At 37.1% G+C, this 72,089-nt stretch overlaps 1 protein-coding gene and 2 long non-coding RNA genes across 6 annotated transcripts in view; 2 read left to right on the forward strand and 1 right to left on the reverse strand.

The window, feature by feature from the left end:
* Positions 1–47,624: 47,624 nt before the first annotated feature.
* On the forward strand, positions 47,625–54,861 carry LOC149835619 (protein ENHANCED DISEASE RESISTANCE 2-like). Of its 3 annotated transcripts, XR_016432338.1 has the most exons (4): positions 47,625–48,782; positions 54,048–54,176; positions 54,437–54,509; positions 54,609–54,861. XR_016432338.1 is itself a non-coding variant. In XM_090008636.1 (1 exon), the coding sequence occupies exon 1, from the start codon at positions 47,639–47,641 to the stop codon at positions 48,623–48,625; it is 987 nt and encodes a 328-aa protein (XP_089864762.1). In that variant the 5' UTR covers positions 47,625–47,638; the 3' UTR covers positions 48,626–48,882. The 3 variants fall into 3 exon arrangements, 1 of the variants encoding a protein (XP_089864762.1); XR_016432339.1 differs by lacking the exons at positions 54,048–54,176; positions 54,437–54,509; positions 54,609–54,861 and adding an exon at positions 50,877–50,987; XM_090008636.1 differs by lacking the exons at positions 54,048–54,176; positions 54,437–54,509; positions 54,609–54,861 and having other exon boundaries at positions 47,625–48,882.
* A 10,034-nt stretch (positions 54,862–64,895) lies between these two features.
* Positions 64,896–68,997, reverse strand: LOC149835620 (uncharacterized). 2 transcript variants are annotated; one of them, XR_016432631.1, is made up of 3 exons: positions 68,879–68,997; positions 68,685–68,756; positions 64,896–65,101 (listed from the first exon to the last, which is right to left on the reverse strand). It is a non-coding gene; the product is annotated as an uncharacterized LOC149835620 (long non-coding RNA). The 2 variants fall into 2 exon arrangements; XR_016432632.1 differs by having other exon boundaries at positions 68,689–68,756; positions 68,879–68,995.
* Positions 68,998–71,426: 2,429 nt separating this feature from the next.
* The window catches only part of LOC149835621 (uncharacterized), a 4,850-nt gene continuing 4,187 nt past the window's right edge, over positions 71,427–72,089 (forward strand). The window contains exons 1-2 of the long non-coding RNA XR_016432633.1: positions 71,427–71,543; positions 71,751–71,826. This is a non-coding gene — a long non-coding RNA (uncharacterized LOC149835621). The remainder of the gene's footprint in view (positions 71,544–71,750; positions 71,827–72,089) is intronic.

A 72,089-nucleotide genomic window follows, 5' to 3' on the forward strand; every position in this document is an offset into this window, starting at 1 on the left:
CTTATTTCAACCCTCCATAACTCCAAAATTCACTATTGAAACTCTATAAGAAATACATGCAAAGCATTCATACACACACTATTATATATATATATATATATATATTCATTCAACTCTCTATAACTCCAACATTCACAATTGAAACCCTTCAATAAACACAACATGTAAAGCATTCATACACACACTAGTATATCTCTTTCTTCATCACCCATCTCTTCATCATCTCAAGAATCTCAAACTTTTCATGTAGTAATAATATATGTATCTTAAATATTGTTAAAAAAATAAATGTTAAAGATCAAATCAATTACAAAATATAACTATAAGGAATATACATACTCAAACAAAAGCTCAAGTGTCCTCTTTGTGAATAAATAGTAATGAACACCAGTTAAAAAAATTCAACGGTGTCTGGTTAGGATCACGTGCGATAGTTCCTATGTAGGTATTAAGGTGTTATGCCTCTCTCCCTTTGGGTTCTACATACTTATTAATGACAACCTTGAGCTTTTGTCTCGAGCAAAGGCTTAAAGTAGCCAATGCATGTACGCCCTTATTGTCTCCTAATTGTTGTATTGAGAAGATAATTGTTAGTTACAATAAATAACATTACATTATCAATAAGACATACCAAATACCTGATGACTCAGCAGGTGTTTCATATTCATGTGTTGATGCTTGTGATGATACTAGTTTATGATTTTACATCTGTTGAAAATAGATAATTAAAATATAAAACTCCTAAAATCTAAATCATATACGAGAAAAAAATATATTTAGCATGCATTCAATAAATAAATCACAAAATAGGCAATTAAAATATGAAATCTCTAAAATCTAAATCATATATAAAAAATATATATTTAGCATGCATTCAATAAATAAATTATAAAATAGGTAATTAAAATATAAAACTCCTAAAATCAAAATCATATATAAGAAAAATAACATATTTAGCATACTTTCAATAAATAAATCACAAAATAGACAATTAAATATAAAACCCCTAAAATCATAATAATATATAAGAAAATTAATTCGTTTAACATGCATTCAATAAATAAATTATAAAATAGATAATTAAAATATAAAACCCCTATAATCAAAATCATATATGAGAAAAAAATAGATTTAGCATGCATTTAATAAATAAATCATAAAATAGGTAATTAAATTATAAAACCAGAAAATCTAAATCATATATAAATAAATATATATATATATTCAGCATGCATTTAATAAATAAATAACAAAATAGAAAATTAAAATGTAAAACCCTTAAAATCTAACTCATATATGAAAAAGAATACATTTAGCATGCATTTAGTAAATCAAACATAAAATAAAAAGTTAAAATATAAAATTCCAAAAATTTAACATGCATTCACTAAATAAATTAAAAAATAAGCAATTAAAATGCATAAATCCTAAAATTAATAAATACAAAATTTTACCTTATCGATGAAAGCAATGTGAGGGAGATAGAGGAGCGATAGAGAGAAGGCGAGGGCGACAGAGAGAAGAGGCGGGGGCACGAGGCGATAGGGTGAGAGAGAGGGTTCAAGAGAGGGTCATTTTTGTTTCTTTTAACTTTGGACTTTACTGGCACGAGTTTTTTTCGTGTCCGGAAAGCATGTTGTATGGATGTGAACTGTGGTAGTGCCAGTATACCGTATATCTTTACTGGTGTTACCATATTTCACGCTAGTAAAAAATTTTATTTTACTGACATGAAATAAAATTGTGCTAGTAAAGATGTTATATTGATGCAATGTATGTTGCGCTTGGATAACACACTTCTTTACTGGCACGAGCATATTTCGCCAGTAAAGATGTTTCATTACTGGCATGCATATGAGATCCGCAAGTAAAAAGGTAATTTCTTGTAGTGGATTCAAGTTTAATCCAAAAATAAATTAAATAAGCAGATCCAAATCTGATTCTTATTCACATTCGAGTTAAGGACCCATGCCTGGATATAACGTGTCAGATTCAGGTCGAGTATCCCCATAAGCCCAAACCTTTTTCACCCCTAAGGGGAACATTGGAGTTCACGGACTTGGATAAGCCTCTCAGGCTACCCAAGTTCTTAACTTAAGGCACCATTTTTAATATCTTATTGTGTGTATGTGTGGGGAGTCTATTTTCCAAAATTGTAGGGTGTTTGTCAATCTATTTTGTTCATTGGTGAATTTCAAAATATGTTTATTTTATATATTTTTTTAGAACTTAATCAAACGGAAGAAAAGTTAAGCATAATTAAGAGACGGATCATCCCAGGGCACTGCATGGCATTGGCGGCAGAATTATAACATGATTAATCACGCATTTAAGCAAATGAAACCAAATTTTCTGGAACCAACCCAACTTTTCGCTGGGAAAAGTTAATATTATGCTTTTTAGATAATATCATGATTTTGAGAAGAATAAATCATTTAATGTGATGCTTGTGCAGGCCAATGGAATCCAAATTTATTGCTGAACGCTCCTTTTTTCAGTAAAAAAGTTAATATTATACCTTTTGAAGATTTATCAATGAACTGTTTTAAGAAGAACAAATTATATAATTTGGCCTTTCTTTTCTAGGGTAATTTACCAATAGCCATCTAACATATCAGCTATTTACAAAAAACCACCCAACATTTGGGTAACACTTTCACTACAAGAAAAATGCTAATTAGCGACGGACATTTGCGACGGATTTTTTCCGTCGCAAATTTGCGACGGATCAGCGAGCAAAAACTATTTCTCGCTAACATTTGAAATTTTTGCAAAATTAGCGACGGAAATATATCCGTCGCTAATTAGCGACAATATTTTTTTGTCGCCAAAACACTACAAAAAAATGGTAATTAGTGACGGAATTAGCAAGGGAATTTTTTCGTCCCTAATCTGTCGCTAATTAGCGACGGATTAGGGAATAAAAATTTCCCTCGCTAATTCCGTCGCTAATTTTTTATTTAAACCCGTCTCGCTTGAGGCGCGAAATTTTCCCTCCCCCCCCCCCCCCGTTCAAAAATTTTCTTCCCTCTGTTTTTCCCTCCTCCCGTTCGATTTAAACCATCCCCACCTTCCTCTGACGATGCGCAACAACCTCTCACACCACGGAGGTCGTCCTTCTCATGCACCTCTCGCACCACGCGCAGCTTCTGCAGCGATCCCTCCGTCTTCGTCTCATCGTCCAGCCCGACGGCACCTCTCGCACCACGCGCAACTTCTGCAGCGATTCCTTTGTCGCCGTCTCGTCGTCCAGCCCGACAGCACCTCCATTCTCAGGCACCTCTCGGTGGAGACTGCTCGGACACCAATGGCACCTCCATCCTCCGCGTCGTCGTCCAGCCCGACGCCTCCTGCAAGTTCTCCCCTGTGAACCCTGGCTACGCCGCCTTCCTTGACCGCTCCTCCCGGCGGTGCCCCTCGGCAGTCTCCACCGCCTGTTCCGCCTCTCCCTCGTCGGATCCCATCTCCACTACGACCCTCGCCGGATTATGTCTCCCTCGCCGGATCCCGTCTCCAGCCGTGACTGGCTCGCTGCGGAAGAGCGTCCTGACGCCGGTTCTGTACAAAAAAATTTGCTCCCTGCCGGAGAACGCGCCGGTAGTGAGCATTTTTTTTATTTTTTATTTTAAATTTAACGACGGATTAGCGACGGATATTATCCATCGCTAATTTAAAATAGCGAAGGACTAGCGATGGATCATATCCGTCGCAAATTAGCGACGGAATTAGCGGCGGATAAGTTGTGGCACTACTTAGCATCGAAAAATTCGCAATGAAAGTTATCCGACGCTAATCCATCGCTAAACAGTTTAGCGACGGATTAGCGACGGATTTAGGTTGTCGCTAATCCACAGGTTTCTTGTAGTGTTTATTTGTCGTTTCAAAATACTTGAATGAGCTATAGAATGATAGTTTCTTCTTTTTTATGGAACAACTCATCTTTAGGGGTGTCAAGGAGTCAGGTCTGGTTCGGACCCAGGTGGGTTCAAACCCAGATCTGATTTGAAATGCTGGTATCGGGTTTGGATTTGAGTCCAATCGGAGGTATCGTAGGAGAAACCATACCCAGACCCTATAAGGATTACTTGAACTAGGCCCAGACCATATCTGGTAAAACAATACCTTCTATATTTTTTCATTGAAAAATGCAGATGTTAGTCGGGATTCATGTCGTTCCCAACTCTGATACGAAATTTCACAAACCATACCAAGTTCTATATATTAATTGGGCCCCCTTTGAGTCTGGCCTGGATTCTAGCCGGACCTCCTCATTTATCACCAGACCTTGACTCTATAGGGTTTGGTGCGGGTCAGGTCTGGGTCAAACTCCCAATCAATTGCACCTCTATAAACGCATCCTCTGTATATAAACCGTGGCGAATTTATTGCGATATCGGAGCTTATTAAAAGACTAAAGGTTTCTCCACCTTCTTCTATTATATATATTTTTTGGTGCGCTTCCCAACCTTTTAAAAATTAATATGTCTGATATTTTTCCACTTATCGCGAGATTTTCCTCTCGAAAAATGTTCTGAATTGGCTTAATTCAGAAACAATCATATATATATATATATATATGTGTGTGTGTGTGTGTGTGTGCAAGTTCTGGGTTTGGATTTTCTTTTGATTCGTTTGACCTTCTATGCTCTGTTTTGTGTTGGTTGCTTTTTCTAGGGTTCAAAGATTTGACTAAGTACCACCGAGGTGGTATCCCAGTAAACCGGGTCCTGTGTCAAGCTGAAGGCCCAAGATCGTATCCCTCTGCAACATGGTGCGGCTGTTGTTCTGGTTGGGGTTCGCCTAACCCCTGCTTGCCTTTCAAAACAAATATGTTTGGTTGACTAAGCGTCGTCAGCTCCGCTTCGAGATTGATTTGTTTCGATCTAAAATCCATGATATAGTGATTATTACACCGGATATGGATCGAACTGTCTCACGACATTCTGAACCCAGCTCATGTACCGCTTTAATGGGTGAACAGCCCAACCCTTGAGACGTACTACCGCCTCAGGTGGTGAAGAGAGACATCGAGGTGCCAAACCTTCCCGTTGATGTGAACTCTTGGGGAAGATCAGCCTTGTTGATGCAGAAAAAAAATATATAAAAATGATGTAGTCGTAATTCCACATATAGCAAAAAGAAACCATCCAAAGCGCATTCACTACTTGGATTCACCAAATGGAAAATTGTTACATTAGGATGATACAAACCTTATTATGAGCTGGAATAGATTGCCTTCAGCTGGCTGGGCCTTTGATGATCTTCAATACTCCCCCCTCAAGGTGGAGCATAAATGTTGATGGAGCGGCCCAGTTGTATGGCTAAGAAAACAAGCCGCGGCTGGCATTCAGCTCTTAAAGAGCTCGTACTTCAAACTCTGGCTCAGCAAGTTGAATATGAACAATGGATACTCGGCTCGGCTTGACTCATATAGTCTTAAGCAATAAATTTTAGATATATTTTACATGAATTTTTTTGTAATCCTATTTCTTCCAGCTCTCAAACAATGTATTTTTTCTATAAAAAAAAACAGCTCAAACTCAGCTCGTTTAAATAGGATTGATTATGAGCTCTAGCTCGGCTTGGCTCTCCACAAGAATGATCCAAGTTTGAACACTTCAAGCTTGTTTACCTGCCCTACCCACTTGCTAAGATTTCATTCAAACTTGTTCCTTGTAATGGCTTTAGTGAAGATGACTGCTAGTTGTTTTGTACTCCTAAAATATGGGATGAAAATTATGCTTGATTGGACTTTCTCCTTAATGTAGTAGTGGCTATCAACTTGGACGTGCTTCATCCTTTCTTTGAACATTGGTTACAATTACATGAATGGTTGTCTGATTGTCACACATCTTCACTAGTGTGGCAACTTGTAACACCTAACCAGGTGGGTGGGAACCCCCTCTCCCATTAAATGGGTAGTGGGGAGTGGAAGGGGCCCCCACTTTCTCTCAGTTAAGAGGGTAACCCCCTCTCTCCCACCTATGGGTAGTGGGGGGGGGAGAGAAGGAGGAAACCCTTGAGGAGGGATTACATAGGGGAAACCGCCGCTCACCCATGGCTTATAAATGCCATAGGTTCCCTCTCTCTCTCTCTACCTCATTTGCAGTGAGGAAGAGAGAGATTAGTGAGAAAGGGATCGAGTGAAGAGGGCAGAGAGGAGAAGAAGGAGGTTGTGAGGAGGTCTTCACCATCGGTGGGATTCATCCAAAATGCAAACAGACGGCCACGATGTCGGCATGTGCAAAAACCCACATGTTCAGCATGACCTGATCTGCTTCCCCATCGGTGAGAGGTAAGCCTCTTCCTCTCTACTTAAAAAAAAAATCAAAGACAAAGAGGTGTCCTCCGTCTTCGTTAGGCAGAACCACTGACAACCTGGTGGTTGTTGGTGGTGGGCTGTCAAGAAAGAGAGAGGGGCAGGGGACAGGGAGTCGTTGTTGCCCTCGTAGGGGAAGAGCAAAGGGAGGTTGTTCCCTCTGTCCCCACCACCAGCAACTATGGTTGTGGTTGGCTTTTTCTTTATGAAAAGAGAGAGAGAGGCAAGGGGGACGACCATGCCTCAGCCACTGGCAGCCACTGCCGATGGTGATAGAAAAAAAAATGGCAACCACAAGGGTTGCTGTTGCAGGTGGTAAAAAGGAAAATAAATAAATAAAGGGGGAGGGGTGGCGGGAGACAGAGGATGTTCCTCTGTCTCCGCCCGAACTGGTGAGTACAGGGAGTCGCATCCCTCTGCCCCTGCCGTCGGCAACCAATTGCCAGTGGCACCGTGAGGTGAGACAGGAGGGAGGCAGAGGAAGCGCCCTTGCCTCAGCCACCATCAACCAGTCAGGGAGAGAGGGGCCTCGTGTAAGACACAAATTTTTGATAAATATTAGGTAAATAAACCAGTGTTTTAAACAAAATATTTATTGAAAAGTTAATATAAACTAAAGGTTGGTACGAAATTTAAAATCTAAATATTTAATTTAGGGATTAAAACCTACTAAGATTTGGATCTTGGTCCAATACCTAAAATATCTTAAATTCACTATATAGGAGAAACGGATTTAGTACTTGGATCTAGTTTATAGGCAAACCCGAGATCCAATAAAGAATATAAAAAGAATATATATATATATATATATGTCGAATTCTAGTAATTGAATCTGGATCTCATAAGGATCCAAATTTTGATCTAGATTCCAAGATTTGAAATCCAAAATGGTTTTAGATATGAGTGTGGATCGATACACATAGGATTGGATCCAACTTGAATCCAGAATTTAATGATATAAAATAAGGTAAAGTAGTATTAAATATAAAATGTAATACATATATAACTATAAGACGAATTCATAATTTATGAAATATTACATAGGATATACATTAACTAATAAAGTATGTTACTAAAGACCCATTACCAAACGTTGAAGAGTTAAGGCATTAAAGAGTGGGCCATCCTTTCTAGTGGACCCCACTTAAGCCAAGAAAAAAATTTATTAAATGAATAAATAAAGCAATCATAAACACATTTTTATGAGGAGGGGTTACACTTAGAAGAAAGAGGTGGGTTGAACTCACTCTCCCATTTCAAAAACAAAAACGCGAATAGAGGAGTTACATTAGTCACTACATGTGAGTTAGGGGAAAGAAAAAAAAAAGAGAAGTGAAACTCTTGATTTCTTTAACTCCCACAGACTCTTCTCTCATTAAAAGGCTCACATATGTGAACCTCATCTCAGGCCAACTCCCTGCCTACTATTGTAAGAATGTGACTATTGGGATGACAAACGAAACCCCCCAAATTAAACCATGATCATCCCTCACTTAATAACAGTGTAGCTCTCATCCCCTCCCTCTCTATATAAAGCCCATGTGAACCCTTATTCCTCTATACTTCTCCCTATCTCTCTCTCCCTTTCAACTTTGCTTCATTTTTCTCACAAGTTGGGTTGTGGTGATTGTGGCGGTAGATAGCGGAATTTCCAGCCGACTACTATAGTTCAATTGGCGCTACATTGACTCGAAGTCTGTTGTTTGAGGTAGGTATACTAACTTAGTATGTGCGTTTAGGTTTAGGCTCCATGAATATCGGTTTTTCCATGTTGTAAAACACTGAATTTCTCATTTTGATCAGCACATATTATTTGACAAAAAAAGTTTTATTGGCAGTTTTCTTTAGATTAACATGTGATGTCCCTGTTCAATTGAATATGCACGTACTTGGATTTGGTATATGTGTGTAAGCATAGGTTGTCTCGTTAATGTAATTTCCCATGTTTTTTGGACATCTTTGTGAATGTGAAAGAAAAGAAAATAGGATTTTCTTTATTCGTTGGTGAGACTTTTTTGGTATTTGTATTAGCGATATGTTTTGTAAGAACTGCATTTTTTTTAAACAATCCAACCGGTGTGTATTGGTTTGGTCACACAAAAATGTGTAACACATGATAATCACTCTTAACATAATTGGTTCTTGAATCGGGCCTATAAAGAAATAGAAAAAAATGCCACATGACGCAACTCGTGACCGGCAGCTAAAAATCTGAGTTCTTGTAAATTAAGATTTAGATTCAAATGTTCAATTTCAATCAGAGATTTGATTTAATTTAATGTATTTTAAAAATAATATATATATATATATATTTAATTATATACGTGTTTCATGAACTACATATTGATCTGCGATTAAAATTTGGTTTTTTGCAAAAAATGATGTTTGTGTTATGGTGTCAAGATTAAAATCGATATGATAAAATCGATAATTTTACCCCTATATGACTTGTTAATTGAGTAGGCTAATTCTGCTTAAAAATCAATCACAGTTTAACCTATGTTTTGTATATGTTATAAGTTCTAATGAAAATCGACAACTTAGTTTTGCTTGTGTTTTAAGTCTGCAAATTATCATTAAGTAAAGTTAATGATTTATGTTACAACTTGGTATCAGAGCAGAAGAAAAAGGTTGGCTATGGACATGAACAGCAACTCAACAATGCTCTGTAAGTACATTTTTTTTTGTTAGTTGTTGTGCTTGTGATGTTTGATACGGTTAATAGTTGATATGGTGCAACTAAGAACCTAGACGATATGACAGGGACATCACAAAGGCATAGAACTTACGAAAAAAATTTATTTATTATATGATCAATTGATAGCATCAAGGTTGGGCCGCACAAAGAGACTTCTTATTATGAGTTCTCAATATGTTAACTCAAACATGCCAGAACCTTGTTGATAACATGGGTAATGGTAATGGTAATGGTATTTGTCGTGTCATTGCATGCGGAATAACATAGATTATGATTTAACATTGCATAGTTAGTTTTTGTGTTGTTTTATTGTCCCGTAGTTTCATTTTATTTTAGTATAGGTGGCCGCAGCGTGATTTTCATTAAATCTGGACCAGATCTGTCGTGAGTGACAAACCTGATCGGGTTCCAGTGCAACCCTCAATCCAGCCTACGTGACAGGCTAACTGATCTGATTATGATCAGCCCAGATCAGAATTTGACCAGGCCATAATGCAAGCCAGATCGTCGGTTGGCCCTCATGACAGGATCAAATCTGGTTGACTGATTGGGTGGCTATCACCGAACCACACCCGATCGGCCAACCCAAACAGGTCAACCGCATGAGTCCATCATAATCTGCAGAGTTTTCTCATGTGATTGATCAAAACTGCCAGCATCTTCCCAGTGTAAATGTTATTTTGAGAACCTCTAGCCTAACCATTTTTTTTAGTATTTTCTGCAGTATATTTTCTTTACTTATTCTGGTTTTTATTTACTGCACTATAGTTGTTGACTTATTCTTTTATTGTAGATCAGATTTTGTTTCACGTTTTATTTTTTTTGGCAATCGGTTAGCTAGTTAGTAATTGGGTATAGCCTAGTCACGTTTAATTTTTTGTCTTTCTTTTCTTTCTTGTATTTGTTACTTGTTACATTAGTTTAATACATTAGTTTGAATCTACTTATTCCATGTTGTTTGTTTAGTCCATTTTTCTTGACTCAAAGTGTTTTCAGATTTAATTATTACTTTAGAATATTTAATAACTAGTTCGGTTTTGGTTAATTGTTAGATTTAATTAGTTTGATCTCACGGTTTCTTGAATTTAGTAGTTAAAAGTTGCTTTAGCGGATTGCATATTCAATTAGATTTCATTAAGTGTTAGTTTAGTTAAGTTTCATATTTTTAATTAGTCAATTCAATTTTTAGTTAATTTAGATTCACGTCTTTATTGATTAGTTAACTTCTTGTTTTAATTTAGTTAGTGGTTCTAGTTGTTTCAAGATTTGTTAGTTAGTTTTATATTTGTTTCAAGTCAGTTAAGTTGTTACATAGTTTGTTATTTAGTTTGTTTAGTTGTTGCATGTTAGTTTGTTACAGGTTGTTAGAATCTTGTTTTCTTAATTTTTCATAAAACTAACCTTAGATTTTGGCATAGTTTTCTGTATTTTTTTTTGTATTTTTGTTTTGCAGGGAAGCGGTTTTGCATGCGATAGTTCCTCAAAAGTGCCCCTGAAGAGCCCTATGAGGTTCCACAAAAAGTCTCCTAAAAAAGCCCTTCGACCGCTTAGAAGTGCCCTCAGAATAAAATATGAGTAGCTTTTATAAGCCTGCTGGTTAAAGGGGAAGCAGTGAAGATAAATGGGACTAAAGCTCAAGCAACTGAAGGCCCTTTTTTCTTTCTTTTAGATTAGGGTCATTTATTTATTTTTAATTTGGATTTGTAATAAGGCTATTTATTATTCTTTTTTAGCCATCTGCAAGAGGATAATTCATTGTAATAGTTAATTATTTTTACTTATTTACTTTTAAAGGTAATAAAGCTTTTTCATTCTGTGGAATACAAAGTTTCTTCTCCCATTCCCTGAGTTCGACTAGGATCTCACCCTAGTGTGAGTCAGTTTTTATTATTTGGTGTTTGGCTTTCACAAAACATTTTTATCAAAAATATCTTTTAAAAATCTATTTCATAAAACTTACACCAGTAGTGAAGGAATTTGAGGATGTATTCCCTGATGATCTACTTAGATCACCCCCTATGCAAGAAATTGACTTCACAATAGAGTTGGTGCCTAGTACGACTCCAATCTCTAAGGCTCCTTATCGGATGGCACCCACGGAGTTAGAAGAACTAAAAGAGCAGCTACAAGAGCTTATGGACAAAGGTTTTATCCGACCCACATGTACTCTTTGCCAAAAAAGGAGGAAGGATCAGTGCGATTATGCATTGACTATCATATGTTGAATCATGTTCCTATTAAAAATAAGTATCCTCTCTCCCGCATTGAGGATTTATTTGATCATCTTCGAGATGCAAAGGCCTTCTCAAATATAGATCTCAGATCCGACTATCATCAATTGAAGATTAAGGAATCCGATATACAGAAAACCACATTCAGAATACATTATGACCATTATAATTTTTTTATGATGCCTTTTAGACTAACCAATGCTCCCACAACATACATGGATTTCATGAACAAGATATTTTGGCGATTTCTGGATCTATTTGTTATATTATTTATTGATGATATTTTAATTTACTTGAAAAGTGAAGATCATAAAGAGCATTTATAGATTATGTTAGAAACACTTAGAAAGCATAAGTTATATGCAAAAATTTTTAAATGCAAATTTTGGCTAGAACAAGTTATGTTGTTGGGGTACGTGATCTTAAAGGATGGAGTATTTGTAGATCATGCCAAGATAGAAGCAATTGTTAATTGGAAGCAACCTAAGAATGTCTCAAATATTCATAGTTTTCTAGGGCTTGTCGGATATTACAAAAAGTTTGTCCAGGATTTCTCTAAGATAGCAACTTCTATGACTAAGTTGCTTCGTAAAGGAATCAAATTTGAGTAGATGCAACAATACGAAGAAGTTTCCAAGAGTTAAAGAAATAATTGACTTCAGCCCCAATGCTTACATTGCCATCAGGTCACGGAGGATTTGTCATATATAGTGATGTCTCTGGAACATGCCTAGGATGTGTTCTAATGTCGCATGGAAGGGTAATCGCGTACGCATCTCATCAGTTGAAGGTACACGAGCGTAACTACCTTATCTATGACCTGGAATTATTTGTAGTTGTATTCGCCCTCAAAATTTGGCGATAGTATCTGTATGGAGAACAATTTAAGGTATTCACTGATCACAAGAGTTTAAAATATATTTTCTCTAAGAAGGAATTGAATATGAGACAACGAAGGTTAAATTTTTTGAAAGATTATGATTTCTCGATATCTTACCACCCGGGGAAAGCTAATGTTGTGGTGGATGTCGTGAGTAGAAAGGCATGGAGCCTATCTTACGTTATAAGTAACCAGTGGAAGTTCTTGGAAGATTTTATTGCCTGGAAGCCATTTGACTCCAATGTTGAAAAGATCAAAATAGCCAGTATAGTTATCCGAATGGATCATATTGATCGAATCATTAGTCAACAGAAAAATGACTCAAGTTTTTTTGAGATGATAGTAGCTTGTCAATCAGACCAAGTGGCATTACATTTGAAAGATGGTAGCATTTGGTTTGGTCAAAGATTATGGGTACCTAAAGATTCACAATTAAGAAAAGAATTGCTAGATGATGCCCACAGGTCTAAGCTTACTATTCACCCTGGAAGCACTAAAATGTACAAGGATTTACAGCAAAATTTTTGGTAGAATAGAATGAAACACGAAATTGTTGAATACGTTTCAAAATGCATGGTATGCCAACAAGTTAAGATTGAACATCAAATGCCTGCATGTACGATGCAAGTCATGGAGACACCTTAGTGGAAGTGGAAAGATATTACCATGGATTTTATGGTAGGCTTACCCAAGATCGGGCATCAGTACGATGCAATCTAAGTCATTGTTGATCGTCTGACAAAGTCAACACGCTTTCTACCAAGCAGAACGAATCAAACTTTAGAAAGTCTTGTAGACTTATATATAAACAAAGTTGTTAGACTGCAGGGAATTCCATTATCGATCATTTTCGACAGGAATCTGAGATTCACTTCAAAATTTTGGGAGACAACTACAAAAGGCTTTGGCAACAAAACTCAAGTTTAGTACAGCTTTTCACCCTCAAAGAGATGGACAATCGAAAAGGATGATATAAACATTAGAGGATATGCTACGTGCCTGTGTTTTGGATTGAAAAGGAGATTGGAGTAAACACTTGAAGTTAGCAAAATTTGCCTATAACAATAGTTTACATTGAAGTATTGGCATGGCTCCATACGAATCTTTGTACAGGTGACCATGTAAATCTCCTATTTGTTGGAGTGAAATTAGTGATCGGATTATAGAATCATCAATTGTACTTCAACATTATATGGATCATGTACAATTAATTAGAAAGAGACTTTTGACAGCCCAGAGTCATCAAAAGAGCTATGCTGACCAAAGACGATGAGAACTTGCTTTTGCGATAGGAGACCATGCGTTCATCAAAGTTTCACTGACAAAGAGTGTGTTCTGTTTTGGCAAGAAGGGTAAGCTCAGTCCAAGATATGTGGAACTCTTTGAGATTCTCGAAAAGTTTAGAGAAACAGCATATAGAGTGGCACTTCCTCCTCAGTTTTCCAACATCCACAATGTGTTTCATGTGTCAATGCAAAAGAAGTATGTGTCGGACCCGACACATATCATTAAATATGAGAATCTTAAGATAGAAAAATATTTAGGGTCAAGGAGAGACCTATCGAGATTGTCGACCGATGCAAGCAAGTACTGTGGAAGAAGACTATTTCCTTGGTAAAAGTATGATGGCAACACCACAGAATTGAGAAATTTACGTGGGAACCAAAGGAAGTGGTGAAAGCGAAATACCCAGAATTGTTTGGTATGTAATCATAAATTAAATTTCATGGATGAATTTTTTTTAGGAGGGAAGGATGTAAGATCTAAAAATTTTTTATCCGAAATTTTTTAAGAAAATTTTAGGTAAATAAACCAGTGTTTAAAAAAAATTTATTGAAAAGTTAATATAAACTAAAGGTTGGTAAGGAATTTAAAATCAAAAAATATAATTTGTGGATTAAAACGTACTGGGATTTGGATCTTGGTCCAATACCTAAAATATCTGAAATCCACTATCTAGGGGAAACAAATCCAGTACCTAGATCTAGTTCATAGGCAAACCCGAGATCCAATAAAGAATATAAAAAGAATATATATGTGTGTGTCTGATTCTAGTAATTGGATTCGAATCTCGAAAGGATCCAATTTTAGATCTGCATCCCAAGATTCAAAATCCAAAATGGTTTTAGATATAAGTGTGGATCGATACATATAAAACTGAATCCAACATGGATCTAGAATTTAATGATATAAAATAAGGTGAAGTAGTATTAGATATAAAATTTAATACATATATAACTATAAGATGGAATTCATGATTTATGAAATATTACATAGGATATACTTAGAGATATGCATTAACTAATAAAGTATGTTAGTAAAGACCCATTACCCAACGTTGAAGAGTTAAGGCATTAAAGAGAGGGGCGTCCTTTCTAGTGGACCCCACTTAAGCCAAGAAGAATATATATATATATATATATATATATATATATATATATATATATATATATATATTAAATAAATAAATAAAGCAATCATGAACACATTTTTATGAGAGGTTACACTTGGAAGAAAGAGGTGGGCTGAACCCACTCTCCCATTTCAAAAAAAACGTGAATAGAGGAGTTACATTAGTCACTCCAAGTGAATTAGAAAAAAAAAAGTGAAGTGAAACTCTTGATTTCTTTAACTCCCACCCACTTCTCTCTCATTAAAAGGCTCCCATACGTGAACCTCATCTCAGCCAATTCACTCCCTCCCCACTATTGTAAGAATGTGACTATTGGGATGACAAATGAAACCACCCAAATTAAACCATAATCATCCCTCACTCAATAACATTGTAACTCTCATCCCCTCCCTCTCTATATAAAGCCTACGTGAACCTCTCTCTCTCTCTCTCTCCACTTTGCTTCATTCTTCTCACAAGTTGGGTAGTGGTGATTGTAGCGGTAGATAGCGGAATTTGCAGTCAACTACTATAGTTCAACCAGCGCTACATTGACTCGAACTCTATTGTTTGAGGTAGGTACACTAACTTAGTATGTGCGTGTAGGTTTAGGCTCCATGAACGTCGATTTTCCATGTTGTAAATCACTGAAATTCTCATTTTGATCGGCACATATTATTTGACATAAAATGTTTTATTTTCGTTTTTCTTTACATTGACATGTGATGTCGCTATTCAGTTGAATATGCACATACTTGGATTTGGTATATGCATGTAAGCGTAGGTTGTTTGGGTAATGTAATTTCTGATGTTTTCTGGACGTATTTGTGAATGCAAAAGAAAAAAAAAACAGGATTTTCTTTATTCGTTTTACATTAAGAGGGTGTGATGTTTTTTTTTTTGGTATTTGGATTAGCAATATGTTTTGTAAGAACTGCATTTTTTTAAAAAAGTCCAGCCAGTGTGTATTGGTTTGGTCACACAGAAAATGTGTTAACACATGATGATCACTCTTAACATAATCGGTTCTTGAATCGGGCCTATAAAGAAGTAGAAAAAAAATGCCACATATGATGCAACTCGTGGCCGGCGACTTAAAACTAAGTTATTGAAAATTAAGATTTAGATTCAAATGTTCAATTTCAATCAGTGATTTAATTTAATGTATTTAAAACAATAATAAATAATATATATATATATATGTGTGTTTAAAGATATATGTGTTTCATGAACTACATATTGATCTGTGATTAAAATTAAGTTTTTTGTGAAAAAACGATGCTTGTGTTATGGTGTCAAGATTAAAATCTGCGATTTAAAGTATATGTTTATGAAAAACGATATGATAAAATCAGTAATTTAGCCCCTATATGATGTGTTAATCGAGTAGGCTAATTTTGCTCAAAACCCGATCACGGTTTAACCTATGTTTTTATATGTTATAAGTTCTAATGAAAATCGGCAACTTGTTTTGCTTATGTATTTTAAGTCTGCAAATTTTCATTAAGTAAAATTAATGTTTTATGTTATATAGGGTGCATTCTTTTATTTGATGTGCATTCTTTTATATGATGTGTATTGTCAACTGTGCGTGAATTGTTAAGACACATCATACATGTTATTTGGTGAACATAGCATGAACACCACACCTTATGGATGGTGTGGTTGTTCAAATAAAAAAAATCAACTTGTGATGCATGTTGCATGATAGCCTACATATGTATGATTAATGCATGATGGATGTGATCTGTGTGTAGTAACTGCACCATGATAAGAATGTGATATACATGAATGTTAATTGACAAAATGTAAAGAAATTGTGAATGTGATATACATGCATGTTAATTGACAAAATGAAAAGAAAGCATGTGTTAATGTTTTGTTCTGAGACATTTTGGGCATAATGTTGAAATTGTGACTCACATGATAGTGAGAAATGTCATATGTGCTAGGGACATATGAAATTGAATTGTATTGTTTGTGCCCCAAAGTGGTGGCCAACAACTTTATGATGAGTCGAATGAAAATCATATGTATGTGTACTTTGTGTAGGCCATTAAAGTTTACAGATAATGTTTAAGTACGCATGTGACGAGAATTAACTAATTAAGAAATTGAATGTTAATTCTCATGTTGCTTATAATGAGAGAGTAAGCCGGTATGATTATCTTTGTGGGGTATTGTAAAGCGCGGAGGATTGTTTCCCAGTCATGGAGATAGGAGATAGCTACCACTCGTGTTATAGGATGGTAGTGAATAAGGCTTTAGCTTAATGAAAGAGTCATATATCAGGTTGAGGGTGTTGGGATTTCTCTCTCGATAAGTTTTGTCCATCACCTAGGACCAAAAAGGAAGTGCAAGACCAAGATAATAAGACATAAATTGTTTGAATGTATCCCTTGGTCATGTCTTCAATATGGATATTGTTTGTGTCGTACCCATAGAGATTGTTAATAAGAGGAACAAAAGTGTATTGCGCATTTAGTAAAGTGTATCATGAATCATTTAAGAAAGACCACCTAAATGAAAGAAATGTAAGCCACTCATGTCATAGATAGATGATCTACTGCATTGGTAAGTCATGCATATTATACATGATCATGCATAAGTGTTGAATTTAGTTTTTTGGTGGTTCAGTGATTTATTAATGCAATGATATTTGTTTATGTGTGAGAAAAATGATGTTCCATGTATGCTTACCTCTATACATATACTTTGTCATTGTATTCTAACGAGGTGTGATTATTGACCCCCTAAACAATTACAGGTGTTGAATGATCTATTGGGGCGATGACAAGGAGCTGAAGCAGAGTCAGAAAGCCAAACCCTTTCCTTTCCTAGAGACTGGATTTTCTTAGAACTCATGTCATTTTGTTTTTATGAACCTTAGTATTGTTTATTTTTTTGTTGAATAATACTTTATATGCGACAATTAAAGTTTCTTTTGGTATGTTCCTTTTTATAAAAATATAGTACTAGCATGATTGATCGATCAGTAACTCGCCCAAGGTTTTTAATCCAAGAAGTTGAAAAATGTTTCCACTAATAAAAAAAATCTCAACTTTTTCGTGTTAAAAAACTTGGGGTGTTACACCTCAATCCCCTTCTGTTGCATTTTTTCTCTCTAGTTTGAGCTAACCAAGACTGACTCAGTTCAAGAAATGAACTGGACCGAGTCAGCCAACCTGCTTAGTCTGGGTGCAACCCAGATCGAGTCAGGTCCATTTGGGAATGCTCCAGGCCGAGTCAGAGCAAGTATGGTTAGCCGACTTGATTCGAGAGTCAAACTGAATCAAGTTGGCCATCCGACTTGGTCTAGGTGTGATCCAGACCGAGTCGGGATGGTCTGTACCAGACCAACTCGGTCTGTATGCACTCCAGACCGAGTTGAATCTACTATTGATAGACTAACTCGGTCCAAACCGAGCCGGTCAAGGTTTAAAATATATGTGTGTGTGTGAGGTGAAACCCGAGACTATAAATGTCTCAGTTTTTCAATATGAGTCGAATCTGGGTTTGGATCTGAATTAAATCCAAACTCAAATCGAATCTTGTCTATATACAGTAGATCCAAAACAAATTGAATCCAGTTGGGTTCAGTTCAAACTCAAGCTCATTTCATTGTTGATACCATATTTATACCAAACCCAGTATGAACAAGGTTTGGATCGGCTGTACCAGATCTAGGATCCAATTGGGTATCTATTTAAAATTTTAAAAGATCCACATCAAAATAAGATTGGATCTGGATCCAACTTAATGAAAAATATCCAGTTCAACTAAACTTGGAGAGTGTGGGCTAGGTTTGGTGTAAAGGCAAGACTACTGGACTCAGCCCAGGATGAGTCTGGGTGAAGTTCCATGAGTCCAGGGATGGTCAAAATGTAAGAAGACCATTTTGTGTTAGTTATGTCCGATTAGTAGATTAGGCATAACTTTTCACCTCGATATCGGATTTTGGTATTTTTTTATCCTTGGATTTCTCTTTTCGAAAAGGATCTATTGGTTGGGGACATGATGATAAGTTTTGATAATATGGTGCCAGAGTTTGGCATGAAAGCTTAGGGGTATTTTCATAATTTTATATAAGATGACACTCTAAATGATAATTTAGGATTTCTGCTTATTTCATATCAAAATTTGCAAAAAGATTAAGGTTATTCCTTATATTTGAAATTTAAGCATTTCAGGTAAGTGAACATTTGCTAATTTCTCCCTAATTAAATAAAATACATGTTGATTAATTTAGGCATCTTGCATTATGATTACATGTATTATAAGTATGCTAGTGTTTTCTTGTTTTGAATAGAACAATTGAGTAACATGCTTGTGAATCTATATTTTTAATGTTCAGTATGATGCTTAAAGATATTGACACATATTACATGTTTCTTGAGTTATAACATGATTGACATTATGAATATACACTGTGTGGAAATAATCATGACAAAAATACATGTAAAATGTTGCAAAAAATGAATGTTTGGCTTTGAGAATAGAGTTTTAGAGTTTTCAGAGTATGATTTGTCCTGAGAATGCCATGCTTATGTCTTGGGAGGGGCATTGTAAGTGTTGTGACGTGATGAGCTAACTCTGTGATGGGTAGTTATCCTTAGAAATATAACATGTGTTTGTTACTATATATTAAGTATAGTTAGTGAACATATATTGGTTATTGTATAATGCACTAAGGCCAAGAAATGAAAGTGAAGAGAATAATGCACATAGGATAACAATACATAGTATGATAAGGAACTCTACTAGGAGAGACATGGTCTAGGGCATTGTTTGAGGTATACGTAGCTCAATATTTTTTAAAGATATTCTATGTAACCGTTAGAGGTTAAAAACATTGCCCAATAAACACATGTAGGATATAGTATAGACCACAAACCTTGGGGGTAGGTATAGCTTCTCGGACACTTTAGAGGCAGGTATAGATCTTTAAACATCTTGAGGGTAGGTATAGCCTCTTGGGTTCTTCGGCTAGCTACCGATGAGCATTTTGAGGCTCCTGGCTTGCAACCGGTGAGCAAAGCTACATTGATTATGAGTTCATAGTTTGGGCCAATTTGGACTATGTTGTTGTGAGTGGTTCATATGTCTGGTTAACACCGTAGACTCTGGAGTAGTCTACATGGGTTGCTATGCCCAAGAAGACTATTTATGAAATAGCCAATTAGAGTAGAATATGAATGTCTACTTTGAGAATGAAGAAAAAGAATTAGTAAAGGAGGATAAAATCCATAAATAACATGTGTACTTAGTTAGCAAATTAAACTAAGATTAAGAGCTTAGAGCTCACTACAGTTATAACTGTCATGTCTTATTTCTAGATGTGAACTTATTGAGTTCTATACTTACCCCTGCTTAGTTACAATTATAGGTTCAAGGGTTGCTACTGATCGAAGAACTTGACTTTGGACTCAGACTCAACAACTATCGAACATCGAAATACTTGGAGTATCTTATTTCATCTCTGCACTCTTTTATTTGGATATATAACTTGAGTATTTTTAATTGGATGGTCATAATTGTTATTACTATGGATGGATGAATGGACCTTGTTATAAAAAAAAATTCTGACATGATTTTAAGGTTGTTTTGGCAATTTTCCTTTGAGAACTATCTCCCATGAACCTGAGCTCGAGAGGCTCCAATTTGGGTCATTACACAACTTGAAATCCCTTCTCGAGAATAAGAGACTTAAGTTCCATGAGTTCATATGATGTGGATGTCATGAGCCAGTATTTTGCATTGCCAGTGAATCACTCCAAAAGTATTTGAAGGCATTCATTTGGAATAGGAATGATCTTGGTACTTCTAGAAGATGATTTTTTTCTCTATACAATTCCATCTTGTTGGAGAGTCCGTAAGTAGATTGATGTGTGATGCCTTGATCACCTTGGATTTTTTAATTTTGTTTGTTAACATATTCACTTCCATTGTCCGTCCAAAGGATCTTAATTTTAGCCTCTTATTGGATTTTAAGCATTTTGTAGAACTTTGATAAATTGGAAAACACTTTATCTTTTGAGTTCATGAGATAAATTCATGTGGGCCTTGAAAAATCATCAATAGAAGTTAGGAAATTTTTGAACCCAGAATATACTTGATTGCTGAGATTCACATAATGACAAACATCACAAGCTTGAGGAAAAGAAAAAAATTAAATTTGGCGTTAATGTTATTAGTGCCTTATTAGATGGGTGGCCAAGTTTAAAGTGCCACAATCGGCCTTCAGCAGTGGTCTGTTTTGAAAATAGAGACTTGTGTTGAGAAAAATGCTTTTCTCCAAGTGTAAATCGATTAAAGCAATATAAATATAACAGCACAAATAAAAAGGATACACAAGATTTACGTAGTTCCCTCCAACTGAGGTACATCCACGGTGACCGATAGGTCAACTCCTTCTATGATTATCAACCAAGAGATTACAAATACCAAAAAGCATAAGCCTTACAAACATACAAAGGTGTAGTGAAAAACAAGAGGAAAGACCTCACCGAATGTTCTGAAGAACACATCAACCGAAGCAGCTCGAAAAGGAAGTGAAGGCGCACTTCTTGCTAGAAGAACCTCTCGTACTACCTTCCTACAGAAAACATGTACACTGCTGCCTTCTGAATAGCACTCTGCTGCTCCAGTTAATATATATATATATATATATATATATGCACACACGGCCTGCAGCAAAATATGCTCTCTGCTCTACAGCAGAACAAGGCACGCACACACGGCTCTGCTGCCTGCTAAAAACCGCTGCACTACTGCAGAGAAAGCAAAGTACTCTGCAGCTTTTGCTTACAACGGTTGTCCACGTACACAACCCACTCTCCTTATTTAAAAGATGACAGCAATAGCATTGAATGAAAAGGAGGGAATATGAACAGTCGTAGAGACCTCCAAGGTCGTATTCTGGAAAAACCTCCAAGTAATAAAGGCATACGACTGTACCAATGACTGTCATTAATGCCAGTCAATCAAAAGCCAATTTCAGCATGTGAATGGGCCCCACTAAAGAGGGAAACCCAACAATTCTCCCCCTCCCGACTTATGTGGAGGCCTCGACCATTCCTGCCAAGAGTCGACACTTCTCATGCTTGTCCTTAGGCAATGCCTTAGTCAGCATATCTGAAGTATTATCATCAGTGTGAACTTTATCAAGTTGTAACAGTTTATCATTCAAGACATCACGAATCCAATGGTATCTAACATCAATATGTTTTGATTTTGAATGAAATGAGAAATTCTTGCTCAAGTGGATTGCACTCTGACTATCACAATGAAGAACATACATTTTTTGTTTTAAGCCCAACTCTTGTAAGAATTTCTTCAGCCATAGTAATTTCTTGCTTGCTTCTGTGATGGCAATGAACTCAGCTTTTGTAGTGGAAAGAGTTACGCATTTCTGTAATCTTGATTGCCATGCAACTGCTCCTCCTGCAAAAGTAATCAAATAACCAGAAGTAGATTTTCTACTATCGACATCACCAGTCATATCAGAATCTGTGAACCCATCAAGAATAGGCTCACCTTTTCCAAAACACAAACTCATCTTTGAAGTGCTCTGAAGATACCTTAGAATCCATTTCATTGTTGCCCAGTGTTCTTTCCTCGGATTTGACAGAAATCGACTAACAACCCCAACTGCATGAGCAATATCCGGTCGAGTACAAACCATGGCATACATCAAAAAACCAACTACTGAAGCATAGAGAATTTTTTGCATCTCATTTTCTTCTTCATCACTTATAGGACATTGACTTGAGTTAAGTTTTAAATGGCTTGCAAGTGGACAATTAACAGGCTTTGCTTTGTCCATATTGAACCTCTCAAGAACCTTTTTAATATAATTCTCTTGTGATATTCATATTAGCCCATGTGATCTGTCACGAACAATTCTCATCCCAAGAATTTGTCTTGTTGGACTTAAGTCCTAAATGGCAAAGGACTTACTCAGTTCTAATTTCAACCTGTTAATCTTGCTTATGTCTTGGCCTACAATTAGCATACCATAAACGTAAAGCAAGAGAATAGTAAAATTACCATCTAAAAATTTTTTCACAAACACACAATAATTTGTGGTGGTTCTTGAATGTCCATGCTCAGTCATGAAAGAATTAAATTTTCTATACCACTATCTCGGTGTTTGCTTCAATCCATATAAGCTCTTCTTCAGTTTGCAAACCAACTGATCCTTACCCTTGTCAATGAAACCCTCAGGTTGCTCCATATAAATTTCTTCTTCTAAGTCACCATGCAAAAATGCAGTCTTCACATCAAGCTGCTCAACTTCTAAATTCATACTTGCAGTTATACCAAGTACAGTTTGGATGGAGGACACATTCACAGCTGGTGAGAAGATCTCATTAAAATCAATTCTCTTCTTCTGACCAAAACCTTTCACAACAAGTTGTGCCTTGAATCTAGGTTGAGAGTTGTTCTCATCATTCTTTTGCCTGAAGACCCATTTGTTTTTCAAAATCTTCTTCCCTTTACGTAGCTTCACCAAATCATAGGTGTGATTCTCATGCAATGATTTCATTTCCTCTTTCATTGCCTTAAACCACTCAATTTTGTTTTCATGCTCCAAAACTTCTTGATAAGTCTCTGACTCTCCTTGATCTGTTATCATCGCATACTCATGTGAAGAGTATTTTCTAGACGGTTGTTTCTCTCTGGTAGATCTCCTTAATGGTGACTGTAGAGGTGGCTCTTGGGGTAACTGCTCCCCCTCAATCTCTAGCTCGACATTTTCTTCTTCTATATTATCATGAGATGCTTGCATCTCCTCACTGATATCCTGAACAACAGGTGAATCAAGAGGGTCTAAGTCAACAAGATCTCCAGTGCTAGACTTAATTGTCTCAAGCTTGTCAATATCTTCAATAGTTTGATCTTCCAAGAAAACAACATCTCGGCTTCTGACAATATTTTTATCAAATGGATCATAAAATCTGTAACCAAATTCTTCATGCCCATAGCCAAGAAATATGCACTGCTTTGCTTTAGGATCAAGCTTGGACCTCTCATCCTTTGGAATATGAACAAAAGCTCTATAGCCGAATACTCTCAAGTGATTATAGGAGACTTTCTTCTTTGTCCAAACTTTCTCTAGAACATCGTCATTCAACGAAATAGAAGGAGACAAATTGATAAGATCAATTGTTGTCCTCATTGCCTCACCCCAAAAAGATCTTGGCAATTTGGAATGTGACAACAAACATCTGACTCTCTCAAGAATGGTGAGATTCAGTCTCTCTGCAACCCCATTCTGTTGAGGTGTCTTTTTTACTGTCTTTTCGTGCCTGATGCCATGATTGGTGTAATACTGATCAAATGGCCCAATGTATTCACTACCATTATCCGAGCAAACACATTTCAACTGTCTATCAGTTTCTCTTTCAACCATGGCTTGAAAATACTTAAATACATCTAGAACTTGATCTTTAGATTTCAGTATATAACCTCAAACTTTTCTAAAGTAATCATCAATAAAAGTAACAAAATATAGTGCACCACCAAGTGTCTTGACCTTTAAAAGACCACATACATCAGAATGTACCAAATCTAGAACATGAGATTTTCTAGATGCAATGTTTCTACGGAATGATACTCTATTTTGTTTACCATGAAAGCAATGAACACATATTTTTAAAGATGTACGTTTTATCCCCACTAGAAGCTCTTTCTTGAACAAAACTTGCAATCCTCTCTCACTCATATGCATGTTATTTTATGCCATAGATCGGTGGACGAGTCATTTTCCACAGCATTCACAACACCCTTGCAAATCTTTACTTGCATTATGTAAAGAGAGCAAGTCTTCTTTCCTTTTGCTAACACCAGAGAATCTTTGGATAGCTTTCACCTTCTATCACTGAAATTGTTGTTGTTGCCTTCATCATCCAACTTTTCAGCAGAGATTAAATTTAGTCGAATATCTGGTACATGCCTCACATCTTTAAGCAACAATTTGTAGCCAATATTTGTTTCCAAGCAAATGTCACCTATACCGATAATTGTTGACACATCTTCATTTCTCATTCGAACATTTTTTAAATCACCTTGCAAGTAAGAAGTAAAGAAATCACCCCGCGAAGTAACACGAAATGAAGCTCCAAAATCAATTGCCCAATATGCCTCTTGTCCAATCAAATTAATGCTAGTACCATCACAGATAATCATGAGTTCACCATTTGTAACTGCAACTGTGTCATTTTGCTTTTCCTCTGATTTTTTTTCTTTGTTCTTCTTTTTGAGCTTGAGTTTTTTGCACTCCTGTTTCATGTGCCCTTTCATGTGACAATAATAGCATTCGACGTCTTTCTTTGAACTCAAGATTGAATGGCCTCTAGATTTGTCACGATTGTGCGGAGCTCTACTCTTACTTCTACCTCTCCCCCGATTTTTCATCACAAGAGCCTCGGAGTGAGAAGGACCTGATGATTTTCTCCTTGTTTCTTCATTCAACAGACTACTGGTAATTTGGCTCATTGTTACCATTCCATCAAGTGCAGGGTTACTAACTGTGACCACCAAGGTTTTTCAATTTTCAGGAAGTGAACTAAGAAGTAACAAAGCTTGCAACTCATCATCAAAAGTAATTTTCATGGTGGTCAACTGATTCACAATGCTCTTAATCTCATTCAAATATTCTGCAATAGAAGTACCCTCTTTATATTTGAGATTCACAAGCTTTCGAAATAAGAAAGCTTTATTCACTATTGTTTTCCTATCATAAAGACTCTCCAGTTTGGTCCAAAGACCATGTGCTGAATTTTCAGTTGAGACATGATGAAAAACACTATCATCAATCCATTGCCAAATGAAATCGACGGCTTTTCGGTTTAGCTTTTGTCACCCGTCATCTTTCATTTCTTCTGGTTTGCCGCTATCACCCTCTATGGGTTCATCCAAATCTTTACAAACCAAAAGATCTTCCATTCTTTTTTCAAGTCATTCAATTTGTGTCATTCAAACTAATCATACATCCAACCTTATTTTTCATAATTTTCACACACAAAATACAACGAATCGAAACTGGATTAACCTGGCTCTGATACCAGATGTTGAGAAAAACGCTTTTCTCTAAGTATAAATCGATTAAAGCAATATAAATATAACAACACAAATAAAAATGAGACACAAGATTTACGTGGTTTCTTCAATCTGAGGTATGTCTACTGCGATCCATAGGTCAGCTCCTTCTATGATTATTAACCAAGAGATTACAAATGTCAAAAGGCATAAGCTTTACAAACACACAAAGGTGTAGTGAAAAAACAAGAGGAAAGACCTCACCTAATGTTCTGAAGAACACATCAACCGCAGCAGCCAAAAAAAAAAGTGAAGAAGCACTTCTTGCTAGAAGAACCTCTCGTATTGCCCTCCTACAAAAAACATGCACAGCTATCTTCTAAATAGCACTATGCTGCTCCAGTTAAAAAAAAAATTTTACTCGCACACGCACTGCAGCAAAATGTGCTCTCTGCTATGCAACAAAACAAGGCACGCACAGACGGCTCTGCTGCCTGCTAAAAACCACTGCAGCTTTTGCTTACAACGGTTGTCCTCGTACACAACCCATTGTCCCTATTTAAAAGATGACAGCAATAACATTGAATTAAAATGAGGGAATATGAACAGCTGTAGAGACCTCCAAGGTCGTATTCTGAAAAATCCTCCAAGTAACAGTTGTACCAATGACAGTCATTAATGTCAGTCAATCAAAAGCCAATTTAATGGGCCCCACTAAAGAGGGAAACCCAATTTAGCAAATAAAGCCCATAATTTCTTTTTCCTCACAAATCTTCCTTACGGCTCGGTCTTGAAAAATCACGCTAGTAAGAGACAAAATAATGTTGCAATTGTGGCTTTGAGTGATCTTGCTAGCTGAGAGATCAAGTTTGAGATAAGTTCGACATAAGTAACATGTCAAAGGTGGCGTTGTCACCAAAGAAGTATATATGGTCAACCATTGAACCATTGAGGTTGATGGGTTTGATCTTGGATAAGTTTTGATTGCTTAAACTTTGAAGGATTTGTTTCAGCTTTTCCAGTGTGATTGGCATTTCTTCACTTGCAATTTGGGTTGTTGGTTTGTCTTTGCCTTTCTCTGTTTTGCTTGAATCAGGTTTCTCATTGAGCCTTCAGCAGTTTTCTTTGGTGTAACCTTATAACATGTGCAGCTAGTTCGATTCCCAGGCCTTCCTCTTCCACGGCTCCTACTGTTGGTTGTTCTAGCTGCAATAGTGCGGTGCTTTGAGGGATAGTCATTGGCTTTGGGGAGAGGGTGGTGTATGTTCGCCCCCGATGATTCATTGAATCCCACGTCTGTGTTCGGGGCTTTGAATGAGCACCACGTATACAAGCACATGGGGCTCGTATTCCCGTGTATGTTGACATAACTTTGCATCGGACTCTGGTGTTGTTGCAAAGACTTAAGTACCCTTTCTTGCTATTCTTCTCATAAAGTGATGGTTTGAGAAAATGACAAAATATGCCCTTCATTCAAAAAAGAAAAAACAAACAGTTCAAAAAAAGGACAAACATTTCCTCCATCCAGAAAGTCGAGGATGATGTTGACTCTTCAAAGTCTTCTTCTTTTTCTGTTCAAAAAAAGGACAAACATGTCTTCTTCTTCTTTCTCCGTAAAACACTGTAAAACCCTCTCTCTCTCTAGAGAAGAAATCAAGGGAAACAAAGAGTTCTTCCTGGAGAAGGCCATGAACATCAACCCTCTCACTCTCTCTCCCTTCTCTCTCTACTTCTGTGCACATCCAACAGACGATCCTGCATTGCTCCATCGTCATCTTCTTCTTCTTCCTTCTTCGTAAAACACTGTAAAACCCTCTCTCTCTCTAGAGAAGAAATCAAGGGAGGTAAAGGGTTCCTCCTGGAGAAGGCCATGAACACCAACCCTCTCACTCTCTCTCCCTTCTCTCTCTACTTATGTGCCTCATTTACAGTTTTTGCCCTTACAAGAGGGGGGTCCGGGGGTTCATCCCAGCGTGGGTAGCATCATTCAACTAAATGAGTTGTAGATCCTGATTCAGAGTTTTTACCCTTATAGAAGAGGGGTCTGGGGGCTCCTCCCAACGTGGGTAGCATCATTCAACTTGAAGAGTTGTGGAGTCTGATTCAAAGTTTTTACCCTTACAGAAAAAGGGGGGTCTGAGGGCTCCTCCCAGCGTGGGTAGCATCATTCAACTTGATGAGTTGTGGAGTCTGATTCAAAGTTTTTACCCATTCATATTTTAAGGCATTAGATCTCATGTTTGAACATCCACGCATGTGCAGTTTGCTTTCATCATGTTCAGTTGCTTTCTAGATTATACTTTGAATTCTGGTGCATTTTAGATCTATCGATTTGTATGTAACCAGAGCTCATTTTAATCTGAATTTTTTACTGCAACTTCATGCATATGTCTTTATGCTCTCCACCAAAAAATCAGATCATTCTGAGTTTGTTTGATCTACTTTAAAAATCGAGATTCAAAACCTGTTATTTTGCACCGTCAGGATTTTAGCAGAATCAGGACCAACTTGCGAAAGTGATTTCTCCCTAACTAGAGATGATCTTTCCGATCCGTAAAAAGGGTTGTTTTTTAAATTGAATCTAGTTTGTTCAAACCAAATTTCAGCGATTTCTATGGTGTTTTCGTACCAGTTTCAGGTCAAAAACTATAACCCTGTCACCCTGTGTCATTTTAACGACTCAGATTTTGATCCATTTTGTTTGAATTTTATTTTCCTAATGGGAGATCATTTTTCAATTCTATAAAACGAGTTCTCTTCGTTTATGTGTCTAGTTCATCCCTGTAAATTTTCAGAATTTTTCATGGTCAATTATTATTTTATTTTGATTAAATACCAGAACCTTGTATCCAGATTTTATAAATGTTCTGATTTTGGCCCCCATATCATGACTGTTGTAGCACTTCTTGAACAAATCGTTATTTGATTGACAATATTCTTCAGCAAATTATTGTTATGATTTTTTTGAGTCTCTAATGAGTCTCTACTATGATTTGTAGTATTTTTGGGTCTCTAACGAGCCTCATAATGATTTATAGTGTTGTCCGGTCTTTTAACTATGATTTATAGTGCTTTAGGGTCTCCAACGAGCCCCACAACGATATGTAGTGTTTTTCGGTCTTTTAACTATGATTTATAGTGTTTTCGGGTCTCTAACGAGACCCACAACGATTTATAGTGTTGCTGGATCTCGATATAGCGATTTGTAGTGTTTCTCGCTACTACAGCGATTTGTGATACAAATCGCTATCCGAATCAGGACCAACTTGTCAGGGCCATATCTCCTTAACCAGAGATCAGATTTCAAATCCGTAAAAAGTGGTGTCTTCGTTATGAAGTCTAGTTTATTCTTGTAAATTTTGAGCGATTTCTATGGTCATTTGATACCCCATTTGGATCTAAAATTAGACCCCTATCAGTCTGCCTTATTTGAGTGAGAAAGGTTTTTATTTCATTTTGTAAGAGTCATATCTCCCCAATGGAAGATCATTTTTCAAATCCGTAAAAAGGGTTTTCTTCCTCTATGTGTCTAGTTTGTATCTGGAAAGTTTTATAACTTTTTATTCTCATTTGATATTTCAAACCTGTTAAAAACCGAGACATGTTATAAAATGTTATAAAACTTAAAAAGTTTGAAACTTCCTCTATGTGTCTCGATTTTTAACAGGTTTGAAATATCAAATGAGTATAAAAAGTTATAAAACTTTTCAGATATAAACTAGACACATAGAGGAAGAAAACTCTTTTCACGGATTTGAAAAATGATCTTCCATTGGGGAGATATGACTCTTACAAAAATGAAATAAAAACCTATGTCACTCAAATAAGGCAGACTGATAGGGGTCTGGTTTTAGATCCAAATGGGGTATCAAATGACCATAGAAATCGCTCAAAATTTACAAGAATAAACTAGACTTCATAACGAAGACACCACTTTTTACGGATTTGAAATTCGATCTCTGGTTAAGGAGATATGGCCCTGACAAGTTGGTCCTGATTCGGATAGCGATTTGTATCACAAATCGCTGTAGTAGCGAGAAACACTACAAATCGCTATATCGAGGTCCAGCAACACTATAAATCGTTGTGGGTCTCGTTAGAGACCCGAAAACACTATAAATCATAGTTAAAAGACCGAAAAACACTACAAATCGTTGTGGGGCTCGTTGGAGACTCTAAAGCACTATAAATCATAGTTAAAAGACCGGACAACACTATAAATCATTGTGAGGCTCGTTAGAGACCCAAAAATACTACAAATCATAGTAGGGACTCATTAGAGACTCAAAAAAATCATAACAATAATTTGCTGAAGAATATTGTCAATCAAATAACGATTTGTTCAAGAAGTGCTACAACAGTCATGATATGGGGGCCAAAATCAGAACATTTATAAAATCTGGATACAAGGTTCTGGTATTTAATTAAAATAAAATAATAATTGACCATGAAAAATTCTGAAAATTTACAGGGATGAACTAGACACATAAACGAAGAGAACCCGTTTTACAGAATTGAAAAATGATCTCCCATTAGGAAAATAAAATTCAAACAAAATGGATCAAAATCTGAGCCATTAAAATGACACAGGGTGACAGGGTTATGGTTTTTGACCCGAAACTGGTATGAAAACACCATAGAAATCGCTGAAATTTGGTATGAACAAACTAGATTCAATTTAAAAAACAACCCTTTTTACGGATCGGAAAGATCATCTCTGGTTAGGGAGAAATCACTTTCGCAAGTTGGTCCTGATTCTGCTAAAATCCTGACGGTGCAAAATAACAGGTTTTGAATCTCGATTTTTAAAGTGGATCAAACAAACTCAGAATGATCTGATTTTTGGTGGAGAGCATGAAGACATATGCATGAAGTTGCAGTAAAAAATTCAGATTAAAATGAGCTCTGGTTACATACAAATCGATAGATCTAAAATGCACCAGAATTCAAAGTATAATCTAGAAAGCAACTGAACATGATGAAAGCAAACTGCACATGCGTGGATGTTCAAACATGAGATCTAATGCCTTAAAATATGAATGGATAAAAACTTTGAATCAGACTCCACAACTCTTCAAGTTGAATGATGCTACCCACGCTGGGAGGAGCCCCCAAACCCCCCTCTTGTAAGGGCAAAAACTCTAAATGAGGCTCCACAACTCATCAAGTTGAACGATGCTACAGTTAGTGTGCAGGTCAGTCGGTGTTTGATGGAGAAATGTTGGATCGTTTGTTGGATGTGCACAGAAGTAGAGAGAGAAGGGAGAGAGAGTGAGATGAGGTTTTACCCCTCTCTTGTAAGGGTAAAAACTCTGAATCAGGATCTACAACTCATTTAGTTGAATGATGATACCCACGCTGGGAGGAGCCCCCAAACCCTCCTCCTGTAAGGGTAAAAACTCTGAATCAGGCTCCACAAGAGTCAATGTACAGGTCAGTCGGTGCTTGATGGAGCAATGTATGATCTTCTAATGGATGTGCACAGAAGCAGAAATAGAAGGGAGAGAGAGAGTGGGAGGGTTGATGTTCATGGCCTCCTCCAGGGGAGATTTCTTTCTCGGATAATCCTGCAGTGCAAAGACTGGGTCTTAAATAATCATCTTCGGGGCACTTAAGTCTTTACAACCACTCCTTTTCAAGAACCGTCATTTTTTTTTGCACCAATGGAGGAGAGGGTATTTAAGTCTTTGCAATCGCATCAAACTCCAACGCTAATTAATGCTGACAAACATGGGGATACGAGACGCACATGCTTACATACGTGGTGCTCTTTGGGACCCCCGATCATGAGATGTAGCTAACTGCCCTGTTCGGGGGGAACATATAACCTGCTTTGGGCTTTGGGTCATTCATTGAGGAAAGATGATTTTTCAAATGTTTCTTGGACAGGACTTTTTTTTGGGGTTCATCGCCTTGCGTCGTCTCTTCTCACATTTTGATTGGGCAAACCGTGTTGAGGGTTGGTAGTTTCAGGAGACATCAAGATCCGACTCCTCGGCATCTCATAAACTCTAGGCCAGCCAGCATTTGAAGTGTTGTTTCTTATTCTCTTGGTTTTTGGTTCACGTTCATGACCATCCTTTGAGGGTTAGAGTCGGGGCTAACAACAGAGATGTTTGAGTATGAGGGTTTTTCATTTTTGTCATGATGACTGGTAGATGAATGATAAAGAAGGTGGTCTCTGACCTGTAGGAGCAATCAAGAGAGTGATGAAAAAAACACAGCAGGTGCGCTGTGTGGCACCTCTTTAGGGACAGGAAGTTGATGCAGCCATGACCATTGAGTGGCATGAGTCTCAGCCAGTTAAGACAATGATGAGGAGGACTCCTTTTTCATCAGAGATAGGTTCACTAAAAGCACACAAAGGAATCCTCAAAAAATTTAATGTGGTTTTAAATATTTTATCATATTTTTCTCTTCCTTTCTGATGTCTGAAGATCCTTCAATTGTAGGATCTTGAGATTGTATTGGGAAGCGTAGGATTGTAACAACGTGACCCATGTTTCGTGTGTAGTAGATATACGAATAATCTGCCCAAAAAATGGCTCTATAACAGTGGCATGAATCCAACTTAAAGCTAGTTGATCTGCCCGTTTTCACACCATGTACTCGGGATTTAGCTTAATCTCTTCTCCTTCTCTGATAAACTGACTTGGTGCAGGGAAGGATCCATCTATGTACTTATGAGATCTTGTGAACATGGTTGTTATTCTCGAAACTTGATATCGAATTGGCCAAATCCAACTTGGTGACTTAATACAAAAATACATGTATATTATTACTAAAATTAACATATAAGTGTGTTTAACAATCCTCTCAAAAAAATTATATAATAATAATAATATAACTTTATAAAATTATAGTAGTCTCTCTCTCTCTCTCTCTCTCTCTCTCTATATATATATATATATATATATATATATGTAATTTCAAAGTTTTAATGTTTTCACTTATAGAAAAAGAGACCTGTATTTATAGAGAGGAGCAGATCTATCTTCATTTAAATAAACATGTACAAGTCCCTTTTGCGAGAGATTCTTAATAATTGCCAACCAATTTTGGAAAGGAGTTTACAATCATGATTGGAGTGTGATCTTTTAGTTAAATGGTTAGGATTATTAACAAATCCATGAGAACCACTTGCTAATTTAGTGGTTTGAAAAACCAACTTTCCTTCTCCTCTTGGATTCACGTTTGATGGGGTTTCTCCACAATTGGACTCATCATGATGTGGTACTAGATCCGTTTTGGGTAATGGATCTAGATCGCACGAATCTGCATCTGCTATCTTAACAGCTTCAAGCTCTTCCCAAAAAACATCTCGGACCACAATGCTTTACTTGTAGGGGTTGAGTGCTTTAGATTCTTTAAGATGCGGACTAAGAAAGAAGGTTGCCCGAAAATTGTGGAAGATGTGTGACATCTGAGGATTCATGGGTGCCCTATGTTTAGATTAATGTCAAACTGGAGGAACTTAAAAAAACATTAAAACTTGGAATATGACCAATTTTGATGTGGTGCAGGATAAAATTATGGAGACCTGATCTAAATTGGAGGAGGTTTAAAGCAAAGCTGATAACAGCTAAATTGGTCTCATTGTGGTTAGTCTTGCTCTAGAAGAAGAGCTTCATGTTTTCCTCCAATAAGAGAGTTTTTGGAAGCAAAAATCTAGAATTGGCTCACAGAAAGAGACAAAAATACATCCTATTTTCGACATAATGCTGTCTCACATTAAAATTTCGATCATATTGGGTCTGACATTACCTGACCAACATCTGATAACATCCCTACTAAAACCAAAACACTTATCTAATTGTCATTTTATCCATTTCGATGAGGGCATCAGTAGGGATGATGGTGGTCCAACTGAAGACTTGGATTAACTTGAACAATGCTCTCTTTCTCTTTCTCACATTCTTATTTTTCTTTTTCATTGGCCAACAAGCTGTAATAGTTACACGCATCATCTGGTGCAGGGATGCAAGCGGGTTGGAGTTCTGACTCTGTTTCATACCAGACCTGACCCAGGATCTATTCAGATCCAGTCAGAATCAGATAAGCATATATGGTTGGCCTGGGTCAGAACTGAGCATGTATTTGACCCGCATGTGGAGTCCAAAGAGCATACATGCAAAACTGGGAATCAGTAGATTTGACCCATGTTGAGTGGATCCAATGCCACAGGGCCTCAGAGTCATATCCTATCATATCCTAATCAGATTGTGAGATCCAAGTTTAAACCAGATCCGGAATTGTACCCATTTTTTAAAAATTGGATACAGCCTGACCTGACCCATTTGCAACCCTAATCTATTGTACCTGAAGGAAAGTCAATGATCAAAAAGTGTCATTGGTCTGCCATAATAAATACCAGCTTTTTTGAGAGATCTCTGCACCTTTCAGGTTGATTAAAAAAAGCTTTAGCTTCAAATTTCTTGATGTTATTTCATGTAAAGTGTGACTTTTTTGTTGGACAATTGTAGGGGCATCCTTCGTGATAATTTTTGTCGTATTCTACTGCTCATGCATTTCCATTTGACTTGCTTTCTTCATTTTCTTAATTGATTGACTACTCTTTTCTGAGGTGATTAAATCAATGCTTTGTTCGGCTACAGTGGGAAAAAGAGGCAGTGAAACATCATTTGCCAGACCTTGTTTGAATTGGATGGTGCTAGTTTTTTTCATGTTTCTGTCATGAAGTATGAAAGGGGAACTTGTACATTCTCTTTTCTTATACTGATATTTAAATGACCAATATACGCTCTCCAGTTTTTTTTTTTGAGAGAGAGAAAGATAATCAGTTTATTAATGTTAGGTAATATAATCAGGTGTAGGCGTGATGAGATATCACCCCCATAACCTTAATACAGCATAAAGTAAACAATACACGAAACAGAGTAGATGCAAGCCCTGTTTCTGCAATTCAAACCAGGGCTGATCAATAAAGAAAACAGACTAGATGAAATCCCTGTTTTTTCCGATCCAATCCAAGGGTTGTCCAGGCCATTTACCATCAGCTTTTCGCTGATTTCAGGTTTCAGTAGATTGTGCAGCCCCTCGATATCAGTGTGAGAACCCCAGAAGATGGGATGATTTCATTCCAACCATAGCAGCTTCCGAGCCGTGAGGGCCCAAACCCTCCATATAAACTTCCAACGTGATCCTCTAGAATCCATATGACCTGCAATCAGAAGTCCCCTAGAAAAGACACCATTTTCCCAAACCAGATTTAGATCACCCCAAGCACAATGTAACAGCGAACGCATGAAGTTACACTCCCAAAACAAGTGCAGCGGTGACTCTTCATTGCATAAGCATAGAGAACACCTGCTTGCTTGGTGTACGCCTCTATGTTTCAGCCTTAGCTCAGTGTTGACTCTCTCATGAAGGATGAGCCAACTCATGAAAGTGCCTCTCAGAGGAAGTCCCCCCCCCCCACCCCCACCCCACCCCAGACACACACACACAATGCCTTCTTTGGTTGCCATGTGACTGAGAGATTGATGAATCATATCACGGATGGCATATTCAAATCTAATCAGACGTATTCATTTTGGAGATCCCTGTGCACTGCGAGTTGAGTTGCTTGGGATGGGCTTCTTGGTGAACTCTGAGGATGAGTTACCCCAAACATGCAGGAATTTTATGGGGACAAAAGGAAACAGCAGATCTGTATGGTTGTTTTATTTCTAGTTTTTGCTTTATGCTGACAAATATTCGAGCATTTTGCATCGCTGCTATCTCTTCAAAAAACAAAAGGGCTGTCACCAGTTTTCTGGCTGCCTTTTCACACGTCATGTGGTATCACCGCGGGAGTCGCCCGTGTGGCCAGTAGGGTGGTTGTAAAGGTTTTGAGATGAAGGCACCGAATCAAACTCCACTGGTGCATAAATTTCAGAGGTGGGCCGTGTAAGGCAGGGTGGTCGTAGGGCCCCACCCCGGGGTATTCCTCGCTTGGGCGAGGCTTCCTTGTCATAAAAAAGAAGAAGATAAAAATGGCTTGTGGTATGCTACCAGTACAGGTAAAACTCATGTTAGATGTGCAGGTGCATACAAACGCGTCACCAGAGGTGTCTAGGTGGCAGTTTTGAGGTGGAACAAGTCTGAAGATCAACACTCCTGTTTTATGCATCTAAGTTATATTTATTATTGTTCAACACAACTATAGTGTCTGATCCGCGAGGAGCAAATACAGCCGTTTGTATGTACCAATGCTTGATTTTCATCCTTTTTTATTTTTTTTGTTGATTTCAAAAATCTCACACCGTATATGTGATGCACATGTTTTGTTTAGTGGAAATCGGCACTTGGACTATCTGATTACGACAGGTAAGCATGATTTCGTAGGACTTAAAAAATCAATGGTTCACAATGTGGGAAATTTTCACTAAACATCAAACGCGTAGAGCGAGAGAGAAGCATGTAGGTCATAAATAAGCCTTATCCCTTAAACAGTTCTGAATATTTAAAAAAAAGGTATATATATTTTAGGTGTTTTTAATTCAAATTTATTGACGTAACATGTAACTTATTTAGTAAAAAACATGCCTTAGATGATGCATTTTTCATATTTAGAAGTGTCTTTAGAATGATATGTGTCCTACTTTTTTCTTGTTACCTACTTAATACAGTTGTGTCTAGAGTCATTATTGCTTTGGTTGAGTCTTGATATCAAGTGTCGAGTCGCCGAGGTCATGCAACCGAGGATGGAAGCCATAAAGACGATAACGCAGTTAGAAGTTGAGTAGTTGAGAGCATACCGATTAGTAAAGAACTTATGTATATGAAAGTCATTGCGAATGAAAAGTCTACTATGGTAATGGTAAATGTTAGGGTCATGCATAACTTTGTCTCGTAGGAAGAGGAGGAGCGGTTGGGCTTAAAACCTGGGTCAAAATAGCGGCCCATCAAGACAGTGAACTATGAGGTTAAGTCAATCCTTGATGAAGCAAGGGATGTGGTTATCTAAATTGGGAGTTGGACCGGCAAAGCCAACTTCTCAGTGGTGTCCCTAGACGACTATAAAATGATTTCGAACATAAAGTTTCTTTGCAGCCAGAATGTGATGATGTTATCGAAGTTCAACTCATTGACAATCATGGGGCCAAACTTTTCACACACGGTGTAGTGCCTTAATCTTAGAAGCAAGTTTTCAATAATATATACTATGCAATTAAAGAAGGATGTCAAGCGTGGAAAGCATACATTCCTAGTCATCGTGCGTACCGAAGAAGGAAAGGTGAAAACAGTAGTGTCGCCGACCCTTGCCTCACGATTGGCTAAGTTTCGGGGAGTGATACCCCTGAAACTACCGAAGCGTCTATCGTCAAGACGTGAGGTCAACCACAAGTTAGAGTTTACCCCTAGAGTAAAGCCCCCTACCATGGTCCCTTATCGCATGGATCCGACTGAATTTAAGGAGTTGTTCAGACAACTGGACGAGAAGGGAAGGCCATCCTTTGCTTATTAGTTTGTTCGAGATTGACACAAGCAGACCGAGTTGGCGAAGGCATTTCTGCACAAAGCGGCCAAGAGGATGAATAAGTGGGATGACAAGCATCGTCGGTCTGCTGAATTTTGTGTTAGGGACCATGTGTTGATAAAACTTTACCCGAATCGCACAGGCATCCGTGGACGGTACCACAAACTGATCAAGAAGTACGAGGGATCATTCACCATCACCAAAAAGTGGGCAACCAAGCGTACAAGCTAGACCTGTCCCCAGACTTCAAGGTGCACATGGTGTTTCACGTGTGCAACCTGAAACCATTCTATGCGGATGAGGGAGATCCAGAACGTAACGTGCTACAATGCGCTCCTATCCTGCAGAGGGCCCTAGCAACACAACAGACAAAGAAACATCTCATCAAGATCCTTCGTCACAAGGTCAATTACTTGGGTGAAGCAAAGAAGTATCTGGTGTAGTGGGAGGAGACAGCGAATTCAATGTAGAAACCAGTATTTCGGATGAAAAGCCGCTATCCGACAGAAGTTAGGTCCTATCATGAAGTAGATGGTGCCGAGGGCGGCGTATGATTTAAAGGGGAGAGACCTACTTTGTACAGTTGTCTCTAGAGTTTGTTTTGCTTTGGTTGAGTCTTGATGTCAAGTGTTGAGTCACTTGTAACTTTCTTCGGGTCACCCATGTACTTTGGTTCAGGTTGATCAATACCCTGAAAGGTTAGCCCATAGATTTGAAGTGTAACGAGCCCTCGGGAAAAAATGTAAATGAATGCAAATGCAAAGAGATTTTTTTTGTTTGTCGTCTTTGTGATTGTTATTTCTCTCCCTCTCTATTCTTTCGTTGTCTTGCACTCTCAGTTATCAAAGCTTCTGCAGCGGCAAGCGAGCGACTGAAAGGCTTGCGGCAGTAAGGAAGAATCATCGTGATGCACTGGCCTATTGAAGAAGTAGGCCTGTGACATGTACAACACTAAAAATTAATAAAAATTTTGAGTTTTATGTTAAATTGATTTAATTGAAAGTGTGATTTTTAGTAAATAAACAAGGATAAACATTTAAAAATTTAGATTAAGTAAAAAAGGCATGGACCACTTTTTTTTTTTTTTGGATGCCTAGGCATAAAACTGATTAGAGATGCACACCACCATAATTTATGGTAACATCTATACTCTTGATTTATATAGTTCTAGTCTTGAAATGCAAAAACTATCTTGGATTAAGTTTAGCATGTATTTACTTTTTTCAAGTGTAAAGCGGACTCCAACATGATTTTTAGCCATTTTCAACCCATCCTTATCTCAAGTAGTGACCAATCCATTTTTTATTATCTTGGAAGTTAAATCTATGACATGGATATTGTTAAACTTACTATCATAATAAATAAACCATGTCAAATACATCTTTATGGTTAGATTTAGGTTTGGTGGTTGGATCAATGTTTACCATTATATTATCACCATGGATCTGAACCATAACTGACTTGACTCTCACTCTCTAGAATATGAGAACTAAAGTGTGCATTAGGCCTTTTTATGCCTTTTTTTCAAATGCAACACCGCAGATGTCCTCAGCATGGTCAATTTGCTAGGATTCGACCATTGGATCATCATTTTTCTACTAAAAAACAAGAATTTTGGATTCTTGAATAATTAACAAAATTCTAAGTTGTCAAATTTTAAGCCTTTAAAAATCCTAAATCCTACTTATGTATCTCAATCAGATAACTCGAGACCTAATCCCTTTAAAACCAAGCATGTAAATTATATTTAAGACAAAACAACCATAAAAATCTTGGGGCACAATTTAGTTAGTTCTCATATTCTAGTATATATAGGAGTGAGTGGTAACTACCTACTACTCACCTGATGAGACACAAGTGGACTTGCGGATGCTAGAAGGCAAACGGCCTTTAGCGGCACTTTTGAAGCATGCATTAGTGCCGCTAAATGCCCTTTATACAAAAGGTGTGCCTTGAGCTTCCATCCCGCATGTGATGGACATTCAACATGCATTCATTAGCATCCATTTGCATAAGGCACAAGAAAGTGGTAGGCATCTACGACTTTTTGTATATATATAGTCACTAGAACTACCATCTAAACTGGGCATCTCCAACACTTTTATTGGAAATTCAACCTTATAAATGTGTTCAACATGGAGAATTTGCTATGAATCAACTGTTGGATCTTGTATTTTTAATGAAAAATATAATTTTTAAATGCTTGAATATTTATGAAAATGATGAGTCATTGATTTTAAAGCCTTAAAAAATCTTATTTATGCATTGTAATTGGATGATTCAAAGTTGGTTCATATAAAACCAAGCATGTAGATCTCATCAGTACTCTTAGATTAAGAGAAAATAAGAAAAAAACGGTGTGTGTTAGATTGCCCTATAGCGTTAGGGGTTAATAGCTTAACGGTTTAAAAGAATAACAAATATTTGCTTGGTTATTGAAAAATGAAACAAATGTTACAATTGACTCTAACATAATTTTGGGTTATTTTTAACCCATCCTCATCCACCTAATAGTGATCCGAAGATTTTTCACCACTTTAAAGATTAAATCTCTTGAGTTAGGATCAGGTTGTTGGTCATACATGACCATGGTTGGCCATGTTCTTGCGTGGGTTTATGCGTTGAGGAGAGAGGTGGGCTCTCTCTCTCTCTCTCTCTCTCTCTCTCTCTCTCTCTCTCTCTCTCTCTCTCTCTCTCTCCTAGTAGTGGGCATATCCAAATAATACACATTCAAATATGCTTTATTTGGATAGACATAGAGAGGTTCAATTACCAATTTTATCTCTAAAGAGGAAAAATCAGTAGATCCCCTATTATGATGGGTGACGGCTACCTAGGGATGGAGTTTTACCAGCAACTCTCATTTATTAAGGAGTAGTTCTCACTCAATCAATTATCAAAAAAATAGAAGTGAAAGATTCTCATTGAAGGAGGCCTTACATTATTTTAAATCCTTGTTCTCTTCCTTAGGGGAAATTGATGTATTACATTTGATCCCTTCAGTGGTATCAGAGCCACAAGTTGTCATGCGTAGTGTACATATCCTTTGCTCATTGTCGTTTGGAGTTGCTGGTCACCACTTAGAGTCATCGTTCGTCGATCATTCGAACCCACTGAAAAGCAAACAAGAAAGCGAAAGAGTTTGTCTTTTTTGTGTGTGTGGGGTTGTCAAAAATGGAAGGGCACAACCGGGTTCAAACTGGTGACCTCTCATCTCCTGTAACCAAATTTCCAACCACAGTTGGTGGAAATCCGGCCACTAGAGAAAAGAATACAAAAAATAAAACTCAACCATAGAAGAAAGATTTTTTTTCCTATTCAAATAAAGGTTTTCATTTTTTTAAAAAAGCATGTAACTAGTAGAAAGCTGGATTATGGTGACCTCTGCTTCTAAATCTAAACAAAAAAAAAACAGAAATTCCTACATAAAAAAACATCAATAAAAAAAAATTGTAAGGTAGTAAAGAACCTGTCTTACCCGACGCCAGGTCTAAGTTGTCTGTGGTGCTTTTGGGGTTTGCTCCATGCATCAAAAAAAAATTTGTCAAGAAGTTGTTGAACTCCAGCGACCCTATTGATGGATTATAGTAAGGTGTGACCCTGTCACACCGATTCAATATATATATATATATATATATATATATATATATATATATATATATATATATATATCAAAACAATATAAACAAACAAAGTTATTCTTTTCTCTTCTTGATTACGGCAAGTTCAAAAAAAAAATAACCCTCTCCACCGAAAAATCCTTCTCTTCTTTTTTTTAAAAAGAGGCATACCCGAAAATCTTTTTTTTATTGTTTTTTAAGAAGATGCAAACCCAAATTGGGGTCTGCATTTAACCTCAAAGAAGTCATCAAATTCTGGTGACCTCTGTCATTGTGTTTAGACATTCAAAAGGAAGAAAACAAAATCGTAGGAAGTCACCAGATCTGGAAACCTAAGCATCAGACTAAAAACAAAATCTAATAAACAAAAATAAAAAAGGTGGAAAACACAGTGGGTCATCGATATCCGGTGACCCCTGTTCTTTGAAATAAAAAAAGACCAGGGAAGTGGAAGGAAATCCCCTCACTTGTCTCTACTCAATGCTGAAACTTGTTTTTTTTTTCGCCTTTGACGGCGCATCTGCCCATCTCCAACAGGTTTCTCAAATCGATGATTTCGGTTTTATACCTTTTCTTAAGCAATTTTATTGTTTTGCCCCTGATCTTTTTATAATACCTATTATATCCTTTTTTGGTTCATTTACTAATTTGCCCCTAATCTTTTTTATTAATTTTCCTTATATCCTGCTATTATAAATTTACTTCTCTACCCTCAGTTTATTTCAAATTTATGCATGTAACCTTTGTTTTATTAAACAGGGGCCTCAATTTCTCATAAATTCTAGAAAAAGACCTGTACTCTGAAAAATACCTGAGACAAACTCTTATCTTTGTGAAAATTTTCAAAAAGCCCCCTGAAACTCTTTTTATATATTTGAATCTTGTATTTATGGTAAGATGACAAAAAAACCATTTTCACATAATGTAATTAGAGCATCTAAATTGTTAGAAATCATTTACTCAGATATTTGTGGTCCCTTTAAGACTCAAACTCATAAAGGAATGCAATATTTCATATCTTTTATCGGTGATTATTCAAGATATAGTTGTATACATCTTATAACATATAAGTATGAAATAATAGAAAATTTTAAAGAATATTGTTGAGAAGTTAAAACTCAACTTGGTAGAAAGATTAAAGTTTTACGGTCTGATCAAAGAGGAGAATATACCTTAAATGGATTTTCTGAATATTGTAGGGCTAACATGATCAGACCTCAAACTACAACTTTGGGCATACCCCAACGAAATGGTGTGGCTGAAAGATACAATATGACTCTTCTTGACATGGTTAGATATATATTGTCTAATGCTTTGTTACCCAAAGTATTTTGGAGAGAAGCGATACATATAGCAACATATGTTTTAAATAGAGTTCTTTGTATAAGGCTATTGTCTCTACACCTTATGAGTTATGGACTAGAAGAAAACCTAACCTATGTCACCTTCGTAGATGAGGTTCAGTAGCTCATATAAAGGTTATAGAGCGATCAAGAGAGAAACTCGATACAAGATCTATAAGGTGTATTTTTATTGGATATCCCAAAGGATCCAAAGGTTATAGATTTTATCATCCTAATAAGGGTTTAATTGAAAGTAGAGATGTTATATTCTTGAAAGAGCAAAATATGAAACCAATTATTCCTAAAATAAATGGAGATAAACCTCTTGATTTATATTATGACTTTGATGACTCAGAAGAATAGTTAAGTAATGATGAACCAGCTACTAGTTCATCATCTTCTTCTAATCAGACTCAGGTTGACCACAAGAGGTCTAGATCTTCTCTATTATACTTAGATGACTATTATGTCTACTCGTCAGAGGAATTGTGTTATGCCTTAGACCTTGATGACATGGACGATGGCTTGTCATATAATGGGGCAATAAAATCACATGAGTCAACTAATTTACCTGAGAAAATAAAAGTCATTGGATGCAAATGAATTTTAAAGAAAAAATTTCAATCTGATGGTAGTATTAATAAATTTAAAGCTAGATTGGTAGCTAAAAGTTTTTCTCAGAAAGAATGGTTAGACTATGTTAATACATGTTCACCTGTTGCAAAATTTGTCTCAATAAGGATAATTCTTGTTATTGTAGCTCATTCCAATCTAGATCTACATCAAATGGATGTTAAAACGATATTCTTAAATGGTGAGCTTAAGGAAACCATTTTAATAGAATATCCTGAAGGCTATATTATTAAAGACCAAGAAGATAAAGTATATAGATTGAAAAAATTCATATACGGACTCAAGCAATCACCCTGTCAGTGGTACTTAATGCTTCATAAGACAATTTTTTCATTGGGATTTGTGGCAAATAAATTTGACCACTGTGTTTATGTTTGGAAAAGTGAGAGCAAATTCGGTATTCTCTTACTGTATGTGGATGACATTCTTTTGACTGAAAACAATAATGATATGATTGTCAAAATCAAGTCATGGTTAAATTCTCAATTTGAGATGAAAGACATAAGAGAGACGTCATATGTTCTTGAAATTAAAATTACTCGAGATAAAAAGTCTAAACTTTTGAGCTTGAGTCAAGAAAAATATATAAATCATATACTCAATAAATTTAAAATGAGTGATTGCAAGCTTGTTAGAACACCTGTGGTAAAATATATCAAATTAAGCAAGAATGATAGTCTTGGTGATGGACAAGAAAGACTAAATGTCCCTTATGCACAAAGTTGTTGGAAGCTTGATGTATGATATGATATGCATGAGGCCTGATATCTGCTTTGTTGTTGGCCTCGTTAGTTGTTACCAAAGTAATACCGGTTGACCTTACTGGCAAGCAGTGAAAAAATATTTTAATATTTAAAAAGGACTATAAACTTGAAATTGTGTTTTCAAGATGATGCTTTAGAACTAATTGGATATTCTGATATTGGTTTTGCAGACAGCAGAGATGATAGTAAATCTACTTCTGGATATATTTTTTTTTCCTTGGAGGAAGACCAATTTTCTGGTCATGTAAAAAAAAAGTTGTGTAGCTCAGCATACTCAAGAAACCGATTATATTGCATGCAATGTTGCTGCCACATTTATCGTTTGTATAAGCCACTTCATTAATAATTTGAAGCAAGATATAACCAACTAGTCAGTTCAAAATTATTATGATAACAGGTTGTCATCTCTCTTACGAAGAGTGGAGTAGATAATTCTAAAAGTAAACATATAAGGATAAAATATCATTATATTTATGACATGATTGAAAAGAATGAAATCACAGCCAGTTATTTACCTACATCTCTACATCTGATATGATTGTTGATCCCTTAACAAAATGCATATCAGAGAAAATGTTCTCAAAACATGTAATCTATATGAGATTAAGATATGTCTGAAAAGACATATGATCGGATGAGTAACAAAAAAAATAACTTATTCTAGGAATCTTAATGCAAGTGAAATATTCTAATTGTGAAAGGTAAAATCTTGCATCGTGATCATATCCACATAGCCAAGTGGGAGATGTTGGTCATACATGACCATGGTTGGCCATGTTCTCGCATGGGTTCATGCGTTGACGAGAGAGGTGGTCCCACTCTCTCTTCAACACATGAACCGCCTATTAGTGGGCATATCCAAATGAGGCACATTCAAATGTGCTTCATTTGGATAGACATGAAGAGGTTCAGTTACCGATTTTCTATTGAAAGAAGAAAAATCTGCTATTATGCTGAGTAACGACTATCTAGGAGTGAAGTTCCACCAGCAACTCTTTTTTATTAAGGAGTGGTTCTCACTAAAGATCAATTATCAAAAAAATAAAAGTGAGCGATCCCTCTAAAGGAGGCCTTACACTGTTTTAAATGCACTACATTTGAACTTTTCAGCCATCACACGAAAGTGTGCTACTGCACCTGGCTGCCTTCCGTCTTCTTTTGGGCCTCACAACTGACAGACAAAGACGGAGGGCATCAGGTGCAGCGGCACAATTCAAAGTGAACCATGTGATAGCACTTGCTCGAATCTTATACCTACTCATGATACAAGTAAAACCAATCCTTCTTCCCTCTCACTCGTTAAACCAAGAGAAGCTCCATAGATAAGCACATCACCAGTTAACATCAAGCCTCACATGGTTATGAACAGAGCCGGACCTGTAAAGAGGCCAATGAGGCTTGGGCCTCAGGGCCCCTGGGCCCAAAAAAAAATTTAGGGGCCCATTGTTTAGGTAGTTTATATAAATATTTTATACATTTTTATTTAATATAATATAAATATTTGGAATATTATATTTGTTTAATGTGAATGCAAATTTTTATTGTTATTTGGATTCTTTAAAAAGAATTCGGAGGCGCTGCCCCCGAACTCCTATTATTAATAGGGGGCCCATTTTTTCCCTCCGCCTCAGGCCCCATAAAACACAGGTACGGCTCTGGTTATGAAGCGGATCCGATGCACCGTGACTACTCACTTTGAGTGAGCTGCTGCGCCTGGGCACCACCATTTTCCGTTGACGGGCTATATCTCAAAGCTGGTGGGCACTCAAGTACAGCAGCATCACAGTAAAAATGTGCAATCACATTGCTCCTGATCAGCCCTCGCTTTAAAGAGAGAGAAGGGGGAGGGAGAGTGATGATATGTCAAATGAATAAAGTGATCTGACATCCTGACCGTCCATTGCTTCAATCTCATGGTCCTTGTCCAAGTTGTGAGGCCACCAGAAAAGGTAAATGGTGGCCATTGATCTCCTCAATGGACGGTCAGGATGCGAAATCACTTTAGGAACTTTCCTAAAGTGATTTGGTGTGCTCTCCCTCGCTGGCATGACCTGGCTTGGGCGAAAGCGTATGGACGGCCACGGAGGTGCGCCTTTTGTCTACATTCTACGCCTCTGTTGGCCTTGTGTCATTAATGACGCCAAGAGAGTTGTGGCGACTCCACTTTGTTCTGTCAATGGGTCCCACCACACCCACACGCTTTCTCTCCTTTTCTTTTCTTGGGCCCACATGGGGGTAGATGGAGAGACGCGTCACCACGCTGACTGCCAGGTACAGCGAATTGACAGAAAAGCCATTGGACAATCGCACAAATCTACGAACCATTGAGCTGAGAGCCTAAGACAGGTTTCCGATTCCAGATGGATCCGAATCGGAAGGCGTGTAACCTGGTCCGGATCGCAGTTTCCCTGATAAAGGCAACTCATCTGGCCTCGGGTAAGAAGCCTAGGAGCAGGGGTGCAACCCTATCGGGTTATAGATTTTAACATAAGGTTCGAATTTATATTCGTATAGCATTTGTTCGTACATTATCTGTATTTTTCTTTGAGATCCAATATCTAATCCAATTAATTTGCATTTTTTTTTTGAAAGGCAAGCAGGAATTTAGGCAGACCCGTACAAGTTATGCAATGATACCATGGGATTTGAACTTGCAACGTCCCAACACAAGGAGGCCGTGCACTAGCTGCTCCTAGAACCCCAGTTGGTAATTTGTTTGCATTTTTTCTTAAACCTTTGTTTTCAATATTTTCATTATCAAATTCGAACCAAACGTTTTGTTTTACAAGATGGCAATTGGTGTAACATGTTAGAGCACCATTTCATGGTGACCATGCCCCCACCTAATCTGAAGGGCTTTTACCTATGTCACAAGGACACTGTTAAAATGATACAAGACACGCTATTTTTGTGCAACTTTTTATTGAAAATAGTATACAAAGGCACGTGACACGAGAACGTTGAAGAATCCTTGTGACAATGCTGCTTGCATTTAAGCTCTGTTTGGAAGACTTAAATAGTAGACGCGATAGGACCCAGTACCAGCACCTTAAAGACAGATTCAGGTTTGGACTCTACCTGAGCCCAAACCATTGACATCACATTCAAGCCCATGGCACAAAGAAATAGTAGCCTTCTGTCCATGAGTTAACCACCAAGTGAGGAGCCAGTTAGTACTTTCACAAGCAGTGGCTGCAGAACCAGAAAGTGATAGGAGATCCAGACAAAGTCATGGATCATGTGCATCTGTATTCCCCTTGAACGATCATTGGATCGAATCCTGGTCGGGCCTAAACCTGATGGATGCAAATGGGTCCATGTGTACAATTCTATCTAGTCGTTCGCTTTAATATCTTGTCATGTTTGGTCGGGTCTGGCCACATCTAGGCTTCTTGACACGAAACCAGGCTCACACATTTGGCACTCTTCACATGTTCAACCTTTGTTTTCCAACCTCTTTTCATCGGATTCAGCATTATTGTTTTAAAAATTGGATCTCAATTCAACTATACTACATCAGCTCTAGCTCGAATCAGGATTCAGATTTGGTCCTTGATCCAGTTGGTTGAGTCTGGAACAATTCAAACCAACAAACAAGATCCAAGATCCACTCCATACTATAACCTTTCTAAAACACAATGCATCGTATTCTTGTGCTCTAGAAAGTTAGAACCTAACTGTTGGCAAATCAGGACACAGATCCGGACCTGGGCCGAGCTGAGCCCAACCGTATCTAAAAGTTAGAAACAAACAGTTGTTTTAAAATCGTGTGGTCGATTCTTGCAGTCAGCATATAGGATGTAAATCGTGTGGTCGAATGTAGCCTATACCAAACCTGACTAATCGGATATCGGCTAATTGAACTTGGATTCAGACGAAAAAACAAAAGCTAATAACGAATCCAAAAAATACATGCAATCGGATTCGATTATGAGATCCAAAACTGAATACCAATCTTATTACTAATCAGATTCAGTTTTCTTAACAAATCCAACTAACCGGGTTCGAAATCGGGTCGGGTATTGGATATATCCGATCTATTTACATCCGGCGAAATCCCAAACGAGTCGGTTTCGCTGAAATGAGCAAGGAAGGACCATTTAGTCATTTCAGCAGCAATGCTACTTGTTTGGGTATCTCGTGATTTCCACAAATCTCAGGGCCATTTATAAACTACCGTTGAACTTTTATACCACAAATCCATCATCAGCCCCTCCACTGTCTTCAGCTTTTATGGAGTCCACCACCACCGGCGATTGCGGGGAGATGCATCCGACGAAGAAGGAGGCGGCGTCCGGCGATGGCGCGGAGGAGCGAAAGCCGGCACCTAGCTGGATAGAGGAGGCCCGGACCGGAGGGACGCTGAGACGGGTCGACCTCGAGACGGGCAAAAACGGGTGGGCGTCCCCGCCGGGCGACCTCTTCAACGTGCGTGGCCACCAATTCTTCGCCCGCCGCCAGAAGTGCCCCGCCGACAGGGACTACCTTCTCCACCCGCTCGGCGTCGACTGGCTCCGCTCCCCCGCCCGGCTCGACGACGTCCTGGGCCGGCCGGACAACCGTGTCGCGGCCGCGCTCCGCCGGGCCCAGTCTCGGGGCGAGTCGCTCAAGGCCTTCGTCCTGGCCGTCAACCTGCAGGTCCCCGGCCGCGAGCATCACAGCGCTGTCTTCTACTTCGGCTCGGACGAGCCCGTCCCGGCCGGGTCGCTCCTGTACCGGTTCGTGCACGAGGACGACGAGTTCCGGAATGCCCGGTTCAAGATCGTGAACAGGATCGTTCGTGGACCGTGGATCGTGCGGGCGGCGGTGGGGAACCACTCGGCGTGCCTGCTGGGGCGGGCGGTGGAGATCCGGTACCGGATGGGGCCGAACTACATGGAGATCGACGTCGACATTGGGTCGTCGGCGATAGCGAACGCGATACTGCGGGTTGCGCTGGGGTACGTGACGGCGGTGACGATCGACATGGGGTTCGTGGTGGAGGCGCAGGCGGAGGAGGAGCTACCGGAGAGGCTCATCGGGGCGGTGAGGATCGCCCAGATGGAGATGAGCTCCGCCGCGCTCGTTGGGGAGGGGGCACCGGGCGCCGCTCCGGTGCCGGAAAGGCAGCACCACCACCACGCCAGGGGTGGTGGGGGGAGGAGGAGCTTCTGCAGGGTGAAGCACGCCGGGGAGGAGGAGAAGAAGATGTCGAGGCCTAGCAGCGATTCAAGTAACTAAAAAAGGGGGAAACGAAGAAAATAAAAAGCTAAAAAATTGGGCCAGGTGTTCCCTCCCCGCTTTTTGTTTGGGTTTCACCAATCATCACAACCATCATCAATAATCGATCGGAAAATCATCTATCTCTGTGGTTAGAGAAAGGGAGATTCTAGAGAAGGTTGGTAATCTTATCTGGCACTTTTTCTTTTTCTTTTTTTACCTTCTATAATAGAAACCATCTTTGGTATCTCTAATTGCCAATTGGAAACGTGTGTGTGTGTGTGTGCGTGCGGAAATTAACTAGTATGTCGATTTCAAAGCACCTAACTAAAAATACGTCTTAATTCTGATGAACTTTTTAGATTCAGATATAGCAATGTCCATGAGGGCAGGCCCCAAAGGGTTTGACGTAGTGGACGGGCTCTAAGCCGCTAGTCAGGCGAAAGTCTAATTGCAAATCTCATGGGCGTCGCGTCACTCACAGAGTTTTATCCAAACCAGCACAGCTAAGTCTATGATCTTGGGGCCTGTTTCTCCGTGTAAATATCAAAAAAAAAAAAAGATGAGGGCCATTACAATATGAAGATCAAAACGAAAAAATCTAAACTGCAAAAAATTACAGTTGTTTAGAACGATCTCTCCAACCCAGATAGCCTCCGCTTTGCATAATTGGATCAAGTTTAGCTGCTAAAAAGCGGAATTCAGAGTTCAGGAGAAAGACAAATCAAAGGAGATACGTTCGCTTGTTGATGTTTTACTCCTTGTCCATACTTTGATGCACTAGTAGATTTGTGTAATTAGTACCATAATAAGACATTATGGTGTGAGGGGATATGGATGGTTCCGGAGGCTGTCTACGATGCACTGTTGTAGATTTTTCACTTTGCATGTTTAAGTTGCCGTTGGCCCGCCACACCTGGTCACCTTCCATCTGCTTTTGGGTTCTATGGGCCCCGTTGCATGTTAAAAAAAAAAATCATCAAAGAAAACAAATATACGTAGACTTTCAATCCTTTCATTTCTCCTTTATGGAAAGGAAAAGGAAGAGATGTACTTTCTACCATTTGACTGAAAATGACCGTATTGTATGACAAATATAACCCGTTACCCAAAATTTTTGTTATTCTCTTAGTATCCAAAATCGTAAATACCTAGCTTCGTTATGACTTTTCTAACCCTCATATGTGCAAAAACTGGCGAAGTTCGCGCAATATATCATTATGTTCCTCGAGTAACATAAACTCTCACTTAAAAAGAGTTCCGCTCATTTTTTTCTTTTGCTCACATAAAATTTATGTGTGAACTTCATGTTAATTTTGAACTTCGGAGCATCACACATGCCAAGAAGTTAGCACATATGTCAAGAAGTTTGCATATCATTTTATGCAAACCTCGTTTTCTATTAAACTTTAAAACATCGCATACCTGACAAAGTTTGCACACATGTCACGAAGTTCACATAAAATGATGTGCAAACTTCATGAGTATAAAAAATGAAACACCACACCCACCCCCACAATCTTTTCTCATAAATTTTTAGGGTTCTTTATGATCGCCTGCCATTGGTCCCCAACCTGCTTCTTGGCGGTGACTTTTTTTACAATACTTTCGACCACTATTTCATCAGCTATTTTGGCTGGACTTCATCCACAAGTATTATAGAATCATCAATGATGATTTTTTCAATAAGAATATATTTAACAGTTAAACCAATTTTTTTTTTGAAAAATAATTTATTTAAAACATTATTTAATGGTCAAAACACAATTTGTATGCTTCTATTTCATGGTATGGATGTTTATATGTATATATTTATTTGTGTTTGGTTGTTGTTATAGATTTTTTTTTCTTTTGTTTATCATTTAGGGTTTACTATGTTTATGGATGTGTGTGTGTGTGTGTTTTCTTTTCTCACATGCTAGTTGAAGATAAATGATATATGTTGTGTGATTGGTGTATGTACCTAATGATGGCCTCTAAAAGGATTAAAATATATTATCGTAGCATTGATCATTTTGCTTGGAGATCTATATTGGTCTCCAAAAACACTAGCTATAAGGAATGTATAGCTTTGTTGTCTCATAAAACTGGATATGCATAAGTGTCAATCAACCTCGGGTATAAGGGAGATCCCAAATTAAATGGCCAACATTTATGAATAGAGGTCTTGGATGATGATGACATAAAATCTATATTATTCAGTGGTGATGTTTACTTATTTGCTCACAAAATTGAAGATGTGGATCCTTTAGAGAACATGCATCTATCTTAGGTACCATCTATTGAGCTTAGTCCTTTGGAGAATGTGCTTCTTGGTGCAGACAATGAAGAATGAACAATTGATGCTATACACGATCAAAGGATCACTGCATAGGATGGAGAACTACATCGGCAAACCAGTCTTAGTGTTAAAAAGCTAGATACATGTTTTAATTTATGCTTGAGATATAAGTGAAATTATTTATTTTTCATATATAGTTAATTTATGACTCTTGAAAAATGTAAGAATATTGAATGCATGGATGTGTTGGAATTGATAAATACGATGAATCTTCACTTAGTTTGTGCAATAGAACAATCAATTAGTGGTATCAGTGGAGAATCAAATGTTATCAATGATAATGACTATATTATGTCAATGGGAGATGATGAAAACAGTGATGACATGGGATAAATAATGGTGGGTAAAAGTGATGCATGAATAATATTTGAGAAGTTGATGCCTTGGTATGTTATAGAAGTTATATGAATATTTTTTGGGCATAAGAATTGTTTTATATTTTTTACACTAATATGACATTGTTGAATAAGTTCTTGTTCAATGAATTCTCATACAATAAAGAGCAAATGAAAATCATTAAAATAGAGACATCTCATTTGTATGAGCAATTATATAATGAACCACTTAATGGTTGTGAGCAATTCTAGTGGCTAACAACAATCTCAAATGATCAAGAAATTGCTATCGATAAAAGGTTTAATGATCTTCAGCATTATTGCAAGTTTTTGAAAGATCATATGATCAAAAATGAATAAAAAATAAAATTTTAAAACAATCATTGTCGTATGTACGAGAAAGAATCTGCAGAATACAGTTGTTTGCCCTAGGAAGATCCATTGCACAAAGGTACACGAAGCAGGGTTCTTTCAAGTGAAGAAGTATCAAAGCAAGCATACATATGGTGGATCATTGGGCAACCTTGTAATGGAAAAAATATCTTTAAAGTAGATTTTAGATGTTATTCACAAATGCATGCACGATAATCTGAAGATAACTCCAAGAAAAATCATAAATAACATCAGTCGCGAGGAAGGAGTGGAGGTCACTTACAAACAAGCATGACATGGATGAAAATGGACTAAGGGGCACTTTATGGCTCATTCGAATAATCCTTCGAGATGATTCACATCTATTTGGATCATTTGATGAAGGTTAACCTAAGATCGCTAGGGTACATTCAGATTGATCGAAAAGATCGATTTCAATACATGTTCTTATCCTTTTGTCCAAGCATCAATGGTTTTTTAAAGAATACCCTTCAGTTCTTATGGTATATAAATCTTTTCTAAAAGAAAGATATGTTGATATGTTATTATTCACACATGGTATTAATCCTTATAGTGAAATATTTTTTATAGTATTTACAGTTGTTGATAAGAAGTCAAAGGATTCATGAGAGTGGTTTTTAAATCATCTAAAGGACGAACTCATATGCTATGACAAATATAAAAAGAGATTAGAGCTTACAGTTATCTCTGATATGCATGAAAGTTTAAAGTATGTTGTCCCCCACACATGACCTATATGTCATGTTGGATATTTCATGAAGCATTTAACAAAGAACTTTTTTAAGAAATTTGGTTCACCACTCAGTGCACTTTGGTAGAGTGCAGCTCAAATAGCAACGAGACAACAATGCACTTATTTTCTTCAAAAAATTTGGAAGCAAGATGAAGCCACATACAATTATATTGCCATTGACGTGCAACCGAAAAATTAGGTTAACAGTCACTTTTCAGCAAAAAGATACAGTATTTAACGTCTAATATAGCATAGCACTTGAATGTGTGGGTTCTTGTCATACATAACAAGCCCTTAATTTTTCTTATTGAAAAGCTTTGTCTCATGTTGATGAAACTTTTTAAGAAAATAGAAAGAATATCAGGCCGTATATGACAAGCGTTATGGTGTCGAAGGTAAATGAAAAACTACAAAAACTTGTAGGGAAAGCACAGTAAGTACGTGCAAGGTATTACCACCGGTAGTGGTATAAAGTACATGATCGATCTCATAGTTACGGTGTTGATCTTCAAAAGTACTTGCACTTTTGTCAAGAGTAGTACGTTAGAGTGATTATATGCAATAACATGCATTTTATATGAAGGGAACCTACCAGAGGATTACTGCGATAAGTTCTTCACAGTTGAATTGTATTGAATTGCATATAATATATTTTCATTTTTTTATGGCAAGCAATGTCCCACGCGGTCCATCGACTCTTATGCATGTCTATCTATCAAAAGTAGTTTGTAAAGCAAAGCAACCTAAGATAAAAAGACAACGAACAAAACACAAGGATGCATCATACAAGTGCAATATATGTTATGAGGTTAATCATAACCGGCGGAAGCACGAATAACAATGTAAGATTTGTTAAGAGTTGTTTAATGAATTATTTTTTTATATTTATCTAGTGTTTTTAATGAATTGTTCCAATATCTTATGTCTTCTATTTATAAGTTAGGTAGAGCAAGAATGTATAAATGTAAAGTGAAATGTAGCCGAAAGCAAATCAAATCTCCATCGAGCTCGTCTTGGAGCAAGGAACCAATTATGGTGCCTCAGGTATAATATATGTCTGAAGTAATGTGTGTATATTTGTTCTACTATGAGGATATATGTTTATATATAATTTTAATTGGTGATGAAAATAGTATAACAAAAAATGAGCAGTTGTGTCGGTGAAAGAGTATGATTTTGGTGAAAAAACTTTGTTGGTAAGTGATGTAAGTATTAGGTTTGCTCATTTGTATAGTCATTTTTTTGTTACATTTGTATGAGATTCATTTGAATATAACATGAATATACCATATTTTTTTACCATATAACATCTAGTAAGATTCATAGAAAGACTCCAATTGGCCCACATCGAGGACATTAAAAAAAATGAAACTGTCAAAGAATATTTTTCTTACCCCATATTTTTTTTAGTATAAAAAACAAGGTTTCTATTGTTTTTATAACAACTAATACAAACTAATTGGTAAACGATATTCCTTTTACAGCTAAAGGGCAGAAAATTGGGTAACTTCATGCTTGGAGAGAAATGACTTGGCGTATCAATTCTTTGATGATGATAAGGTATCCGTTGAACAACTTTGCATACTTAAAAAACTTAAATTTTTATGTGCAAAACTAACTTAAACTCGATTTATGTTGCAGGTCTTAATTCCTATCAACTTGGGCAACTACCACTGGGTTCTTTAGAACATGGACATTCAAGAGAAGGTGTTTAAGTTGTACAATTCTACGGGGTCCACAGACATTGCAGATAAGAATGTCAAACAACTTGTATGATTGCATTACTTATTCAATATCTATTTTTGCTCTTTATTGCATAAGTTTGTTAACTCGCTTGTATATTATACACTTTTTGCAAGTTATATTTTTTGTGGTGTGGTTTGGCTGTAACTATTACAACCACTAGACAGTTGAGGTCATAGAAGGTATTCCTCAACAGAAAATTGGGTAATTTCTTTTCATGTCTTAACTTTTACCATGTATTTTATACATATACATGTTCTTCATGATTTAGTATATGACTGTTACAGGTTTGATTGTGGTATATTTGTCCTCACGTACATAAAGTACTTGGCCAGAAGCTAATACTTGAACTTCACACAGGTATGTGTTTATACGTCATGTATTGTTCACTTCTTTTGAATGTAATCTATAGTTAATTAGTTGTTTTCTAATTAACTTTTTTTCAAAAAATTATGACAGATTCCTACCAGTGTATGATAAAATTCTATGAACACCAAAAGAAGAAGGCTTTGGAGGGTGCCAAAGTGAAGGTTAAACCACAATAGAACGAAGATAGTATGAAGGACACATTGGAGGTATTGTCTAGCGAGGTTGTGGTAGCTGAACTGTAGACACTTGCGATAAATTTGTTTTGAATTGTCAATGTAAAATTATAATTTGTATGAATTCAATATTGAAACACAGACTGTAAATTGAGTTTTCGTATGAGATTCTTTAAAAGTTTGATATTTTTGTAAATTTATAATTGATTTTGTATGCATTTGAATTATGAATGTAAATTCATAGTTGAACTGCAAGTTTGAATTTATATATAGTCATAGTTTGATATGAGCAGGTTTTGATTCTATAAATGATATGTTTTATATGAACTGAGCAAGTTTGATTCTGAAAAAATGAACTTCGCAACAAATATATGGGAAAAAGAAGTTTGCACAACAAATATATGCAAAAAACAAAGTCTTCAACAAATATATGTGAAAACAGGATGTCTGCAACAAATATATGTGAAAAAAATAAGTTTGCACAACAAATATATGCGAAAAACAAAGTCCATAACAAATATATGCAAAAAGAAAGTTTGCAACAAATAATGACGAAATATTCCTGTGTTTGCATATATTTGTTGCAGATTTTTTTTTTTTGCATATATTTGTTGTGGACATCCTGTTTTCGCATATATTTGTTGCGGACTTTATTTTTTAACATATATTTGTTTGCAGACTTTCTCTTTGCATATATTTGTTACAAACTTTTTTTTCATATATTTTTTTGCAGACTTTCTATTTTCACATATATTTATTGCAGACTTTCTTTTTTTACATATATTTGTTACGAACTTTGTTTTTCATAATCAAAACCTGCTCAGTTCATATAAAACATATCATTTACATAATCAAAACCTACTCAATTAAAAATTACATAATCATTTACAAACATATAATGAATCTCTATTACACCTAAATTTTAATAGATTTAGAATTATACAACATTGAACAAATTTACAACCCTAAAAACATACAACGAATTTCAATGTTTGTATAAAAATATATAATTTATACTAAAAAAGTATAAAATAATTGAAGGTTGTGTAGTCATTGTTGTTGTAGATTCCTTATATGCGCTCGTCGCTCCTCATTGACCTTATTTGCATTTTCAAGAAGGCTAGCTAGAGTTTGTAACATCTCTTTCAGCATGTGAATTTTGTCTAGTGCAAGAGCTAACAAAGTATCCACTGTAGAATCAGTCTTTCTCTACTTCATCCCAACTTTCTCCTCCTCTTCAATGGCTCTCTTTGTGGAAGGACTGGTTGCAACATGTTGGGATACAGTAGCTATATCATTGTCATCAATAGCACGTACCATAGATGACAAGTCGATGTCTTTGTCGTCGTTGTGTCACTCTTTAACTTCAGAGAAGAATAAAGTGAGATAATCTTTCATCTGATCCTTTGTTTGCAGCGAGACGGATTTTGATACGATGCAAGAGAGACAAGAATTTTAAACAAACCCAAACTGCAGAACGACTCGACTGGCCATTTGACGTTCAACTTAATTCTTGTTGTGCAACCAAATATATGTCCTTCGCCCCCTCAACCACATCGGCATTCTCCTCCTCTATCATCGTATCTTCATAGGGGAACTACTTTACTTACAAAAACTCAAACAATTAATGGTTAGTCATATATCACATTATGTTTCAGAATGAAAGAAAAATCATCAACAAAACTTATATTTGCCCTACTCGACTTGTGCAACAATTTTGTAAATTGGGCACATTTCATGTGACAACCCATCAATCTTTCACCAGTCATCTCTTCACTGTGTTACCGACAAAATTGCAACACATGAAAATCCACGTAGATAGTCATGCATTAGAGGCCTTGTAGTGGTTATGTGCTACCATATTCAAACCTACAAAAATTAACAGAATGATTAACCGCTATATATAATAATACCTATCGCAGTAAATTGTTCACAGTAATTGCTATACATAGTAATTGTTATCACAGTAATCGCTATATATAGTAATCGCTATCACATTAATCGCTATACATAGTAATCGCTATCATAGTAATCGTTATATATAATAATACCTATCATAGTAAATCGTGACAGACAAGAGCGATTTACTTACCTTGGTCACATTTTTCTCCTCTTCATCCCCTCCCTTCATCATCTGTCTTTCTTGTTGCTCTATCATTCGCTCATCATCCTCCTTCATCTACCTTTCTTGTTCCCCATTCATTCTCTCCTCCTCTGCATTTCTTGTTGCTTTTTCACTCTGCTGTGTCCCTCCTCTGCTTTTCTACTTCTTCCTTCCTTCGCTCATTCACCTTCATCCTCTGCTTTTCTACTTCTTTCTTCCTTTCTCTTTCCTTCTCTTCCTCATGTTTTTTTCTTTCTCTTTCCTTTTCTTCCTCCTCCTGCTTTTTCCTTTCTCTTTCCTTATCTTTCTCGTTCTCCTTTTCCTTCCTTTGTCTTTCCTTCTCTTTCTCGCCCTCTTTCTCCTTCATTTGCCTTTCATTCTCTTCCTCGTCCTCCTCCTCCTTCCTTTGCCTTTTTTTCTCTTCCTCGTCCTCATTCTCCTTCATTTGTCTTTCCTTCTTTTCCTCATCTTGATGCTTCTTTATTTGTCTTTCCTCTTTCATCTTCATAATTTGTCTTTCTTTCTCTTCCTCCTCCTTCTTCTTCAATTGCCTTTCTTTCTCTTCCTCCTCCTTATTCTTCCTTTGCTTTTCCCTCTCCTCTTCCTCCTTCTTCATTTGCCTTTTCTTCATTTGCTTTTCATTTTCCTCCTCCTTCTTTTGCATTTCCCTCTCCTCTTTCTCCTTCTTCTTCATTTGCCTTTTTTTCCTTTGCTTTTCATTCTCCTCCCCCTTTTTTCTTTGTTTTTCCTTCTCTTCTTCATCTTTAGTTCTTCCTCATCCTTTTTCTTTTGCTCTTCAGCCTCAATATTTGATGGATAATGCATCACATTATACAATTCCAACGCTTTGTTCATGTCTTTATCATTCTCAATCTTCATTATATTTCAATACATTTCATAACGATCATATATATGGAACTGGCAAATAATTTCTTCAATAGTCATCCCATCGAATGGCTGGGGCTTTCTTGTCTTACGAATTTTAGTCATTGTTAACCTGCACAACACATAAATTTAACTGCATCATTATATGTTACAATTACCTTCCCAAGTACTTATTATTATAAATTATCACATTCATTACACAATCACCAACATTATAAATCATGGGTAATATTTAGCTTCATAAGTAAACATCTTTATAAGATTTAGCAAACTTAAGTACAAATCGAGGTAACTTCATAAATACACATCGTTACTGCATCAAACGTATAAATCGTTGTTGCTTCAAACATACAAATTGTTATTGATTTAAATGTATAAATCGTTCATGATTCAAACGTACAAATCATTGTAGAAATGGCACCCTTCATAAGTACATATCGTTGTAACGTTTGAGCTTCATAAGTAAACATCATTGTACGATTTAGCAAAGTTAAGTATAAATCATGGTAACTTCATAAATCATAAATACACGTCGCTACTGCTACAAACGTATAAACTGTTGATATATCGAACGTACAAATTATTGTTGTATCGAACATACAAATCGCTGCTGCATTAAATGTATAAATCATTGCTACATTCCAATGTACAAATCGTTGTAGAAATTTAGCCTTCATAAATATATATTATTGTAATATTTGGCCTTCATAAGAACAAATCGTGCTAACTGGTTTTTTACGCTCAGAAGGTGGATAGGTACAAATCGATTTGTTTCAGTATGAAAATAGGTGTTATTTAGCATGAATAGTATAACCAGATATAAGATTTAGCATTCAGATTTACAAATCGATTTGTTTGCATAAAAAAACCTTACACGATTTTTGGTAATCTGATAGTGAAGGAGAAACACCCAAAAGGTAGATGCAGCCGATGGTGGCAACGATACTCCTACTGTACAGACGACGACAAAGGGTCTCCGGCAGCAACAAACGATGGCAAAGGTTGTGTCGTCAGAGGGAGCTCCTGTCATAGCAGATGGTGCAAACATTTACTGCTTAGGGCAAAAACAGAACGTTTGGACTTTGAAGAGTTAACATCATCCTTCTTTTTCTGCGTGGAGGACATTTTTGTCCTTTTCTCGAATCGGCGTTTCACTTTTCTAGATGGAGTATATCGAACTGGTGTTTCACTTTTCTAGATGGAGGATCTCGAACCGTCATTTCACTTTTCTAGATGGACATTTTTATCCTTTTCTCGAACCGTCGTTTCATGACAAGAATGGCGGAAAAGGGTACTTAAGTCTTTGCAACTGCACCAGACTCTGACACTAAGTGATGGTGACACACACAGGGATACAAGCCCCATGTGCTTGTATATGTGGTGCTCATTCAAACCCCCAAACACGCACCTGCATCTTCAGAGGGGGAACATATAATCTGCTTCAGTGACAAAGGGAGAGAGACAGTGAGTGAATAAAAGAGTCGTGAATGGGAGGGGGTTTTATAAACAAATTGGGAGGGGAGGTTGGTAGGTATTGGATCTGCCAACCCAAGTTAAGAGAGAGACAGAGAGGGAGAAAGTAGGGTGTTTGGACATGGGTTGGATCTGATTGGGTCCAACTCATGACCAACCCAAACTAAGAGAGAGAGAGTCGGTTTATGGGTTTGGATTAAGTTGGATCCATTTTGTACCCAACTCAACCCAATTACATAGATTTGGATTAAAAGTCCAAATCCATTCAAAAACCTATATCTAGGTTTTAAGTGTTGGATCAAGATTGGATTGGATCCAATTCCAAGCACTAGTGTGGTGTTGTTTGTTGGTTTGGGTCCAAATGGACTCAAACCCTAAATCATCTTATACGAGACCCAATTTGGGTCTTGTTTAGGTCTCACATCCAAATACGAGTATACTATATTTTTGTATATTTGAGAAATGATCCAACTTCGGGATCCATTTTCAGACTTATAATGTTTAACAATATGAATTGCATTTGGATCCAATTCTATTTTGAGGTTGGATCCGTCTAATGGATCCAGTCTACAAGTTTTAAGTGATCCGGATCTCTTCAGAGATCTGTCTCTGAATTATTCTGAAATCGGGCTAGGTCCACTAAATGGATTTGAGCCCTTGTTATGAGGCTACTTAGATTCGGATCATACACTGGATCCAAGTCTATCTAAATCAAAAAATTCAGTGGATGCTTCGCATTTTAAATGTATCGCTGGAACTGGGATTCAGGGTGGTTGTTCCTTGTGGATCCCCTATCGAGATCGAGATCTATAATGAGTTTGTATAAGTTAGATACCTTTTTAACATCCAAAAGTTCATCAATTAATTCATGGTCAATGAATTTCTTGTAAAAATACCGATATCATTTTTTTAAAAAGCTAAAAAAAATTATGAATTTTACACTTAGGTTCATCATCCTCCCCTTGGTGAGGTACCTACATCTTCATCTCACCACTACCACTGCAGTTGATCACATATCCATCCTTATCTATCCAGGCATTTGGGTCTGCAACAACATCATAGTGAGTCAATGGGTCAGTTTTCTTTACCATTGAGTCACCCTTCCGCTCTTTAGATGCTTCCGATGTATGAGACAAGATTGCAGCCACAAACCTTTCAACTTTTTTTACACATTCTTTCTTAGATATGAGACACTGTAAAACGGTTAGTTGTTGTTTGGCCAACTTTATTACATTTCTTGTTGAGTATTGAATGCAATTTTTTTAGTTTAGGAAGGGTGCCTTTTTATAAAAAATGCATTTTTTTAGTTTAGGAAGGGTACCTTTTTATAAAAAAATGTCGGATACCCAAACTCTTGGCATTGGATGTGGATCCCTCTCTATCCACATGTCCTGCAAGCTCCTTGTTTCATAGTACCAATCATGACCTAATTCATAATTTTTCTTTTTTGGCTTTTTCTATTGTACTCCAACACTATAAGATGATCCTAGTATGAACCCCTCTGACATAGTCTTCTCAATTTGCATATTGTATTAAACAAACTAAGAATTTTCTACAATACTAAGACAAGGAATATAGGTAAATAGGCGGGCAATAGCGACACGAGAAAAAAAACAAAAACCTTAAGTAAACAACAACAAAAAAATCAAACATTGTTCTCAACATACCATGTTTATTATACAAGGTCAACAAAATATAAACAACAAAACTAAAGGATGAAATAGAAGCATATGAATCGCCAAAACAAATAGAAAAAAATTTATGTTTCAAAAAAATAATTGGTTCAACCGTTAAATATGTGCTTATCGAAATAAAACACCATCGATGATTCTAGAATACTTGAAGATGAAGTCTCACCAAATAGTTGTCGGAATAGTTGCTGAAAGTACTGCCAAAAAAGTTATCATCAAGAAGTAGGCTGGGGACCACAAAGAACCTTAAAAAGTTATGTTAAAAGAGCCCTAGGTTGCAGTGGTATTTCGATTTTTATACTCATGAAGTTCAAACATAATTTTATGTGAACTTCGTGACATATGTACGAACTTCGTCAGGTATGTGCGATGTTTCGAAGTTGAGCGTAAACGAGGTTTGGATAAAATTATGTGCAAACTTCATGACATATATGCGATGTTCCAAAGTTCGAGATTAACACGAAGTTCACACATAAATTTTATGTAACCTTTGTGATGTTCACAAGAAAAAATGTGTTGAACTCCTTTTAAATGTGAGTTTGTGTTACCCAAGGAACAAAGTAATATAGCGTGCGAACTTTGCCAGTTTTGCACATGCGAGGGTTAAAAAGGTCATAATGAAGTTAGGTATTTGAGATTTTGGATATGAAAAGAATATCAAAAATTTAAGTATTTCGAGAAACGGGTCATAATTGTCAGACAGTTCATTCATTTTCTGCCATAAAAAATCTTTTTTCTGACACTACTCATTTGGATTCAAAATTGGATATCCAAATTCAGTTCATGAATATGTAGATTCAGCAACCTAATTGTAACTAGGGCTGAAAAGGTATCGGTTATAATCAAATACACCGTTTGAATCCAGCGTGCTAATTTCAGGTTCAGGTTCAGGTTCAGGTTCAGGTTCAGACCTTAAAATAAGAACTAAATATGCATTAAAATCATATTCAAATTTGCTAAATATGTCACGGGATGGAGAAACCAACATCATAGTAGAAAAGCCCACAACACCATACAAGACCGTCATACTAAAACAACATAAAAATCAAAAGATGAAACAAAGTAAAAATCCATCAAGCCACCTTCCCAATCACCCAAAAAAACCACAGAACAAGAGAATGATGAGGGGAAGAGAAAGGTCTTGAGAGGTCTTCAAAGAGAGAGTTTTGAGAGGAAAAACCTATGCTCTGCTCTGGTAGGCCTCTTCTTTTTGTTCAACAGCAAACAAAAATGGGTTGAAGGGGTGGACAAAATTTGCACAAAAGAGAAGAAAAGGAGGCAAAATGTTCTCTCGATAGGCAAACCTTGTGTGTAGATTAGTTTTCTGAGGAAGGGTGGTCGGGAAACGAGTACGTGCAAACCCATTTCGTAGAATCGTGATCCTCGAATGAAACGAGGATCTCGTTTCTTTAGTTTGTGTTATTGCAAAGAAACTGCACGTCTTTTTATGATTTTGCAGAGAAAACAGGCATTTTCTGTGACATGCAAACGGCCCCCTAGTTAACAGGTTATATCTTAGATGAAAAGCAGAAAGCGCAGCCGCGTGCTCAAAATTTGCAATGTGATTGCACCTGATCCACCCTCTGTTTCTTTTGACTTTTTGCTTGTACTGTCCATTTTTTACCTTTGCTCCTTTCATCTTGTCCGCAGAGGGTTGTTCGTGGGGCCTCTCTCTCTTAATGGTATCATTTGTGTGAAGCATCATTAAAGATTAGTAGAGAGTGCCTGGCTTGTTGGATAGAGCACCCACTTACAATTTTAAGGTGGTTCATGTTTCAGTAGTATGTTTGAATGAAATTATCATCAGGTTGTTCTAACAGTATGATACGAGGCATAAAATGTGATGACCATAATTTATAGCAATTGACATGCTTTTTCAGCCGGTGGCCTCGATGAAGTGTAGGGATTTGGTGCAACGAGGACCAGTGTATCGACCTTTGGTTTGGAACCTATTTAGAATCATTTTACTTGAAAGAATATGCATTCCAAAACTAACGCATTTTAGACTCATTGTTTTATGTGGTGTTGGTGTGACGAGAATCGTTCTATTGGCATTTCAGTTTTTTTTTTCCTTGAAGAACGGCAAAAGCACCCCCAAGATCAGAGGCCTAATTGTGTTAGCTAAGTCTGCCATACTTACAGTCGCTTTCCGGTCAGTGTAAACCTGTGGTACACCCCTTGGTCCCAAGGAGTTGCCTTGCTTCGGCACGAGCAAGGGGCTGACGTCCGTGAGAATGAAACCCTGACCACCTGTCTAGCAGCCAAGGCTCCCCCTCCCACTACACCAAACCCCTCGGGGCATATATTGGCATTTTAGTTACTTGATATTAAGTATAAATGTTGAGGGTGTGCCCGAACAGAGAGGTTTGGGACCTATCCAGGCCTTGAAAAATCTTAGACTTGTGCATTCTATATTTATTGCACGCCATGACATGTCGATCTTTTCCATTCCCATGGACCCTCGTCTTAATAAAAGTTGATGTAGTATCAATTTGAATTGATCTTTTGTTTTCTTGTTCAGGTTTTACTTTCGCTACTGTTTCTTTGCAAATCTGATAGCATAAATACAATAAATATTAAGAATTGGGCCCTGTTTGAATCTATTTTTATTAATTGATCACATATATAAATTTAAGCACATTTTATAAAGGATAATCTTACTTTTTTTATGAATTTATAACCAGAAGAAACCGCACCTGGCACGAAGACCTAGTCGTGATGGCTCAGCCTACCGTGCCTACAGTCGTCATGCCAGCAGCATAAAACTCTAAGGCTAGGACACCTGCCCCAGGGCCTATGCTACACATTGACTTGCACAGAGGGGGGACGGCTATGAGAATTGAACCTTGACTGCCAGTCTAGCAGCCAAGGCCCCACCCCACTGCCCCAACCTTATTTTTAATTTAATAAATGTTTGGATCACCAATTGTTTAAATTACAAATGAATAAAAGAATATTAGTTAAGTAATGGTGATGATGGTAACTGTAGACAGTGGTGGATGGTGGTAATGGTAATGACGATAATGGTGTTGGTGGTGGTAATGATGATAATGGTGATGGTCTAACGTTGATGGTGATAGTGGATGAAGGTGGTGGTAATGGTGATGATGATATTGGTGGTAGTAGTGGTGGTGGTAAATGGTAATGATCACGGTGGATGGAGGTGGTGGGTAATGGTCATGACGACAATGGTGGTAGTGGAGCCGGTGGTGGCAGTGGTAATGATAATGGTGATGAGGTGGCGGCAATGGTGATGATAATGTCTCCAAATTTCACGACATTCCACCTGGTATTATCATCACAAATATCTGATCCAAGGCCTATTTTGAGTGCAGCAGAGTGAGCCTTCTTTCCTGCCATTAGATAATTCTCAAGCTCAGCAATTGGCTTGTTCACCAAAGAAGGAAAACGATCAGGTTATGTATGCTCTTTTAGCATCCAATTCTAAAGAGATGCAACATCACCAAGTAACAGTACATCCATATGAGAATTCCAGGAAATGCACTAAACATTAGTTATAAATTGCTTTTAAGATGACTTTAATGCCACTAAGGGGAGAAAAAATCTTCTTTTGTCATTTCACATGCTCACTCAATAATCAACATAGCCTAGTAGTCTAACGAAGATACTGTTGATTAAATGCACGAATGAAGTCAACGGTTAAATATTTAATTTTAAAAAACAGCAACAATGATCTCCGAATGGTTTAAAGATGACAAGATGAGAGACACTGCTACTAGATAAGGATATACCAACTCACCAGCTCTAATTAAGATTGACAGTATGCATAAGTACAAGCCCAAGCATACCAATTATGTTTAGGATTGAAGTCACGCTAAGAATAAGCTGCCTGGAGCAGGGCGCAGGTCTGTCTCTTAGCACATTCATGATTCAACAGTAATGAAGCACCCAAAATAATAATATTGAGATAATCCCACTATTCTCACATTTTTGGTTTCCAAACTAGCCCTATATATGCTTGATAAGCATGAAGGAATTCACTAGTGTACATACATCTATATTTTAAAATGGTAAAGAAGAATTTACTAAAGATGTTCCAAATATTTCTTTTCATTTCATTAACAAAGACAGGGAAAAGAACAATCTGTAAGTTGTATCAGAGGAGAGAGAAAGAGAGAGATGAAAGGATGCCACAGGCATGACCCAAGTCAGGGACTCTTCTCCAAAGCGGGAATGGCATACCACAGCCTAAGCTTATAGCACCTACTTCAGGAGTACATGCACTTCTTCCAAGTACTGCAAAATGCAACAGCCAAAAGTGAATAAGTGGAACAAATTATTAAAGGTTTGATCACCTGAGAGTTGGAAACACATGTATCATTCATAAGTGAGAAATCTGACACATAATAACTCCTATAAGAAAAACTAATAATACCTAATGAGAGGTAAAAATTTAAGATATCTGGTAGTATGCTTTATAAATTATAAACTAACAAGTGAGATACGACTGAACATAAACATAATCATCAAGCTAAAGCATCGACGTATAGAACAACCAAAGGAAAAACAGTAATTTGGTAGCAACAAGCACTAGGTCCAATTAATCGTTGCAACAATGTATCACAAAGTAATCATTGTTCCTCCAGCAGCATGACACAATAAAACATGAATTTTCTGCAATAAGGTTTCAATCTGTTTCTATCATGTGATCAAGACATCCCAATCCAAAAAGTCATGGAACTCCTCCAATTTAACCTCATGAAAGTACAAGCACTTTGCTTGTTTCCATTAGTTTTGACAACTTCATGAACCATGAAATTGTTCAAAATCACCTCCAAAAGTGGTTCAAAACTTTAAAGCGAAAATTTTAATGGACAAAAATACCTCATTAAGCTAACTTATCAATTGTCAAATAGGCTATTCAGCTCCTCGATTGACTTAAAAGGGCATACATGTAATGCTTCAAACCCATTGTTAGTATGCCCAAGTCGAAGAGGAGACCTTGTAAAAAATGATTTTTCTATGAGAGGTTTTATCCCAATTTCTTTAGGCATATGCCTCCAATCAAGGCAGCCACCTGTCCCCAAGTTTAAGCCATGAACTTATAGCAAAAACTAATCGCATACGTCAGGCCCATCCCTCCAACCCATACACCCTATCTCCCAGCCCTGTCACTATTCCAACTTGGACTATATTGGAAGAAAAATCAAAGGTTCAACATATGCATAATTTTTCTTCATCCTTTTACCAATATGTATTGGTTGTTGACAACTACATTAGACACTACCCAGCTGGAAATTTTCATAAACTACTTGTAAACCAGTTGGTAGCATAGGGTTATTAGTCTATTTTCCTGCTACAAACGCCATTTTCATTTTCATTTTTATCTGTCACACGGATACCTCCATTCTGTATCCCCTTTATATACAAGTTATATTGACAAGTTCATAAAAATGGCTATATCCCTGTATCTGCAGCCATATCTGACATAAATTTTTATGGCCAGGGTATCGAGGCTTCCCGACATTTCCTCATATGACCAATCACCTTTAGCCCTTTGAAAATTATTTATGCATTCAAAAAATTGTAGAATAATTTAGAGCTTCTGAATGAAAGAGAACGTTTCAGATGAGGAAAAAATGCAGCATCCATTTAAATAGTGAACTGAAATTGAGCAACAGAAGCTACAATGCAAGCCCAGGTTTTGTAGATATCATCATGACCAACTATAACTAACCGGCTTCCCCTTCTATTGCAAAACATCATAGAAATGGAACATGAACAAACTTTGATAGCATAAGAACACTCCTGAACTTTGAGAAGAAACATCTTCCTACATAACACAAATTCACAGAGAATGTTAATATATTGAGCTTATTTTTCGTCCCTAGTGAAGGCTTTGCCGCTTCAAACAACTGTCCTTTTTTTAAAAGTTTCAAAATTCCAACTATGATGAGTTTCAGAATATTTATACCAGTTAATTTCAAGCCCAATCAAAAGGTATGTATTAAATAAGGAATCACAGGCTTGCACAAGCTGGTTAAAATTTAGCCTTATATGGGTTCCCCCCATCAATATCTCCAGGATGGAATCAGAAATAGTTGTTTGGTTCCAGTGACTGAAATCTTGTTCGAAGGAACCAAGAATGTTTGTTTCTGAAGTATAAAACATGGAGTTTGCGTTCAACAAAAGTCAGCAACCAGCATTAACAAATCACATGTATTAGTTAACAATATGTTTTCCTCATCTTTTGCTGAATGTGGAAACCTTGGGCCAAAACAAATATTTGATTCCGTGAAGAAATATTTAAGCTTCATGAACCAATGTTAAGAAATAACAGTACTACAAATAAACAGGCCAAAAGAAAACAATGCAAGAATCTCCAGGTCAAGTCAACTAAAACAGCACACAAACTCTCCATCACCATCACAACTGAAACTCCAAAATTATCACATCACTCTAACATATTCTCCAGATTGGAAACATATACCCAATATTTGTACAGCATGCTGGCCCTGGATGTGGAAAATGTCCATTTGGTGAAAGAATGGCTCACGCACTTGGAAAGGAGGGATTCAATACCTGGATGTTTTGACAGGTAAATATGCAAATCCAAATTGGACAATGGCAAGTCTATTTCCTATTGGAATGATCCCTGGCATTATAAAAGACCGCTAAAGTTGGTCTCTCATAACCTTTCTCCCATAGTTAGATACTATAGCTGGTCTATCACTCAATGTTGGTTTGAACAGGAAGGTGGGTCGATAACCTTGAGAAGGAAACTCAACTGAGGATGAGAAAAAGAAATTGATCGATCCCTTGCAGCATGATGCCCTTCATCAATGAAGGATTCCCTTAGTTGGAATAGTTCTACTTTAGGTAAATTCTGAGTGGTATCATGCTATGGTGCACTAAAGTTTCCAGGCACACTATTAGGGTTAATCGTCTCTCACCAAGAATAGTCTCTTTTGCCTAGTCGATTTCTTTAGATAAGCCTTTGAACCAGGCCAACCAAGAGAGAGATGATTATCTCTTGATAACCATCCAATCTTTCTTTGACCGCAGAGTAAGATGGCCCTGTTTTCTTTCTTCCCAACACTCTCACCATTTGGCATAGCCAGAGACTCAGAGAAGTATACCTTTTAATGTTCCTACAAGGCATCTTATTTTGGCAACAAAACGAGGGAAGCGGTATTGGATCTTCCGCTGCTCGCTTTATCATGTTTAGGAGGTTCATCTGGTTTGAAAGAAGAAAACTCAAGAACTTTTGACTTTTGAGTAGGACGTTCATAGTGGGTTGAGTTAATTCATCTTAGACTTCAGGCCACTCTTCATATCTATGCCAATGGTAAATGGATCCAAGGACTGGCATCCATTGTGGGCAGTTTTCATAACTCATTCTCTGCTTTCTCTCTTTTGTAATGCTAATTCTGTTTCTTGACTGTTCATCACCTTGTTTCTGTTCACATAGACCATTACCTTTCTTTCACCCAAAAAAGCAAAAGAGGACTCATTTCATCCAAAGACACCAATATCATGGCATCCATCGCCCACTTGGTGCACTACTACAATCCTACAACACTTGTTAATTCTTCCTGGTGCAAATGGGTTTTCTCAGACAAATCTCCAACAATAGAAACCCCATAGAATGATCCAAAAAAACATGAGAAGCAAACATTTGCAAAGAAAAGGTTCAGAAATCCCTTCAATCCTTCCCCAACAAAGAAGCCAAAAAGAAATCAACACAATCACAAGTGACTATAATAATAGAACCCACCATTCATCATTCACGATGCCAACGAAAGAGATTTTAAACCTCAACAAGATAAACAGAAAAAAAAAAGATGGGCAGTGCAGCAAAAAGCTAAGAGTAGCTTACAGACTTAAGCATTTACTGGGTCTTCCTCCTCTGGGGTTGATTCTCTGTAGCTACTCTATAAATCCAGTAAACCTGGGGAAAGAAGAAGAACAGAAGAGCATTGAGATTCAAGCACATTAATAGTTACCAATTGATTGTGCAATCAAAAGTTTAAGAAAAAAAAGAAAGATGAGGAGCAGGTCTTAGAGGATTACGAAAGCGAGCAGGTGGACGAAGACGAGAGGGACGACAAGGAAAGGGAGACAACCCAAGAGCGATGGGCGCAGCAGCCGACCCTCCTCCTCCGCCATTGACCTCACACCTTCGCAAGTGCTTGCTTCGCCACCACGACTCATAAGTAAGCATGTCAATGGATCGGGTTTCGATCCGAAACCCGACTGACTGGATATTAACAGAGCTGAAAACGGATCAAATAATGCCGGATCCTGTCTGATCCGGATTCGAAACAAAGTTTTGTGTCGGCGACTGAAGTCTAAGTCTAAATCCGAATAAGATCCAATGATGTAAGTATGAATCCGAACCTGTAATGTATATGGTTATACTTAGGTCTGTTAAAAGAGGACCGATGACATGGTTTTTACAGGTAGAAACGTGCAAACAGATTGATGATTTGGATCCGACTATCAAATCTGATATAAAACATTGTTCCAGATCTGAACATATTCGAAAATGAACCGGATAAAAAATCCAAACCAATCAAATCCAAATACCATGTTGGATCTTACTTTAGTGTCAGATTCGGGTCAGATATCTGACCAAATCTGATCCATTTGCACCCCTATTTCAAATAAAGGACAGGTGCCTAATTTTAGGAGTGCAGGCAGAGCCACATTGGGGCTAGTGGGCACGTGCCCACCCTGACCTGGTCAGGGTCGTCTGTACCCACCCTGAACTTGTGTAAGGTCAGGTCAGACACCCCCCCCCCCCCCAAGCTTGTTTACGCCCCTCCCGCTCATCTCTCTGACACCCGATGCTTTCCCTGCACTCCGGTGGCCCATCCGCCGTTCGACGGCACCAGAAGCGGTGTGCCAGCCCCTTACTTGAGGTCCTCTCTCTCCAACTTTGTCGGACTGCCTCCCTGTAGCACACGCTCGTGACCCTAGCATTATGCGTTCTTCTTTTCATTTTTTCTTGTGTGTTTTTTTCAAAATAGCATCATGCGTGAATAATGAATGTTTGATTTTTTTTAATATTAGGGGTTTTATTTTTTTTATTAGCATAAATCTATGATTTTTTAGAATTTAAGGTATTGATTTGGATTTTTCAAATGACATGAATATGTAACTAAGGATTTTAAGGATTTTTATGTGTTGTTTTTTTCAATTATCATTAAGCATGATTCAATTATTGGTTGATTTTTTATATCAAACCCCTAAATTTGATTTTTTTAAGATTTAAGTTTTTGTTTTTATTTTTATTTTTCAAATGACATAATATTTAATTAAGGATTTTTTTTCTCAATTAGCATAGCTACGACTATGACTTATGTTTGTCAGGATTTAGGGTTTTGATTTGGTTTTTTTATAATGACATAAATGTTTAGTTTGTGGTTTTGGGGTTTTTCTCGTATGTGTGTGTTTTTGAATTAACATTAGGCATGAAGCCATGAATGTTGTGTGATTTGATTTTTGTTAGAATATTAAATGTTTTTTATCAGTTAACATAAATACATAATTTATGATGTTTTGCTGGAATTAAGGTTTTGATTTGGTTTTTTAGAATGAAATAAATATTTAATTAGTTATTGTTGTATGGTTTTCTATATTTTTAAATTACCATTAGGCATGAAACTATATTGTGTGATTTGATTTTAGTTAGAATATTAGAGTTTTTCTATCAATTAGCATAAATGCATAATTTATGATGTTTGTAGTAAATGAGGTTTTGATTTGAGTTTTTTAAATATCATAAATGTTTAGTTGTGGTTTTAGAGTGTTTTTTGTATTTTTTCAAATTATCATTAACACAAATCATGAAAATTGTGTGATTTGATTTTGGTTAGAATATTAAAGGTTTTTTTATCAATCAGCATAAATGTAACTTATTTTGTTTGTTAGAATTTAGAGTTTTGATTTGGTTTTTATACGTGTTTATGTGTCTGTATAACTTAGGGTTTTTATTCTGTATTCCAAAATCTGCATGTACAGGTAAAATCTAGGTGTAAATGCAACTCAATCCACCAACTTGTATATGAGAAATTTAAAAAAAAAAAAACTATTTGGATATGAGATTACAAATTTTGCAATAAAAGCCACGTTTTAGCAAAAACTAAAAACCTAGTAAATCGTGATTTCATAATATTTTGGTAAAAGTAAACAAAACTTGCAAATTTATTATACATGGTAGTACGTACATTTTTATCAACAAAGAATAAACATGTGATACTGAATATAGAAATGAGAAGATGAATGTAAATGATAGCGTGAGAAAGGTGTGTGTGTGTGAGAGAGAGAGAGATATGTAATGTCTTGTGCCAAGGTTGTTCATTTAAGATGCTGTTTTTATTTTTTCCTCAATAATTAAATTCTTGTAATTATTTTTTTAGAACTATTTAAATTAAATTTTAATAAAGATAGAATTTTTTGTTTATATGCAAGCTGGGGTTAGGCAGACCCTACCGTGCAACAGAGAGAGAGGGTTGTTGAGTTTACTTGGGTTGAGGGTAGACGTTCAAAGGTCGTTTTGGTGCAGCATTTGCTACTCCCATCTCTCTACTCTACGGAGCGAGCGAAATCTGAAGGCGGGATGAAGGGTGGTAGGAAGAATCTGAAGAGGGCTATGGGGAAAGATCTCCCAGCCCTTCAAGAGGATCAGTCCATTATGAAAGTGGTTTCTCTCCGAGGCTCCAACATCATCGAGGTCGTCCCATCCTTTAAACTTTTCCCCTATTCCCTTTCATACTACTTTGTTTTCGATTTGCATGGCTGTGAGTGCTTTTTTCTTCTTTTTTCCAACCTTGGGGTGTTCCTGTTTTGTTATAGAATTGATTGGATTGTGAATTTTGTATGACCATCGTAGCTAAATTCCATCTAAAGATGGTTTTAAGTTTCCTTAGTTGGTGTTTAGGTGATAGATGCAAAAGGGGAAAAATCACTGACACTGTTCCCGGCAAAGTTCCAGAAGAGCATTTGGATAAAACAAGGTACCTTTTTTGTGACAATACATGTTGGTATCATTCAATTTTGTAATATTTTGCATGGTTATGTCCAATCTTATGAAAATATTCCAGTGACTCTTCTTATACTTAGTGCAATAACCATAATAACCAAATCTTACTCCAAGAAAATATACAAGATTTAAGTGTTGTTTAAGCTGCTTTTTGAGGAACCTGGACACAATTTACATGCAACATCTTATTCTCTTGAAGTGGCAATGTGAACAATCTCTTCTTCAGATGTACCCATT

Source organism: Nuphar pumila, chromosome 6, assembly GCF_984573655.1.
Source record: "Nuphar pumila chromosome 6, dmNupPumi1.hap1.1, whole genome shotgun sequence".
Taxonomy (NCBI): Eukaryota; Viridiplantae; Streptophyta; class Magnoliopsida; order Nymphaeales; family Nymphaeaceae; genus Nuphar; species Nuphar pumila.

What these genes read in the sequence shown, in the direction of transcription:
- LOC149835619 (XM_090008636.1), top strand. Translation starts at nt 47,639, where the DNA reads ATGGAGTCCACCACCACCGGCGATTGCGGGGAGATGCATCCGACGAAG.